General features: G+C 38.5%; 1 protein-coding gene and 2 non-coding genes across 3 annotated transcripts; 2 read left to right on the top strand and 1 right to left on the bottom strand.

The window, feature by feature from the left end:
* The first annotated feature begins 41,298 nt into the window (after positions 1-41,298).
* LOC141694662 (small nucleolar RNA R71) lies at positions 41,299-41,405 on the top strand. The gene has a single exon (XR_012563949.1). It is a non-coding gene; the product is annotated as a small nucleolar RNA R71 (small nucleolar RNA).
* A 1,788-nt stretch (positions 41,406-43,193) lies between these two features.
* Positions 43,194-43,883, bottom strand: LOC141690733 (uncharacterized). Its single transcript, XM_074495508.1, has one exon. The coding sequence runs from the start codon at positions 43,881-43,883 to the stop codon at positions 43,194-43,196; it is 690 nt and encodes a 229-aa protein (XP_074351609.1).
* A 20,274-nt stretch (positions 43,884-64,157) lies between these two features.
* Positions 64,158-64,264, top strand: LOC141694299 (small nucleolar RNA R71). The gene has a single exon (XR_012563618.1). It is a non-coding gene; the product is annotated as a small nucleolar RNA R71 (small nucleolar RNA).
* Positions 64,265-72,089: the final 7,825 nt, after the last annotated feature.

Below are 72,089 nucleotides of genomic sequence, written 5' to 3'. Positions count from 1 at the left end.
TAGAATCTTCATTTATCTTTCTTCTTTTCAGAATTTGAACATTTTCATTTTCAACAAGATTATCATCAGTTACTTGAACCATTTTACATACTGGTTTCATCAGATCTTGAGAAGTTTTCAAGTCCAGTGACTTGGTTGGTTCATAAATTTTTTCTTTCCCTTTGTCTTTGGGATCACTCTCAGTCTGTGATCTAGTCTTGAACTTTGAAGTTTCAGAATTTGACTTTTTCTTGATCACAATGCCTTTTTCCTTAGGCCTTGGAGGTTTCTTTGCATCGGAAGCTTTAGACTTAGGATTTGTCTTTTTAGCAGCAAATCTAGTTTCTTCCTCCTTGAGAGTTTCTAAATCCATTCCTAGATTGTGTTTCAGAAATAATCTTCTTGCTATCTCCTCATCTAGTGTCTAGATTTTAGGATCTTTGTAATAAACAGTAGTTTGCTTCCCCTTTAACTTCAGAGTTTGCAAAAACCTTTGAGAGTCTTCAGATCCTGACTGAATCAGAATATCAGAACTTGACATCAGACTTTGCTTATCACCACTTGACTTCAGTCTTTGAGCATTCACAACATCAGAAATTGACTTATTTTGAATAGAAGATTTTCCTTGAACTTTTCTTTGACCTCTACTCTTTTCAGAGTTTCCATGGTCATCACCTTTATCATCCTTTTTCTTCAGTTCTTGAGTAGGTGAGCATTTGGACTTAACTACCTTCTCCTCCTTTTTGGCATCATCAGGAAGTAAGAGAGAAAGAAGAAGTTCAACTGAAGATTGGATTTCATCTAATTGAGCTTTCTGAGAAGCTTGATTAGACATGACCTCAGCAATTTGGGCCTATTGCTCCTCTTGAGTTTTCTTAATGGCTGCATTTTTTTTAGAAATAGGTCTGATATACCTGTTCTTGTCAAGCTTGATCTGTAGATCTAGCTTATCAACATGTTCCCTGAGTGTATCAACCTTTTCATGAGTAGAAGTATGTAGACCTTGAAGATGTTTTGTAGACAGAGCCGTGATCTTGAGTTGTGTCTTGAAATCAGCATTTGTGAGCAACTCATCAGCTTTTACAATATGCTCTGCCAGAACTTTAGAATATGGAATAAAATCTGATTTATTCCACTTCTTGGTCCACTCAACACCTCTATGAGTATCCTCCCAAGGAATAGGTGCTTCCTTGTCAACAAATTTCTTCACCAATTCTTCCTTGCCCATAATAGGTACTGGAGTCTCAACAGAAAAACTGTCATCAGAACTTGAGGAAGACTCATTCTGTTCTGATAGCTCAACAGTGTGTGAAACAACTGGAGATTCAGGAATAACATCATCTAAATTCTGATCAGCAGAATTTATCTTTAGAGCTGGTGTCTTTGATGTAGATGGAGCTTCCAGATAAATAACTTCAGGTATATTCAAATTATGAATATCTATTTCAGAATTATCAGTTTGTTCTTTAGCATCATCTGTAGCTTTAATAGGAGAGACAGGAGGGGTAACAACTATGTCATTAGCAGTGTCTTTGGCTTGAGCTGGAAGGGCTTCAATGATAATTGGTTATTGTGAGATCAGAGATTCCTGATCTCCTTCCTCAGCTTCTTCAGTATCTTCTGATATAGCCTTAGCCAAATACCTCCTAGCCTTCATTTTCTTCAATCTCCTTGCCAATGAAGGATTTGCTTCAGCAGCATCAGAATTTACAGATTTCCTTTTCAAAGTATCAGAACTTTGAGCTACTTTCTCTTTCTGAGAAGTAACATTCTCAGCTTCAACTGTCACAGGTTCAGATGCATAAACCCGTGCTTCAATTGTTTCCTCAAATCATCAAAAATTAAATCAAAACATTCATCACAGGATAAAGTTAAAAATCGATGAAGTAAAGATTAACAAATTGCAATTAGAACATGCACAGTCATATAATTTGAGAAACAAAGACCAAATCTTGTAATTAAAGGAAATTTCATTAATATATCAGATGAGTACATTTCATGAAATTTATCAATTACATGCAAAAATTACAAGATAGTCCTATTCTAAGATTCTTAACATCAACAGCCTTAGTCCTAGTCTAAGAAAACCTATCGACTAGCTCCTTCTGCTGCTGACGAAGAGCACTGCAAGACGGATGATCCGTTTTTGCTGACGGAGAGCTTCACTCCTTTCCTCTTCCAAATGATCAAGATGGAGGTGGTAGTCCATCGAAAAGAACAAGAGGTCTGTTTGAACCTCTTGTGGAACTGAGTTCCAGAGCTCTTCAGGAATGGCGGTGACATGCCACTCCTGTTGCCAATCAACACAACTCAACTCGATATTGAAAGTTTCATAGTTCAGGAACAAGTTGAAACGAACCATTTTTGTTGATGAGAATAAAAAGAGAGTGAGTTTGTGAGAAAATGAAAGATGTTTTGGCTGGGATGAATAGTCGGTTTAAATAGCCAATAGAATACCAAGGGACGCGAGGACTGTTTAACAATTACAAGTAAAAATAATGATCCCTCGACTCCCTAGACTGATGTGTAATAATAACAGTCAGTAAAAGATCTAAAGCAAGAGTTAATGGGCACGGGAAATAATTAACAATTACTGTGCACATGCACTTTTTTAGGACATACAAGTTAACCACTAACCCATAATAATTATGACTATTTTTATCTCACCCAAATTTATTCTGATAAAAATATGATTATTTCAGATTTTACCACAAATAAGTCAAGTAAAGAAAAATGCCACGTAAGCATCAAAGATTCCATTAGGATTTAATATCAGAACTTAACTTATATCAGATTTTTAACAGTCATCAGAACATGGCTTCTGTACTCAAAAAGTGAATATCTTTTTCTGTAATTCTTCATACAAATACTGACTTGTTTTCTTCAGAATTTAATCATCAGAACTTCCATCAGAACTTGTCCTCAGAATTTATGCAAATAACACTTAACTGTTTGTCAACAACAACTTAATCACCACAGTAATTTTCATCATTCATATGGAGTGAAAGTGTGTGCATTCAGCAAAATATCAGATAAAGATTAAAGTATGATAAACTTCAGTACATCTTAGAAATAAGGCATAACTAAAAAAATGCTTAAAATCTGTCATCAGTCATGATGTCTCCTATAGAACAAATTTATGCAAGAGTCCACCTCAACTGTTTGTACTCATTTTATGCATCTTTTGAAATTCCTTTTTACAGTGGCTTCTCAGTGTAAGTGAGTCACGACTGCTTATCAGAATTTATGCTGTTATCAGAGTATTTCTCCAGTAATCATAGAGTGTGAAAAGTCACCAAGAATTTTTTTTTGCTTTTCTAATGCATATTACTTAATACCGGCAATGCACTTGGGTCTTCCCTTCCACATTTTTACTCTAGATCTCAAAGGAGTACCTGACTTTTATTCTTTTCTTTTCTTTTGATAAGTGAGGCTTATCAGCACTTAGTTCATTCTTAAGATTTACTGACATCAAAATTTGACAGATAAGAAACAAGAATCTAGTTTGTGACTTAGTAATAAGATACACAAAGTAAACTTGACTAAGCTCAATATCAGAATCTGCTTGTGTTAAAGATTTTCCACATAAACAACTAATTCAAATATGGGATTTCTAGTATGTTAAAGACTACTAGGTCAGCATCTAGCACAGTTATCCTCATTGGATTGAATAGTCACAGAACATTCAAAACACTTATCAGAGTATATAAATCCACATCAGATAACAATCAGCATTTAATGAATTTTCAAATTAAGCACATATGACATATAGATAATACAATTGTTAGGAATATGTGTATTAGTTTGATGATAAGTTAAACAAAATACTTAAGTAGAAATCTAGTGTTTGTAGCCTAAACGGATAAGACCATTTTGGCTATCCGTTGAAGGAGTAGCTTTACTTAGAAATAAGTTTAGTATTGTAGCACATTTCATTCTCTGTATTTAAGTTGTAATTCTTAGATGTTGTGGGAAATTATCAGTCATGTTGACTACTAGTGGATATGCAAATAGGAGGGCTAATTGTAAATATTTCATGCCTTGTAATTTTGTATAAGTCAAATAGTATCAAATGATATTAAAGGCCTTCAACGGATGAGAAACAAAGCTTCAACGGATGTCTCTAAAGCTTCAACGGAAAACATTCATCAACGGATGAGTGCTTCAACGGATAATGCTTCAACTGCTAATGCATCAACGAATAAAGCTTCAACGGATAACATCCATCAACGGATGAGTGCTTCAACGGATAAAGTCATCAACGGATAAAAGCTTCAACGGATGCTTAGTTCAATAGCAGTTGATAGTGACAATTCATAAGCTGACAGAGGCACATGGGTTGACAGAGACAAACTGGAATGTGGCAGCCTCTAGGAGGAATCAAGGAAATGCAGAATTTCCATTCTGGTGCAAACAAGGAAGTATTTAAAGATTCACAGCTAAACCTAAATTGCATTGGATAGAGAAATGAAGAAGAAACATGTGAAGAGTCTTTTAATTGTATTTTATAGTTTTGTCTTCACTTGTAAACTTGGTAATATATAAACCAAGTAGTAGCTAGTAATTAGATGAGAATTTTCCAGAGCTGTTTAGAAAAATCCAGAGAGAAAATCATCTAGTTTGTACTAGGAAGCAGCTGTGATTTAATTCTTTAAATCACAGATTTTCTGAAATAACACATCTCTGGTGGAACAACAAATCCATCAGAAAAGTTTTTAAGTCTGTTGTGTTCTTTACATTTGTGTTTGAATATATATCTGTCTGCATTAGCTCAAAGCAATTCACACACACTTGCTCATCAAAACACATAGACTAGAAACTGCTCAAAACTTGAAAAAGTTTTGAGATTTACATTCAACCCCCTTCTGTAAATCTCATTGTTAGTTCACTGGGAATAACAATTGGTATCAGAGCAAGCTCTTAACATACAAAGAGTTTAAAGATCTATTATGCTAACATCATGAGTAAGAAGGATATTGGTGTAAAGATTCCAATCCTGGAAAGAGATAACTATCATCACTGGAAAGTGAAGATGCATTTACATCTTCTCTCTCAAGATGAAAGCTACATCAACTGCATTGAAAATGGTCCTCATATCCCTCACAAGGTGGCCACAGCTGCTACTGCAACAGTTGCTGTTGGACAGTCTATTCCCAAGCCAAAAGCATAATGGACTGTTGAAGATATTGAAGAGGTTCACAAGGACAAGAAAGCCATGAACATTCTGTTTAATGGCCTAGATCAAGATATGTTTGACAATGTCATTAACAGCCAAACTGCTAAGGAAATTTGGGATACTGTGCAACTTATCTGTGAAGGCACTGAGCAAGTTAGAGAAAACAAAATACAGCTTCTCATTCAATAGTATGAATATTTTCATTTTGAAGAAGGAGAATCATTGAATGATACCTTCAACAGATTTCAGAAACTGTTGAATGGATTGAAGCTGTATGGCAGAGTGTACCAAGTCAAGGACTCCAATTTAAAATTTCTAAGGTCTCTACCAAAGGAATGGAAGCCTATGACTGTTTCTCTAAGAAATTCTCAAGATTATAAGGACTTCACACTTGAAAGATTATATGGAATTTTGAAGACATATGAACTTGAGATGGAGCAAGATGAGCTGTTGGAAATGGGGAAGAGAAAAGGAGGATAAGTTGCACTTGTAGCTGACAATGAGAAGACTGAAGCCAGGAATGAGGAGAAGACAATGCCAAGTCTCAAAATTGGCACAAGCAAATCAGAATCAAGCAAGGGAAAGGAGCAAGTAGCTGAGGATGAAGACAATTCCAGTCAAGATGACTCTGATGATATTGATGAACATCTGGCTTTTCTGTCCAGGAGGTTTGCAAAGATGAAATTCAGGAAAAATATAAAATTCACTAAGTTAAACAAAAACATGGTGGACAAATCCAAGTTCAAATGTTATAACTGTGGCATTAGTGGACACTTTGCAAGTGAGTGTAGGAAACCAACCTCTGATAAGAAGAAATTTGAGCAAGTTGATTACAAAAAGAAGTATTTTGATTTACTCAAACAAAAGGAAAGAGCTTTTCTCACTCAAGATGATTGGGCAGCAGATGGAGCCAATGAAGATGATGATATGGAATATGTCAACCTAGCCCTGATGGCTAATTTTGATGAAAATGAAACTAGTTCATCAAGCAACCAGGTAATTACTACTGATCTCTCTCAGCTTTCTAAGATTGAATGCAATGAAGCCATAAATGATATATCCAATGAATTATATCATTTGCGTGTTTCCCTTAAATCACTAGCTAAAGAAAACACAAGAATCAAAGAGAATAATGTGTTTTTAAGTAATAGGAATGCTGTGTTAGAGAATCAGGTAATTGAGCTTGAAAAGATTAAAATTAAATGCTTGACTGTTGAGAGTGAACTAGAAGAAGATGTTAAGAAAGTACAAATTCTTTCTAAACAGTTAGAAAGTGAGCAAGAGGTAATCAAGGCCTGGAAAACATCTAGGGATGTTAGCGCTCAGATTGTCAAGGTTCAGGGAATTGAATCATTCTGTGAGAATGTCTGGAAGAAAAACAAAAAAGAGTTAGAATTAATTGATGGATTGTCAACGGATGTGGAATCAACGGATGATGAAAGTTATCCGTTGAAGAAAGAAAAAGAGCATCCGTTGAAGGCTCATCAATTAAAGCAGGCAAGTGATTCTAAAAAGAAAAATCTCAATAAGAAGGATGGTTCAACTTTCAAGAACTTTGTCAAAGAAGGAGCTAGCACATCCAAAGATGCGAGTAAGGTGAATATAGGACACATGACTTTAGATCAGCTAAAAAATAGGCTTAAACTGGTTGAGGATAAAAAGGAAACTAAAAGAAAATCTAATAGAAATGGGAAGGTAGGGATTAACAAATACAACAATTACATACCTGATAAGTATGCTCCTAGAAAAAGCTGTGTGCATTATAAAAGTGTTAATCATCTATCTGATAACTGCAAATATGTTAAGAATGCTCCCATGCCTTTAATTCCCTCCATGCCTAACATGTCTATGTCACCTCTGCATGCTATGCCTGTTATGTCTCATCAGAATCCTCATGCACATTTTGCAAACATGCCATATGTTAATAATCCTTATTTTACTGCATTCAGTATGCCTCAGATGCCATACAACATGCCTATGTGGAATAATATGTTTGCACAATCCATGCCTTATCAAATTCAATCAAATGTGCTATGTGACGGCCTCAACCCCGGGGTCAGGAGTTGACGTCACTAAACACAATTACCAAAATATAAACAACAGAATTATTATTAAAATATACTAACTCGACCCCGAACCAAGATCCGATCCAGGTTCAAGTATAATTCAGGTTTCTCATTATTACAAATTCTTTATTCGCTATCTACGACGCACTAACTTTATTCAGCAACTCTTCAGACCTCATGGTCTGATACAAACTACCTCAGAGGAGCCAGGTCCAGAAGGGGCGGAAACACGGGTCGGTCTGTCAGATCTTCTAGGCATCTGTGAAATATACGTAACAGTTTGCAAGGGTGAGCATAATCACTCAACAGTACCAAATATGAATAACAATTTAACACAGTAAAGTAACAATAATTGGAACAGAGCTGTAATCACGATATCAACATTTCATAATAATAATCAAAGTAACTGGATAACACTAATTAGCATGCTTTGTGAAAACAACAATATAGTGTGTTGCGTAATACCAGAGTCCAATTTTTTTTTAACATGCTAATCATTTTATAAAACCGCTGTATCAATAAATAATGCTTTCACATAATTCACAAATCCCAATCAGATACATAACGGATATGTGAAAACAGCTGATCAGGCTATCATCACCAGACGGCTCTAACTGCCATCCCATTTACCTGTTCCGGAACTCAGAGACTAGCTAGGTCTCTGACCTGTTGGACTAATCGGTTTTATAATGCGCGCAACCGAATTAGCCTCTTACGCCACCTCAATAGGCCTACTCTGGCCCCAATGTATCCCATATCTGACCGTTTTATCCAGTTTTCAAAACACTTGTACCCATCTCATTTTCAAAATCATTTATTTAGCCAGCACACATATAAAATCCGTTTTTACAATTCATTTCATTTGAGATAGGTACCTTTTTAAAGTTACTTCTCCCCAAAACAATTCGAAAACGGTGATTTTATAACTACGGGGAATACGTAACTTAAAACGTTTCTGTTCCATTACGAGAATAAAACATTTAGCTATCCATATACCCGATTAATTTTCCGGGTTTCCAACGCGAAACTTCGCCGATTAATTCAACTAAATTCCCGCATAACATCGATAACATCACGAATATTAACTCAAATAATTCCTGCAATTTAAAAGGAAATTGAATCAAAATATATAACATCTAATCCAATCTGCACAAGAGGCCCAAGCCCAAAATAACAGGGCCGAACTCAGCCAAGCAAAACAACAGAAGAAGACAGAACAGAACCACGGCGCAACGCGGCCAAACACGGCCAACGCCGCACAGTCTCAACACACACTAACACAACTGAAACGCACACAGACACAACCCAACAGGAAACACGCGCCTACGCGCTGCAACACACAACACAAACAGGGTCACCTCGCCCGAATTAATCAGGCGGCAACCAGGATAAACAGGAACAAACATGCAACAGAAGGCAACCAAGCAACAAGACAAGGCATGATACACACGTGCAGCACGCGCACGCACATCACACTTCAACCGAACACAGGTGGCCGGAACCACCGGCGGCCGTAATCACCACAGCAAGAAATACACACATATAATTCAATACACACACAACCACACACAGATATGTACATATATATACATGCCCGGATAAGAACCGAACATAACAGAGGTAACGGAGATGCAGCCGGAGACTCACCGGAAAAATACAACGGGGAACAGGAAAAAAAAGAAACCGAGGAAAGAAAATGAACAGATAGAGATAGAGGAATGTGAGAGAGATTGTGAGAGATTAAAGAGATTGAGAGATGAACAGAGGGGAAGGGGGTAAGCACGAGGGTGCTTATTATTATTTTTTTTCTTTCTGCTGATGAACACAAGAAATGGAAGCACGTGGCACACTCCCCTTCTGAAAATTCAACACGTAGCCATAGGATAATTATAAGGGTTTCGAGTCTCCGTTTGCCCCATAATTTCTCAATTAACGAACTCAAGTGCACCCGAAAACGAACTCAAAAAATTATGAAAACAGTCCTAAAATATTATAAATATCCTGAAATAAATAAAAATATAAATTTCCAAAAATTTTAAACAACTTTTAAGGTACACCTTATACCCGCTTCTTAACAAATAACGAAACAATGCGCGGGTAAAACGATTCCCGAAAATTTCCAAAATAATTTTAAAATTCTCAGAATAATACGAACTTAATAAATTATAAGTTTCATAATTTTTAAAGATTCCCATAATTAAATATGGATTTTAGCATTTAACACACTCAGGAAATTATTTATAAATGAATAATTAATAAAATATTGATTTCTTAATTTTATAAAGTACTAAGAATAATTATTAAAATTATAAAATTAGAAAACCAATTTTAAATACAACTCAAAGATTTATGGAATTAAAATTACCATAAATTCACTTTTGCAAGCGAAATAAAATCATATAATTCGCCAATAAACCACATAATTCCAAGTCCACATATTAACAAATCATAAATATAATAATCAGTAACTACTGCCAAAATTAATATACACCTTTATTTATTTACTTAAACTTTTATTATACTTCCAAATATTAAAAATGAAATAAAAATACACGAGTCGTTATATGCTAAATGATTCTGTGACCAACCCTACTCTTCAACCAACTACATCTGAGATCAAGGTTGACCCAAAGTTACCTAAGTCAAAAGATGCAGGAGGAATGAAGTCTAGGAAAAAGACTAACAAGGCTGGACCCAAGGAAACTTGGGTACCAAAATCAACTTGATTGATTTTGTTGTGTGCAGGGAAAAAGAAGGAATCTATGGTACTTGGACAGTGGTTGTTCAAGACACATGACAGGAGATTTCACCCTGCTCACAGAGTTTAAGGAGAGAGCTGGCCCTAGCATAACCTTTGGAGATGACAGCAAAGGGTTCACTATGGGATATGGCTTGATTTCAAAAGAAAATGTCATCATTGATGAAGTTGCATTAGTTGATGGTCTCAAACACAATTTATTGAGCATCAGTCAACTATGTGACAGAGGGAATACTGTTTCCTTCAATTCTGAAGCCTGTGTTGTCACAAGTAAGAAGGACAACAAAGTGGTTCTAACTAGAGTTAGAAAAGGGAATGTGTATTTAGCTGACTTCAACTCTACAGATGCAGAATCAATTACTTGTCTTTTCAGCAAAGCAAGTCCAGTTGAAAGTTGGCTATGGCACAAGAAGCTGTCCCATTTGAATTTCAAGACAATGAATGATCTAGTCAAAAAGGACTTAGTGAGAGGATTGCCTCTAGTAGAATTCACAAGGGATGGGCTGTGTGATGCTTGTCAGAAAAGAAAGCAAAAGAAAGTATCATTCAGTAAGAAGCTTGAATCTGCAATTGATGAACCATTATAACTGCTACACATGGATCTTTTTGGACCAGTCAATGTATTGTCAATTTCAAGGAAAAGATATTGCCTAGTGATTGTAGATGATTTCTCAAAGTTTTCATGGGTTTATTTTCTTGGATCAAAGGATGAAGCTAGTGAAATCATTATCAATCATGTCAAGCAAGTCAACAATCATCCTGATTTCAAAGTAAGGAATATTATGAGTGACAATAGAATTGAGTTCAAGAATTCAACCATGAAGTTGTTCTGTGAAGAAAATGGGATCGTGCATGAGTTCTTAGCTCCAAGGACTCCACAACAAAATGGTGTGGTGGAAAGGAAGAACATATCACTAATTGAAGCTGCAAGAACAATGCTTGAAGAGTCAAAACTCCCAACATACTTTTGGGCTGAGGCTGTTAATTATGCATGTTACACTCAGAATATTTCTCTAATTAATCAGGCAAAAGGCATGACTCCCTATCAATTATTCAAGAGAAGAAAACCAACTTTAAACTTTCTGCATGTCTTTGGTTACAAATGCTACATTCTAAGGAATCAACCTGATCACAAAGGAAAGTTTGATGCAAAGGCTGATGAAGGAATATTTGTTGGTTATTCTGCTGGAAAATCATATAGGGTCTACAATCTAAGAACCAACATTGTCATGGAATCTGTGCATGTTGTGTTTGATGATAAAAAGATTGATGGACTAACAGATGAGGGACATCATGAAGGACTCAAGTTTGACAACATTGAGATATATTGTGATGATAGTGAAGATGAGAACGATGAAGAAGGCATCTCGAGAAGAATTCAAAATCTGCCTTTGGATAATGCACAAAATGCTGCATCCGTTGAAAGTCATAATTCAACTTCTGTTGATAGAAGCAATACAGCATCCGTTGAAAGACAAAGTGCATCATCCGTTGAAGTTCATAATGAAGCATCCGTTGATCACAGTCTGTCAACGGATAATCAATTCACTTCATCAGTTGATGGAACTCCCAACTCCTTTCAAAGAATCAGCAACTCGGGGGGAGTCTCAATCAATCAACATTCTATCTCACATCATGACAATACTGAGGCAACCTCATCTAGAGCCAATCTACCACCTCAAAGGAAATGGACCAAGAATCACCCTTTTGAACTGATCATTGGTGATGCTACATCTAAAGTGCAAACTAGAAGGGCTACTCAAGATGAATGTCTGTATAGTAGCTTTCTATCACAGGAGGAACCTAAGAGAGTGGAAGAAGCTCTATTGGATCCAGATTGGATTTTAGCAATGCAAGAGGAGCTAAACCAATTTGAGAGGAACAAAGTATGGAAGCTGGTACCCAAACCAAAGAACAAGAGTTCTATTGACACAAAATGGGTATTCAGAAACAAGATGGATGAAAATGGCATTGTCATAAGAAATAAAGCCAGATTGGTTGCTAAAGGCTATTCTCAACAAGAGGGAATAGATTTTGATGAGACATTTGCTCCAGTTGCCAGACTTGAAGCCATCAGAATCTTTCTAGCCTATGCAGCCCATGCCAATTTTAAGGTCTATCAAATGGATGTCAAGAGTGCATTTCTGAATGGGGAATTGGAGGAAAAAGTTTATGTAAGCCAACCTCCAGGATTTGAAGATCCAAATTTTCCAGAATATATGTATTATCTATTGAAAGCACTCTATGGACTAAAGCAAGCACCTAGAGCCTGGTATGAGACTTTGTCAAAATTTCTTCTAGATAATCACTTCACAAGAGGTACTGTTGACAAAACTCTTTTCTTTAGAAATGTTAATGGCTCTACAATACTTGTTCAAATTTATGTAGATGATATTATATTTGGATCTACAGATGATAAGCTTTGTAAAAAGTTTGCTAAGTTAATGCAAAGTAAATATGAAATGAGCATGATGGGAGAGCTAACTTATTTTCTTGGTTTACAAGTTAAACAAGTTAGTGGTGAAATTTTCATTAGTCAAACTAAATATATTTATGATCTTTTAAAGAAGTTTGACTTAATGGACTGTTCATCTGGAAAAACTCCCATGGCCACTGCCACCAAGCTTGAATTAAACAAGGCTGAAAAGTTCGTGGACATTTCAAGTTATAGAGGCATGGTTGGCTCACTTTTATATTTAACTACTAGTAGACCTGATATAATGTTTTCTACATGTCTCTATGCTAGATTTCAAGCTGACCCTAAAGAATCTCACTTAGTGGCTATTAAAAGAATTTTCAGATATCTCAAAGGGACTCCAAATCTAGGAATTTGGTACCCTAGAGAGTACGGTTTTGATCTAATTGGCTACTCAGATGCAGATTATGCAGGTTGCAAAATAGACAGGAAAAGCACAACTGGCACCTATCAATTTCTAGGGAATAAGCTTGTGTCATGGTTCAGCAAGAAGCAAAATTATGTTTCTACATCAACAGCTGAAGCTGAGTACATTGCTGCTGGTAGTTGCTGTGCACATATATTGTGGATAAAGAATTAACTATTTGACTATGGACTAACTGTTGACAAAATTCCTATATTCTGTGACAACACAAGTGCCATTGCCATTACTAAAAACCCAGTGCAACACTCAAGAACCAAGCACATTGACATCAAGTACCACTTCATAAGGGAACATGTGATGAAAGGTACAGTGGAACTTCATTTTGTTCCAAGTGAGAAGCAGATTGCAGACATATTTACCAAGCCACTTGATGAATCAACATTCACAAGATTAGTAAGTGAGTTAGGTATGCTTAATTATTCATAAATTTATGTCCTCATTATAATCTGCATTGAAGCCTGAAATGAATTTGCTGCAAGAACAAAGTTGGCTTTAAGTAAAGATTATTATATCAATGGATATTCCCTATCCGTTGAAAGCCAAAATTGTTCTATCAACGGATGTTCATTATCCGTTGAAAGACAAATACATTTCTGGTAATGTTATCCTTCAACGGATAAAAACCGTGTTAATCTTCAACGGATAACTATTTACCTCATCCGTTGAAGTGTCACATCAGTTACTTTAAGTGAGTCACAGCCGTTGATTCTTTTACTTAACCGTTGATGCATATATACACGGCTGTATGTATTTGTATTAAAGGCAGTTTTCAGAATTTCTACAGTTTTCTTTATTCCCAAACGGTTGTAATTTATTTAAAAGTATCATTTAATCATTTTATTTACGTTTTAATTCGAGAAAGTATAAAATCCCATTGAATTCCTATTTTCATTTTACGCTTTCTTGCAATTTTTACTCTCTTTCTCTCCCAAAACTCTCAATCGTTTCTCTGCAACCTCTACTCAGAACAATGGCACCAGTAGTCAAAATTATGTCTCAGTCTGGATTTGTTTACGAAAAGAACAATTTCGTAGCCATGGTTGAAAAGAATGAAGCCCACTCTGATTATCACAAGATGATGGACTTCATCAAAAACTGCAAACTAAGCTATGCAATGCTGGAAGCCCCAACCATCTACTGTGAGGTAATTGAGGAGATTTGGACAACTGCAGAGTTCAACCCCACAGATATGACCATTGCTTTCTCTCTCAAAGGTAAGGATTATTGCATTAACTGTGATGATATACAGTCTTGCTTTAAGTTGCCTGAGAATAATGCCATGACACCACACACTGATAATGATGTATCTGCTATGTTAGATTCCATAAGCTATTCTTTTGATTCTGCTAGTTTAGGTAGCATTAGAAGAAAGGGTCTTAGGAAAGAATGGAGTTTTCTTGGAGATGCCTTTATCAAGGTTTTCTCTGGGAAGATTAGCAATTTTGATGCCATAACTTCATCTCTTGTTAATATGCTCTATATGCTAGTTTCTGATAGGTACTTTAATTTTAGCAACTATGTCATGCTAGAATTAGGTTCCAGGTTAGGTAAAAAAGCTAATAGACCTCATAACATCTACTATGCTAGATTCTTTATGTTATTGGCTAACCATGTTGCTGAAGGTTTAGTTATAACTAATGAGAACAATAAACTAAAATGCTGGGCAGAAGAGAAAAGGGTCCTTGCAGACCTTTTGAGAATCAACCTCAACAGCCAGGTGCCATTGGTATATTTACCAATAATGAATGCACCTCAGGTAAGTGAGGTAAATACTTCTGCAACTCCTACATCTTCCTCCCCCATTATTTCTTTGCCTTCTAGTGTGGCAATGGAATCTGTGTCTTTGTCCCAACAGATTCCTACCAAAGCCACCAAAACTAAAATTCTAAAACACAAGTCAAAGAAAACCACCTCTGTTGTTTCTCAAAAGACAATAGTTGTAACAACTACCAAAAACCCTGAAGGGAGTGAACAGGGTGTGAGTGGTGAGGGGATGGGTGAACATCAAGAAACCCCCAGGATAAGGTGGGAGAGGTGAGTGGTACCCTAACCAGCCAAGCCACAGTTTCTCAAAAGACTGTGGTGGTTCAAAAGGAGTCAAACACATCCCTAGTTGCATCCTCCCAAAATGATGTAGCTATTGAAAATAGTCCCCAACCAGGGACACAGAACAAAAGAGGGAGGGACACTGAAGCCACACATTCACCAATCAAAGCCTTTTCAAGAAGAAAGAAGGCTAAAACCCAAGTTTCCACATAGGGGGCACACACTGCACAGATACATCCACCTGTATCTGTGCCTTCTCAAATTCAGCTTGATGTGATTCCAGAAAATGTGGAGTCACAACCCCATTCTCTCATAATAGAAACACACCAATCATCAAACTCTCCATCACCCTCTCTGGATGTGGATATGATATTCACATCAATTCTTGATTCTCCCTCATTAAAACTCAGGGAGGAGCCCCACTCAAAACCTGGTGATCATCATCTTTTAGATGATTTGTTGGATCATCAGCCAATTCTTTCAGATATAGTTGAAGAATCTGTGTTACCTCACTTCAAATCAATTCACACAGATTCAACAATTGTGTCACTTTCAATATCTACATCTTTTCCTTCTTCAACGAATATCTCTCATCCGTTGACAAGTGGTTGTTCTTCCACGGATAAGCTTAACAGCAGTTATCCATTGATACCATCAGTTTCCACTTCAACGGATACTCCCTATCCGTTGATGGTCTCTACACACATAACAGAAACAATTCCAACTGTAGAGGACATGGTTACTGTACAATCACTTTTAGGTTTGAGGGAAGGGATTGATCTTTTGAGTGAGAGGCTGGGTTGCTCCCAGGCAAAATGAGAGGTTGAGAGTCAAAATATGTATGCTATTTCTTCCAGCATGGCAAAAGTAAGTGAGGGCAGTGCCACCTTAGTAGGTGAGGGTGAGGGTGTGAGGGTGTGTGTGAGTCAGGGGGAGCCCCTGATGCAAGAATATAGAGAAAATGAGAGAAAAGCAGGTACAGAAGCTATAAGAGTGGATCCAGCCACTGCTAGTGAGTCAATGATTGTGGATGATGCTGAAAAGGGAAGACAATTTCAGCAACATTACAAAGCTGAAATTGATAACATTTCCTTGGATGCTGATACTTTTACTCATCCTATTTCAGCCTATCAACTGTTGGCAGCTCAGGGCAATGTGGAGGTAGAGCAGACTTTGAACATAGTGCACACTTCAGAATCTCTTCAAAGAGATAAAGCTGATGTTAATAGGATACCTTCTCAAGCTGGTGAGCCATCTGAAGAATTTGAAGTAAATTCTAATGATGATGACTCTATTTCTCTGGATGGGAGCATGAACTTAGGGGGAGATGCAGGCCCAAGTTCTGTTCTAGATTTACCTGAATGGGCATGGTCAAAGGAATCTACACCAGGACAATTTGGTGTATCTTTGGTCAAGCAAGTAATGGCTATTCAAAAGGCCCTTCAGGAGACTACAGATGCTGATACAAAGGCTATTCTTCAAGCTCATCTAGACTCTCTGCATCTCTTGCAGTTGCAGCATATCAGACAGAATTTAAGTGTGGATGAACTCAAAAGGGATATTGCTAATCAGAAATCCTACAATTCTGAGAAGTTGGATTCAATTATGCCTTATGGTACTATGCATGATTTGTTGCTGAGATTGAGGAGAGAATCTGATGCTGACAAGAGGCTGGCCAAGTTGGAAAACAGAGTTCAAATCATTGAAGACTCTGTGGTCACCATTCTTCAAAATCAACAATCTCAGACAAATCTACTTTTGCAGCTGGCAAAAGCACAAGGCTTGACCCCTGTCCTTGATGATAACAAAAAGGGGGAGAATAAAAGGGAAGGGGAAGGAGAGCCATCAACAACAGTTCAAATATCTAAAGTGCTAGTTCCTGCCATCACCACTTCTCCAACTCTTCAAATCAGAGGAAAGCTTGATGGAATTGATCTAATCCAGATAGCAACAGCTAAGATGAAAGTCAAAGAGCAAAGGAAGAAGATTGATGAAAGGATGCAACAAATCTTTGGTTCTACAACTTCTAAATCACAATCTGTGAAGCATAGCACAAAGGTGGAGCCAATCATTATGGAGCTCAAGCCAGTAAGGAGGAATAAGGTTGGAGAGACTTCTTCCAAGAATCTGAAACCTATGGTTCTCAAGCCCAACAACAGATCCAATAAGGACTCTACAAAGAACCTTCTAAGCCTTGCTCAGTTGAAAGAAGTGGACTTTCCTCTTCCAAAGCCTGATGAAGACAAGGTTTTGGGTGGTAATATCATGAAGCACAAGGAGACCAAGGATGTGGTTGAAAGGATGAACATGGCCATTATCTTTAGAGAGGGAAAGAGTATCTGTGTGATACAAGGACATCCCAAATTCTCAATAGCCAAGAGGGAAGAAACCAGAAGGTTGAAGGAAGAAGCTAAAAAGCTAAAGGCTGACAAAAGAGCACAAGCAAAGCTTGAAAAATAGCTAAAGTCAAGTCAAGCTGAAGAAAAGAAAGAAATTGAAGACAAGAGTAAAGATGTAGGTATGGGGGACATGATTAGTGATGATTTGGAAGAAAGAAGGAAGAAAGAAGTAAGGAAAAAAAAGAATGGCAGAAAGGGAACAGAAAGAAGGCCAATGCAAAAAGAAAGATGGTAGATGAGACTGAAGAAACCCAATCAAAATCCAAACCACTACCTTCTATTCCTGAACCCATTGTGCATGACCCCTTCATAAACATCTATGGTGAAACAATCACTCCTAAGGAGGAACCAATTGATTGGGACACCATCAAATTGCCTACCTTCTTAACCACTTCTCCACCATCAAAGAAACAGAAAAGAAAAATCAAATCAACCCCTCCTCTAACCTCAATCAAATTCACTCAGAAGCCTAAGCCTAAGCCACAAGCCTCAAAGGATGATTATGTTCACATTTGTGACATAAAGGAATTTTCAGACATTGAACTCTATCTGGATGAGCTGGAGGAAGTAAGGGGAATAGATGCCAACAGACAGCTTCCAGAAAGACTAGTGTTCAAATATAAAGGAAGTGGGGAAATGACTTGGCCTCTCTACAGGATTCTGAATGAAGGCTATTCTACCTTGGTTAGAGTCTACTCAGCCATAAAGAGGGATTCTGGTTTTACCAGGACTGCCAAAACTGAGATTCTCAACAAGATTACCAGCATAAGGAAGACTTGGTGGGAGTCCAATGCCTTGCCTAGAACATTACTCATCCAAGAAAGAGGAATTACAGTTCATAAATCACCTCATTGGTTGATGGAGTTCAGAGACAATAAAGGAGTCAGAAGATTTTTCAGACTTGAAGATCATCTCAAGATTGCCAGTAATGAAACTCTCAAGGATATGCAATCTAAGTTGGACATCAATGAAGAAGATGAAGTTGAGTTCTACAGACAACTTCAACTCCAAATAGAGGAGAATGGCAGAAGGCTAGTAAAGAAAAGAAGGGATCAAAGGAAAAGAAATTAATCTGCTCAGGCTAAAGGAGCACCCTTGGAAACAATGTAATTCTTCAATTCTATCTCAGTATACACACTTTTGCCGCACTTTTGAATTTCTACTTTATTTCATTTCATATGTTTGTTAAGTGTTTTGTTATTATCAAGTTAAACCCAAATTTATGCCTACAGTTCTAGTAGACATAAATAGGGGGAGATTGTTAGGAATATGTGTATTAGTTTGATGATAAGTTAAACAAAACACTTAAGTAGAAATCTAGTGTTTGTAGCCTCAACGGATAAGACCATTTTGGCTATCCGTTGAAGGAGTAGCTTTACTTAGAAATAAGTTTAGTATTGTAGTACATTTCATTCTTTGTATTTAAGTTGTAATTCTTAGATGTTGTGAGAAATTATCAGTCATGTTGACTACTAGTGGATATACAAATAGGAGGGCTAATTGTAAATATTTCATGCCTTGTAATTTTGTATAAGTGAAATAGTATCAACTGATATTAAAGGCCTTCAACGGATGAGAAACAAAGCTTCAACGGATGTCTCTAAAGCTTCAACGAAAAACATTCATCAACGGATGAGTGCTTCAACGGATAATGCTTCAATTGCTAATTCATCAACGAATAAAGCTTCAATGGATAATATCCATCAACGGATGAGTGCTTCAACGGATAAAGTCATCAACGGATAAAAGCTTCAACGGATGCTTAGTTTAATAGCAGTTGATAGTGACAATTCATAAGCTGACAGAGGCGCATGGGTTGACAGGGATAAACTAGAATGTGGCAGCCTCTAGGAGGAATCAAGGAAATGCAGCATTTCCATTCTGGTGTAAACAAGGAAGTATTCAAAGATTCACAGCTAAACCTAAATTGCATTGGATAGAGAAATGAAGAAGAAACATGTGAAGAGTCTTTTAATTGTATTTTACAGTTTTGTCTTCACTTGTAAACTTGGTAATATATAAACCAAGTAGTAGCTAGTAATTAGATGAGAATTTTCCAGAGCTATTTAGAAAAATCCAGAGAGAAAATCATCTAGTTTGTACTAGGAAGCAGCTGTGATTTAATTCTTTGAATCACAGATTTTCTGAAATAACACATCTCTGGTGGAACAACAAATCCACCAGAAAAGTTTTTGAGTCTGTTGTGTTCTTTACATATGTGTTTGAATATATATCTGTCTGTATTAGCTCAAAGCAATTCACACACACTTGCTCATCAAAACACATAGACTAGAAACTGCTCAAAACTTGAAAAAGTTTTGAGATTTATATTCAACCCCCCTTCTGTAAATCTCATTGTTAGTTCACTGGGAATAACAACAATCTGTAAACATTGATCATAAAGTCTGATGCATGAGAACAAAAACTAAGCAGATTTAGAGAAAGAACCTAAAACCATTCCAAGTTCATTTACTAATCTTATAAAAGTAGCTTCACATAGTGGTTTTGTGAAGATATCTGCTAGCTGTTGATCTGTTAGAACAAAATGCAATTCCACTGTACCTTCATCCAAATGTTCCCTTATGAAATGGTACCTAATGTTAATGTGCTTTGTCATTAAGTGTTGAACTGGATTACCTGTCATAGCAATAGCACTTTGATTATCACAGTAAATAGGGATTTTAGAAAATTCTAACCCATAATCCAGTAACTGATTCTTCATCCAAAGAATCTGTGCACAACAACTTCCTGCAGGAATATATTCTGCTTTTGCAATTGATGTGGAAATTGACTTTTGTTTCTTGCTAAACCAAGAAACCAATCTGCCTCCAAGAAATTGGCAGCTTCCACTAGTGCTTTTCCTGTCTACTTTGCATCCTACAAAATCTGCATCTGAGTAACCAATTAGCTTAAAATCTGATTCCCTAGGATACCGTAATCCTAGATCAGCTGTACCCTTAAGGTACTTGAAAATTCTTTTGACAGCTAATAAGTGAGGTTCTCTTGGATCAACCTGAAATCTTGTACAAAGACAGGTAGCATACATGATATCAGGTCTACTTGCAGTTAGATAGAGTAAGGAGCCAATCATACCTCTGTAGTTAGTAATATCTACTGATTTACCAGTATCCTTATCTAACTTGGTTGCAGTGGCCATGGGAGTGGATGTAGTTGAATAATCTTGCATTCCAAATTTCTTCAGTAAATTTCTGGTGTACTTGGATTGACAGATAAAAGTACCTTCTTCAGTTTGCTTGACTTGAAGGCCCAGAAAATAGCTGAGTTCTCCCATCATACTCATTTGATATCTTGACTGCATTAGCTTTGCAAACTTCTCACACAGTTTGGAATTAGTAGAACCAAATATGATATCATCAACATATATCTGTACCAAAAGTAAGTCATTTCCATGGTTGAGGTAGAATAAAGTCTTGTCAATTGTGCCACTGTGAAATCCACTTTCCAGAAGGAATTGAGCTGAAGTCTCATACCATGCTCTTGGAGCTTACTTAAGGCCATAAAGTGCTTTGTCAAGCCTATAGACATGATTGGGAAATTTAGGATCTACAAAGCCTGAAGGTTGTTCAACATATACCTCTTCTTCCAATTCTCCATTGAGAAAAGCACTTTTCACATCCATTTGAAAGACTTTAAACTTCTTGTGAGCAACAGAAGCCAAAAAGATCCTTATGGCTTCTAATCTAGCAACTGGTGCAAATGTTTCATCATAATCAATACCCTCTTGTTGAGAGTAGCCTTTAGCAACCAGTCTTGCTTTATTTCTTGTAATTATGCCATCACTGTCAGTTTTGTTTCTGAAGACCCATTTTGTACCAACAACTGATCTGTTCTTTGGTCTTGGCAATAGGGTCCAGACTTTATTTCTTTCAAATTCATTTAACTCTTCCTGCATTGCTTGCACCCAATCAGCATCTTGAAGAGCTTCTTCCACTTTCTTTGGTTCAGTCTGAGATAGAAAGGAATGATAGAGACATTCATTTGAAGTTGCAGTTCTAGTTCTGACACCTGCTTCAGGATCTCCAATGATTTGATCAGGTGTGTGTGCTTTAGTCCACTTCCTTGCAGATGGAAGTTGATCTCTAGAACTGGATCCTCCCCCATGATCCATGCTATCTCCATCATCATTTTCTGATTCCCCCCCTGTAGTTATGCTCTCTGAGACTTCAGAATTTGAGTTTGATTTTTTAGGATTTGAAGAATTAGAGCTTCCAAAATTATCAGAATTTGGCTCATCAGAACTAGATGAATCAGAACTAGATGAATCAGAACTTGAAGAGCCAGTGACCGGTTCTGATGTTTCTCGAGAGTCTTGGGATGCGGTAGGATCTTCAGCTTGCTCCCCCTGGACAGGTGTATTTTCCTTTGGAGTTGTTACCACAGTTTCAATGACATCAGAACTTAATCCATCAGAACTTACAGGATCAGGATATAAGTCATCAGAATTTCCAGAATCAGAATTTAAATCTTCATTCTCAAATCTCAGCTGATCATGATCATTAAAATCTTTAAGTCCAGTAATCTTCTTATCATCAAAAGAGACATTAATAGATTCCATGACAACCCTTGTTTTTAAATTGTAGACTCTAAAGGTTTTTGTGGAAAGTGGATATCCAACAAAAATTCCTTCATCAGCTTTTAGATCAAATTTTGACAGCTGCTCAGGATGAGTCTTAAGAACAAAACACTTGCAACCAAATACATGAAAGTATTTCAGATTTGGCTTCTTTTTCTTCACCATTACATATGGTGTTTTTCCATGCTTGTTTATGAGTATAGCATTTTGTATAAAACAAGCAGTCTGCACAGCTTCAGTCCAAAAATAGGTTGGTAGCTTTGCTTCATCAAGCATTGTTCGTGCAGTTTCAATGAGAGTCCTGTTCTTTCTTTCTACAACTCCATTTTGCTGTGGAGTTCCAGGTGCAGAAAATTCCTGTTTGATTCCATAATCTTTGCAGAACTCTTCCATGATTGAATTTTTGAACTCAATGCCATTATCACTCCTTATGATTTTAACAGAATCTTTGATCAATTTATCCAACTGTTTGACATGATCAGTTAGAGTAGATGATGTTTCAGTCTTCTTGTGCAAGAAATACACCCAAATGTATCTTGTGAACTCATCCACTATAACCATAGCATATTTCTTCTTGGAAATAGACATGACATTGACTGGACCAAATAGATCAACATGCAGTAGGTGATAAGGCTCAAAAATTGATGACTCAGTTTCGCTCTTGAAAGAAGATTTTCTTTATTTTGCCTTCTGACATGAATTATAAAGGCCATCAGGAGCAAATATTGTTTTTGGAAGTCCTCTCACAAGATCTTTCTTTATAAGCTCATTTATATTGTTGAAATTTAAATGAGAGAGTTTCTTGTGCCAATTCCAGCTTTCTTCAATTGATGCTCTACTCAACAGACAAATTACAGAACCATCAGTACTTGTTGAAAGTTTGGCTTCATAAATGTTACCATGCCTGTATCCTTTCAGAACCACTTTGCCTGTAGAATTACTTATAACTTCACAGTGTTCTTCAAAGAAATCCACATGATAACCTCTGTCACAGATTTGACTTATACTCAACAGATTGTCTTTAAGTCCTGAGACTAGAGCTACTGATTCAATAATGACATTCCCAAGATTGATCTTGCCATATCCCAGAGTTTTTCCAATGTTGTCATCTCCATAAGAAACTCCTGGGCCAGCTTTCTCCACAAAATCTGATAGCAGGGCTTTATTTCCAGTCATATGTCCTGAACATCCACTATCCATAACTAGGATGTTCTTCCTGTTTTAAGGACCCAGACTTGCTTGGATCCTTTGGCCTTTTTAAGTTTGTTAACATTTGCAGCGGATTTAACATCAGAGTTTATGCTAACATTTTTCTTATCAGTATTAACAGTATTAGACTTTGCATCATACTTTACACTAGAAGGAATTAAAACAACTTTCTTCAAATAAGGTTTTATCTGATAATAATTATAGTAAAAACTATGATATTCCATACAAGTATAAATGAAATGCCATATACTACCACAATGAAAACAAGGATTTTGTGGCTTAAACCTAACAGACTGACTCTTAACTCCTGACTTAGAAGGTAAGGAGTTTATATTCTTATTCTTCCTGCAAAAAGAAGCCAGATAGTTAGAGTTTCCACAGTTATAGCATTTCTTTTTAGGAGCATTAGGAACAGGCATATAATTGTTGCTTTTATTCACACCTTCCTTTCCATTCCTATTTTTCCTAGCTACCTTTACCTTGTTTACACTGTAATCTCTTTCAGCTTATATTTAAGCTGCTTCTTTGTCATTAAGCCTATGTTAACTTCAGTTGGTTTATCCTGTTCTAATTTGTCAGAAGTTGACTCTGCTATCACTTTTGTCTCAATATCTTTCATCTTTTCAGAATCAGACTTTACAGTTTTGGCTATAAACTTAACAAGATTTACCTTTGGCTTAGTAGTCTGTTTAACAATAATTGGCTTAACTTGTTCAGTTCCTTTTTCACTTTTCTCATCTCCATAACCTAAGCCCTCTTTCCAGTTTTCACTACTTAGGATATCCTGAGTTGCTCTTCCAGAGTTAGTCCAAGTCCTGATAATCTCTCTCTCCTTTTTCTAACTCAGTTTTTAGAGATTTATTCATTTTTAGCATTTCATCTCTAACAGAAAAGGCATCATCTCTTTCTTTCTGAGTTTGATGGAACATGACTAACTCTTTTTCTAAATAATCATTCCTCTTTTTAAAAGCAAGATTTTCAGAAGTTAATCTCTCACATGTTAAAGTTTGATCTCTATAACTAATAAACATGGTTTTAAGATATAATCTCAACTCAGTAATATCATCAGTATGAAAGGCATAAGTTGTTTGAGGTACCTTTAACTCAGAAGCATCAGAACTGCTATCAGCATTTTCCATCAAGGCATAGTTCTCCTCATCTTCAGAATCTGAAGTGTCTATCCAGTTTTTCTTCTTTGTGACAAGAGCCTTGCCTTTGTCACTCTTTCCTTTCTTGTAGTCAGGAGATATGTGGCCTTTCTCACCACAGTTGTAGCATTTGACATTTGAGTAATCTCCTATGTCAGACTTTCCTCCTTTGCCTTCAGATTTTCTGAAGCCCTTCTTATCAGAACTTCTTCCTTTCCTGGAAAACTTTTTTCCCTTTCTGAATTTCCTGTAGGCTATCTTTGTGATACCTTTCACCATAAGAGCACACAATTTCATCATCTCTTCATCAGCATCTACTTCAGGTAAACTTTCAGTTTCTGAGTCATCATCATCATCAGAACTTGATGAATCTGAATCAAACTTTATGATGAGAGCCTTTCCTTTGCCTTTCTTTGAGGCAACCACTTTAGGGGATTCCTCCTCAGCTTTAAGAGCAACTATCCTTGACTTTCTTCCATGCCTCTTGCTTCTTTGATCCATCTCAAGTTCATGAGTCTTGAGCATACAATAAATTTCATCAAGAGTAGTTTCATCAAGAGCATATTTGTCTCTTATAGTAGTTGACTTCAACTTTCAGGAAGAGCTAAAAGGAATTTAAGATTTGAATCTTCAAGATCAGATTCCTTGTCCACCAGTGACAGATCATTCAAGAGTTTGACAAATCTGTTATATAAACTAGTTAATGACTCATCTGCTTTTGAGTCAAAGTGCTCATATTTTTGAGTGATTATAGTCCTCCTATTCTTCTTGATTGCATCAGTTCCCTGACACCTTATTTCCAAAGCATCCCATATCTCATTTGCAGTCTTGCATTGAATTACCCTATTTGACATGACATTATCAATGGCACTATGCAGCAAATGCCTTACCTTTGCATCCTTGGCAATAGATGAGATATCTTCAGCTGTGTATTCATTTTTCTCCTTTGGTATGGTATTTGCTGGTTGATCTGCAACCACAACAGAGAGCTTTGGTATGATAAATTCTGTCAAGGTATTCTAGATCTGTAGCTTCCTGAAATATAGCCATCTTTACTTTCCATATGGGATACTCAGAAGGTCATAGTCTTATATCGACCGTGGGTTTGAGTCTTTGGAGTTTCTTTAGATTTGGCGGGCTTAGTTGGATTTTCTGTTTCTTCATACATGATTGTTTTGGATCTTTACTGTATGTGTGTTAACAGATAGGCTCTGATACCACTTGTTAGGTCATACAACACTGTAGAAGGGGGTTGAATACAGTGTAGAATATAATCAAAATGATTTAAAACATAAGTAACAGAAAACATATGTATTCGATATAATAAACTCTGTTACAATGGAACTGTTCTCTCTCAGTGATGAACAAATATCACGAGAGCTGCTAGGTTACAATATATGATCTTCTCGATGATCGTAACACATATAGTGTAAACCTATGTATGTGTTTATATAGACACACAGTTACAAGATAACTTCTAATTAATATGGAATATAATTCTGTCTCCTAAAATATATTAATCAGATATCTTATATAATTCTTCTAGTCCTCTAACTCTTTCCATGCATATCTTCTTCTTGTATTAGTCTCGATCTTCTTTCCTGTAAATCAGCTTCTTTCCTTAACTATTAGTCCTTCAGTACTTAAGTTCTGATATCCATCTTCTGATATTATCTTCTGATAACCTAAGTCCTGATATCCTTAAGTCCTGACTTCCAGTAAGTCCTGATTCCAGTAAGAACTGATATTTCCTGTTAGTTAAGATCTGAAAACTAAACATGAAACATATTAGACATGACATCTCAAGTATATCCAACATAGTCCCCCTGCAGAATACCCCACAACAAGCGTGCACGCTCCACAATAATCTCATGCAAATGAGAAGATGGCATGATGTTAGCACAAATAAACGAATTCCATGCACGTGCAAACATGTTCATGCACGAAGCAGGGAACGTGGAATTATCAGTCGTGCCCCTCTTGAACTTCCAGTGAGTCTCAGGCACACACAGAGTAGCAACTTTCAAATCCAAGTCAAATTCCTCCGGAGCCTTTTTGTTCCAAATATCTTGGACGGGCTTCCTCGTGGGCTGATCAATCACCCTTCTTATCGCCTCAGCACTGTAATCCACCATCATCCCCTAACCACAGTAAAGCTATTCTTCTCCGCCTTCGCTGTTATGGATAAAAAACTAAGGTTATTATTTGTTGTATTTATTACTAAGATTCGGGAGCTCAAGGCCTTTAATGGCTGCTCTCATGTTTCGTAGCTTAATTCTGCCTTTACGAGATGCCTACGTATCGATGTGAATTAGAGAATCAAGCCAAAAAACATAGTTCTGATTTGTGGGACGAGACCCCTTATATAGATGTTGAGAGTCCTTGAATTGAACTTGGTATAGGAGACTTGGTGGGCAAGTCTCATAATTAGAATGGACTTTGGAGTCCTAGATAGTAGGAAACTGATTCCTTATCCTTTTAGGTCCCCTTGAGGCCAATCTATAAGGATTTATATCCCCACTAGGACTTATCTTAATAGCTATTTTCCTCCTTTATTTATTAATTACGAAATTAATAAATAATCAGGGCTTTTGGGCCTTCTTTGTTCCATCAGGCCTGATCTGGTCCATCAGGCCTGATCAATGTGTTGACCTTCTTGGTCTGAATGTCATACATCTTCTTATTGGGCCTTCCAGCCCTACACCTTACAATATTTAATTATACAATCAGGATTTATTTATCCCTATCATTTGCCCCCCAACTTTTGGGAAACATCGATTAGGTTTCGCAGAAGTTAAGTCTATTCATTCCCTTACAGGGTTTCGTTTTTGCGTAAAGTGTGGAGCGACCTACACATTTACAATGACTTTTCCTTTAATTCAGAAATTATCTTAATTTCAGGAATTTTTCCCTAATTTTCTGGATTTTTCCCTTAATTTCTGAGTTTTCCCTGATTTTCTGGGATTTATCCTTAATTTCTGGATTTTTCCCTAATTTTCTGGGATTTATCCTTAATTTATGGGATTTATCCTTAATTTCTGGATTTTTCCCTAACTTTCTGGGATTTATCCTTAATTTCTAGGATTTATCCTTAATTTCTGGATTTTTCCCTAATTTTCTGGGATTTATCCTTAATTTCTGGATTTTTCCCTAATTTTCTGCCTTAAAATCGATCAGGACGTATAAAAAATCGATCAGGATTCCTGACCGATTTCGATCAGGATCCTGATCGAACTAGCTCAAGAACTAACATTCTGGTCGACGTGATCTTCGATCAGGATCTATGCGGAATCGACCAGGATTCCTGATCGATTTCGATCAGGACTCTGATCAAACTGGCCTTCAAAGTGACACTTTAGTCGACTGAAACATGGGCTTAATCGACCAGAATTCCTGATCGATTTCGATCAGGATTCTGATCGAACTAGGTGGCTTTCTACCGTTCTGATCGAATGAAATACCGATCTGGATTCTCTTCTGTGTCGATCAGGACTCTGATCGATCTTAGTGTTTTTCTTCCTTCTTGCTCCAATGAGATATCGATCAGGATCCTTTTTGGGGTCGATCAGGACTCTGATCGAACTTAGGGGATTTCTTTCCTTCTGTTCGAATAAAGTATCGATCAGGATTCTGTTTGGCGTCGATCAGGACTCTGATCGAACTTAATAGGTTTCTTCCTTCTTGATCGATTGAAGTATCGATTAGGATTTTTTTCTTTGTCGATTAGGACTCTGATCGAACCATTTTAAAATTCTGGTCAATTTTCGACCCTTCATTTTTCACAGTAGCTTCTAGATTATTCCTGATATTTCTGGTAGATGGACTTTTAGGTTGGGCCTGGCTAAATGGGCCTAGAAACGCCTCGTATTTCGAGATTTTCTCCTATATAAGTGTAGTGTGAAGTGAGAATCCTCACTTCACTTCACATTTCTCATTTTCTCTCATAAATCTCTCTAGAGTTCTTCCTTTGAGAAGGTGATTTCCGGCGTCCTCAGCCACCGCAGCTCCACCTTTCTCAGGTTTTTCTGGGTTTCAAGCCTTCAATCGAAGCATATCAATGGCGGATCGTGACTTGGCTCGTTTACAGAAGATGAATGTCTCTAAGAGAGGTACAAACATTCAAATTCAATCTCCATATACTTCCCTACTTGATATGATTAACTCGAGAGGTGATGAATATCCCTCTCTATCTGAGTTAGATTCGTATAACCATGGTAACACCTTTCATGAGTTAGATGGTAGGATAGAGTCCATGAACACCCTGTACAGACTTCCACCCCACCTTAGGATCACTCCAGCCGCCCCCGGGGATAGGACTTGTAATTGGGAGGGGGATACTTTGTTTATCTATCGAGGAGCCCTGACCGCGGGTCTTAGGTTCCCATTCCATGAATTTATTCCTCGCTTGCTTGCCGATGTACAAATTAACCCTTGTCAACTCCCTCCTAATGCTTGGAGGAACATTATCTGTTTTATGGTCCTTTATCTTAGAAACAATTTTCCTCTTTCCGTAGCTGTCTTTAGGAAAGTTTTCCAATTCTATAATAGCGCCATGAGTCAACCAGGATGGGTTTTAATTCGTCAACGACCCAAAATCCCTCATATATTTGATAGTAATTCCATAGTTGAGAACAACCCCAAATGGAGGGACGAGTTTGTGAGGCTGACCTGGGCTGGGGGTGATTGGGCCACACTCTTTCGTAGGCCCTTTTACAAAGTGTCAGATGGGAGTCCAGGTAGCATCAGATTATCTGATGAGGAGGAGGTGGCCTACCAAGCCTTAATTTCAGATGATGGGAAAACAGACACCTGGACCCTCTTAGAGGAGTTTTCCTTGAAGAAAGTCGGTCTCTCTCAGGCCAGTGATAAGGGTAAATTTATAACTGGATAACCATTTTTCCTTCCCTTTAATTGTAACATTTTACCTCTCCAGCAATTTAATATTCTTTCTATCTTTCTTTTTCAGCTTGCGAGGCCATCAATAATGTCAACAGGCCCAAGGAAGGGGAGTCAGGCCGCCAGAAGAGGGCCAAGCTAAACAAGGACCCCAGGAGCAAACCTGACGGTCCTTCTTTTCTTAAGCCCCACGTCCCGGTGGTCGAGTTGGGGGACGATGTGGATCCTCCACTTAAGGCACATTCCTTCAGGCCTAACTGGGGCTTCAGGAGGAGCGATACGGTGGTTGGATCCACCAAACATGCTAAGGATTGGTCGTACCATTCCATCACTCCCCATGACTTTACTGACATTATTACGGGGAGTGATATCGAGACTATTGAGCTTCTGGGTTCTCAAGCCCAAGCTGCGGTAACTTTCTTTTTTCTCTTTTTCTTTGAATCCCAACTTTCTCGTATTTCAACGAACTTGTGCTAACTCATATATATTTCTTTGCAGAGTAATACCTACTTCCAGGTGGCCCTCCACCAGGCTAGGTCCTGGAAGGGTAACTCAGATGGGTTTGAGAAGGAGATGAAGAAATGGGAAGAGAGAGCCAAGGTCCTGGAGAAGAAGCTGGACACGAAGAAAGAGGAGCTGGCTAAGGCTCATTCCGAGTTGGTGAAACTTAGGAGCGATAATGATAAGCTCATTGATGACTACATGGATTCTGACAAGTTTAAGAATCTCATGGAGATTCATGATGAGGGTCTTTATTCCCTACAGTTTACTCAGGGATGGGATGCGGCCGTAAAGGCGGTTTCTGATAAGCACCCGGGCTTAGTCGACCCTAAGGACTTTATAAGTCCCGAGCAGGCTGAGTCGGAGGACAGCATAGATGCCCTCTTCAAGTCCCCTCAGCCAGATGATCACATCTTGGATCCTAACACTGCTTCTCCTCCCGCTTCTCCTGCGAAGGATGCTGAAGGCGCTGATAAGGAGCAAGAGAATGAAGGCTCCCGCATGGAGGAGTAGTTTTTCTATTCTATAATTTTATCCTTAACTTATGTCTGGACTTTTGTTTGTATTAAAACTTATTACCCTCCGGGGCTATTTTATATGCTACTTTCCTTATTCGAATTCTCTCCTTTATTTTTCCGATACTTTAATATTCAAACTTGCCCTAATGGGCCACACAAGTATTATCACAACTCAAACATCCATAGGTTGAAATAATTTCGAACTCTTCAATTTCAAGTCTGGCTTTCCAAAACCTTACATAATATGGGTTCGACCCTGATCAATAATAGCTAGAAAATAAAAATCCTATGCAAACAAAGCTTCAAGGTGCTTTTAAACCTACTTGTCACAATGACAAGTGAGGATCGCACTTCGACTATCTTACACGTAGTAAACCTTCAGGTTTTGTGCGTGCCAGGTTCTCGGGACTTCAAAACCATCCATAGTCTCCAGCTTGTAGGTTCCTCTACCCTGAACGCTCTTGACTTTGTACGGCCCTTCCCAATTTGGGGCAAGTTTCCCTTTCTGTCCTACCCCAGAAGCTTCTATCTTCCTCAAGACTAGGTCACCTTGTTTAAAGAACCTTTCTTTAACCCTTAAGTTGTAGTAGAATGAAGCCTTCTTCTGATACTCTACTATCTTTGCATGTGCTTCATCTCGCACTTCATCGATTAAGTCTAGAGCCAACCTTTGTCCTTCCTCATTTTCCTCGGCATTGAAAGCCTGAATCCTTGGAGAGGAATGTGATATCTCCACTGGAACTACTGCTTCTGCCCCATACGCCAACATGAAGGGAGTTGCTCCTGTCGTGACTCTACAAATAGTCCTATAGGCCCACAATATGGGAAGTATCTCATCCACCCAATTATTTCTTGACTTCTCGATCCTCTTCTTTAGTCCATCCAGGATTATTCGATTTGCTACTTCTGCTTGCCCATTGGCTTGTGGGTGAGCCACGGAGGTGAACCGTAACTCAATTTCATTTTCTTCATAATACTTCTTGAATTCCTCGTTGTTAAACTGTGTTCCATTGTCGGTGACTAGGACACGGGGAATTCCATATCGGCACATAATGTTTTCCCACAGGAATTGTGCAACTTATTTAGTTGTGATTTTGGCCAAGGGTTTGGCTTCAATCCACTTAGTGAAATAATCAATGGCTACAATCAGGAACTTCCTTTGTGCCGTGGCCATAGGGAAAGGCCCTAGAATATCCATTCCCCACATAGCAAAGGGAATAGGCGAGTTGATAGATGTCAGCATCTCGGGAGGTTGTCTAACAACAGGTGCATGCTTCTGACAGCGGTCGCACTTCTTCACATATTCTTTGGCATCAGCCATCATTTCCGGCCAATAAAAGCCTAGACGAGTTATCTTATGAGCCAGGGCCCTGCCCCCCAAGTGTTGTCCACAAACACCTTCATGCACTTCTTCAAGAGCCAAGCGTGCCTCATCGGGCCTGAGACACCTCAAGTAGGGAACCACGAAAGATCTTTTGTAAAGAATCCCATCTATTAAAGAGTACCTTAGTGCTCGAACAGTTAACTTCCGTGCTTCAGTTGCATCACTTGGCAACCAACCGGTTTGAATATGAGCCTTGATAGGATCAATCCATGACGTCCCCAGGCCTATGGGAGCCACAAGCTTAACATCTATGCTTCTTGTCTTCAAAATACGGAAGTACACACTTCCTGAACTTTCTTCTATCTCAGATGAAGCAAACTTTGATAGCGCATCTGCCTTAGCATTTTCTTCCCTTGGAATGTGTTCAACATGGCATTCATTAAATTGGGTCATCACAGCCCTTACTAGGCGGACATACTTAGCCATCGTATCATCCCTTGCCTCAAATTCTCCCTTTACCTGGGATATGATCAGCTTCGAGTCTCCACGGACCTTTAAGTTTTTGACTCTAAGTGTCCCAGCTAGACCAAGGCCAGCAATCAGGGCTTCATACTCTGCCTCATTGTTTGTGGTTGGGAAGTCTAGCTTCATAGCATACTCAATTAAGAATCTATCAGGGCTTTACAAAACCAACCCTGCTCCACTGGAATTTGTTTTTGATGCTCCATCAAAATAGAGAACCCAATATTCTTTCTCCTTATCATCCTTCTCCCTATCCCCATTGTCGACTCCCTTGTCTTGAGGTATGGTATCTTCCTGCCCCCGACTTCTTGGTTGGGTATGGTACATTCCACCATGAAGTCAGCTAGTGTCTGGGCTTTTATGGCCGTATGTGGCTTATACTTGAGATCGAACTCTCGCAACTCTATTGCCCACTTAATCAGTCTCCCACTTGCCTTGGGACTGTGAATGATATTTCTCAGTGGCTGATTCGTTAGCACCTCAATCTGATGAGCCTGAAAGTAAGGACGCAGTTTTCTCGAAGTCATTATCAAGGCTAGAGCAAATTTCTCAATAGTTGAATAATTCAATTCAGCACCATGCAGAATTTTGCTGACATAATATACGGGTTTCTGGACTTTTAGCTCCTCCTTAACCAACACCGCGCTCAAGGCGCTCTCTGAAACGGCCAAGTATAAGAATAAAACTTCATTCTAAGATGGTTTGGCCAACAACGAGGCCTGAGCCATATACTTCTTTAACTCTTCGAATGCCTTCTGGCTTTCCTCATTCCATACAAAGTCTCTGATATTCTTTAGTGACTTGAAAAATGACAAGCACTTGTCTCCTGACTTGGAGATGAATCGTCCTAGCGCATCGACCCTTCCTGTGAGCTTCTAAACATCCTTGACAGTTTTTGGTGGTTCCATGTCCAGGATTGCCTTTATTTTATCGGGGTTAGCCTCAATTCCTCTCTTTGAGACCATTAATCCCAAGAATTTTCCAGATCCTACTCCGAAAGCGCACTTCGTAGGATTCAACATCATCTTGTGGTACCTCAGGATCTCAAAAGCTTCCCTCAAATGGGTTATATGATCAGTCTTTACTAGAATCTTGACTAACATGTCATCAACATAGACTTCCATAGTCTTACCAATAAGATCCTTAAAAATTTTATTTACCAACCTTTGATAGGTGGCTCCCGCATTCTTAAGACCAAACGTCATAACAAGATAACAATAAACACCAAAGTCAGTGATAAATGATACCTTTGGAATGTCATCCTTGTGCATCTTAATCTGATTATATCTGCTAAATCCATCCATGAAACTCAGCATCTCATGCCCAACAGTGGCATCAATCAAAGTATCAATCCTTGGCAATGGAAAACAGTCTTTAGGGCATGCATCATTCAGATCAGTGAAGTCTATACACATCCTTCACTTTCCATTAGCCTTCTTCACCATTACAGGGTTTGCTAACCACTCCGGAAATTGAATCTCCTCAATGAAACCAGCCTCTAGGAGCTTCTCTACTTCTTATTTTATAGCCTCTTGTCTTTCCGGGGCAAAATTTCTTTTCTTTTGTTTCACTGTCTTCCGGCTTGGATCCACGTTTAACTTGTGAGTAATCAACTTCGGGTCTATGCCTGGCATATCAGCTGCTGACCATGCAAATACATCACTATTTTCTTGCAAAAATTTCACCAACTTCCCTCTAAGGGGCTCCTCTAGTGTGGCTCCAATGAAAGTCATCCTCTCAGGATTATTGGGGTCTAAAGGAACCGAAACCAAGTCTTCTGCTGGTTTTCCTCTCTTTTCGTCATTTTCTCGGACATCCATATCTTCAATAGGAAGAACCTGCCCCCCGACTCCATCTGCCCTCAAAGAGGCCGCATAACAGCTTCTAGCCATTTTTTGATCTCCTTTCTCTTCTCCAAACCCGTTTCGGGTGGGAAACTTCATAACTGAATGGTAGGAAGAGGGGACTGCCTTAAAGGCATATATCCCTGTTCTCCCCATGATAGCATTATAAGTTGAACTAGCCTTTACTACCACGAAATCCAACATCTGCGTTGCTTGTCTTGGTTCCGTACCTATGGTGGTTGGCAGTTTGATTATTCCTTCCACAGGACATTCTACTCCAGCAAATCCATATATCGGCATGTCGGTTGGTGTCAACTGTGAATCGTTATACCCCATCCTTAGAAAGGCGTCGTGGAGCAATATATCCACAGAAGCACCATTATCCACAAGAACCCTCTTAACCGGGCTATTTTCTATTATTGGTGTTATGACCAACGGGTCATCATGAGGAAACTTTACGCCCTCTAGGTCAGAATCATCAAAATCCAATGTTACTTCTGTCCTGGCCCTCTTCGGGGCTTCTCCAACAATATGCATAACCTCTCTAGTATATGTCTTTCTTGAATTTTTGGACAATCCAGCAGCAGTCGGACCTCCAAAGATCGTGTTTATCACAGGTCCTCGGGGGCGTCGTGGTCCTCCAAAAATTGCATTTATAACCGGCCCTCTAGGTTGGGGATTTCGCCCCTGATCGTCTTGGTCCCTCCTACGATCTTCAAAATTCTTCCTTCCACTATTATTTCTGTCCCCTCCATCTCCAGTATACTTGTTCCATCTTCCTTTTCGAATCAAAAACTCAATTTCATCTTTCAATTGCCTACACTCATCGGTGTCATGGCTAACATCCTTGTGAAACCTGCAATACTTGCTCTTATCTAGCTTGGCGGGATCAGCCTTCAAGGGCTTAGGCCAGCGAATATCTCTATCTTTCTCAATCTCCATCAAAATTTGACTTCTAGGAGCATTCAGCTTAGCGTATTCAGTGAACTTTTGCCCAGCATATCCACTTCCTCCAACCTCGGGGTAAAGGGGCATCCCATAAGGGGGGTTAGTGGTAACAACAGTTGAATATTCATACCCGACGGGTCGAGAATTCACAGGTATATGTACTTGTTGAACTTGAGGATTCGTACCTTGAATAGTCGGGGGAGTCGTCCCTTGTGGCTGAGATTGAGTTGCCCCTATATGGGTTTCCGCTTGAGTAGATGCATAAGTTGAGTGGGGAGGTATCTCCACGGTTGACGAAATCACCTGAGTTGTCCCCGATGGTGTTCCCTCCTCCAGAGCGCTAGTTATTCTCCGTGTTCTCGCCATGGTTGTTGTTCACTTCCCACTGACGGCGCCAAATGTTATGGATAAAAAACTAAGGTTATTATTTGCTGTATTTATTACTAAGATTCGGGAGCTCAAGGCCTTTAATGGCTGCTCTCATATTTCGTAGCTTAATTCTGCCTTTACGAGATGCCTACGTATCTCTGTGAATTAGAGAATTAAGCCAAAAAACATAGTTCTGATTTGTGGGGCGAGACCCCTTATATAGATGTTGAGAGTCCTTGAATTGGACTTGGTATAGGAGACTTGGTGGGCAAGTCTCATAATTAGAATGGACTTTGGAGTCCTAGATAGTAGGAAACTGATTCCTTATCCTTTTAGGTCCCCTTGATTCCAATCTACAAGGATTTATATCCCCACTAGGACTTATCTTAATAGCTTTTTTCCTCCTTTATTTATTAATTACGAAATTAATAAATAATCAGGGCTTTTGGGCCTTCTTTGTTCCATCAGGCCTGATCTGGTCCATCAGGCCTGATCAATGTGTTGACCTTCTTGGTCTGAATGTCATACATCTTCTTATTGGGCCTTGCATCCCTACACCTTGCAATATTTAATTATACAATCAGGATTTATTTATCCCTATCATTCGCATTAGCATAAAACTCATAAACCACACTCATGGGCACAACAACGGGTGCCTTGCAAAAAGCAACCCGGCCCATCTCCAAGATCATCCCAACAACTTACTATCTTTCCCTGATGGCAGAAAACCAAGCTCCTTGGTTATAGGTTTCGAGAGAAGCCTCGTATACTCCGCTTCAGCCTCAGGAGTCGAAAACCTTGTCCTCACACCATCTACACTCGAAGAATCAGTGGTGCTGCTGCTTACTTGAGTTTGTTATCTTTTGGTTGCCATTGGGATTGAATAAGAGAGAATAAAAGATAAGTGTTTGAGAGAGAATTGTGTTTGAGAATTTGAGAAGTGATGGAGAAGTTTGTGTATAAGTGTGTGTATATATAGGAGGTTGAAAGAGAATTAACTATGGAATAGAATTGGGAATTGATTATGGGAATAGTGGGAATAATGGGTTTGATTCTGAATCCGGACCCCGGCGCGATTGCACGCTAGGTCAGCGCGGGCGCGCCCAGTTTCTGGAGTTTCAGCTCGGCTGCACACTAGGACTGTGCGGGCCCAGTTACTGGAAAAACAGCGCGACCGCCCCGCTTTTTAGCGTGGGTGCGCCGTGCTACTGATGTTGGCCCCGAAATTTTTAATTTTTTTAATTTTTTTGTGCTTTTCTCCTTTCTTTCTTCTTCCTCTAACTACTAATGTACAAGAAACTTGGGTTGCCTCCCATGAAGCACTTGCTTTACATCGTTAGCTTGACGTAGAATTGCGAGATCAAACAGACAATAAAACAGTACTAACCACCTCGCGGTTTACCGTGTCACCATAGTAATGTTTCAACCTCTGACCATTTACCTTGAATGCTTGGCCCAGATCGTTCTAAAAAATCTCCACCGGTCCATGTGGAAACACAATTTTGACAACAAATGGCCTTGACCACCTCGACTTCAACTTTCCAGAAAAGAGACGAAGACGAGAGTTAAACAAAAGAACTTGTTACCCCGGCATAAATGATTTAAGCACTAGACCCCTATCGTGCCACCTCTTGACTTTCTCCTTATACATTTTATTGTTTTCATAAGCTTGAAGTCGAAACCCATCGAGTTCATTCAATTGAAACATCCTTTTCTTTTCAGCTGCATCCAAATCAAGATTTAAGTTCTACAAAGCCCAATACGCTTTATGCTCGAGCTCCACTGGAAAATGACATCCCTTACCATAAACCAACTGAAATGACAACATTCCCAATTAAGTCTTGTATGCTGTTCTATACACCCAAACAGTTTCATCAAGCTTCAAAGACCAATCTTTCCTTGATGGACACATAAATTTCTCTAAAATGCGCTTGATCTCTCTGTTAGATACCTCAGCTTGACCATTTATCTGAGGATGATAAGTCGTAGCAATGCGATGATTCATATTATACCTTTGCATCATAGCAGCGAACTTGCGATTGCAAAAATGCGACCCCTCATCACTGATTATGACTCTCGGAGTTCCAAATCTTGTGAATATCTGCTTTTGAAGAAAATTAAGCACAACCTTCGCATCGTTCATTGGCAACGCCTTGACTTCAACCCATTTCGAGACATAATCGACCGCCAACAAGATATATTGATTATTACAAGATGAGACAAATGGCTCCATGAAGTCAATTCCCCAAACATCGAAGACTTCAAGCTCGAGAAGCACATTAAGAGGCATCTCATCCCTTTTCGACATGTTACCCACACATTGACATCGATCACATTTCAAAATGAACTGATGAGCATCTTTATACAAAGTTGGCCAAAAGAAACCTGCTTGAAGAATACGAGCTGCTGTCTTTTCTCCACCATAATATCCTCCGTAAGCTGTTGAGTGGAAATCTCGCAAGATCCCCCCATTTAGCTGTAAGTAATACATCTCCTGATAATTTGGTCATCTCCTTGTCGAAAAAGAAATGGCTCATCCCATATATACCACTTCACTTCATGTAGAAACTTCTTCCTTTGAGCATACGACAAGTCAGAAGGCATGATATTACTCACAAGGTAGTTCACAATGTCTGCAAACCATGGTTCTTCCTCTTGCACTCCAAACAGCTGCTCATCAGGAAAAGACTCATTTATTAATGTCTTATCCAGTGAAGTTGCACTTGGATCCTCCAAACGAGAGAGATGATCAACGACTTGATTCTCAGTACCTTTTATGTCCTTGATCTCTAACTCAAATTCCTGAAGCAAAAGAACCCATATGATCAATCTAGGCTTCAATCTCGGCTTCGAGTCCTTCTTCGAGACGAGATATCGAATTACAGCATGATCAGTGAAAACTGTCACCTCCATCCCAAGCAGATATGATCGAAACTTCTCAAAACTATAGACAGTAGCCAAAAGTTCTTTCTCAGTAGTGGTGTAGTTCATTTGAGCACCATTAAGAGTCTTACTAGCATAGTAGACTACATGAAATATGTTGTTCTTTCTTTGCCCAAGAACTGCTCCTACTACATAATCACTTGCATCACACATCATTTCAAACGGTTCACTCCAATCAGGTGCAGTTATGACAGGTGCCGTAATCAAACTCTTCTTTAGCGTCTCAAATACAGCAAGGCACTCGTCATCAAACTTGAAAGGAATATCTTTCTCTAGCAAATTGCACAACGGCTTCAAAATCTTAGAGAAGTCCTTGATGAAACGTCTATAGAAACCCGCATGACCAAGAAAACTGTAAATTCCCTTAACATAAATTGGTGGAGGAAGTTTCTCGATAACCTCCACCTTGGCTTTGTCCACCTCAAGACCCCTACTAGAAACCTTGTGACCAAGAATGATGCCTTGGCGCACCATAAAATGACATTTATCCCAATTGAGAACCAAATTGATTTCAACGCACCTTTTCAGCACTAACCTAGATTGTGGAAGCATTCATCATAAGAAGTTCCAAAGACCGAGAAATCGTCCATGAACACTTTTACATTATTCCCAATCATATCAGAGAAGATAGCCATCATGCATCTCTGAAAAGTGGTCGGTGCTCCACATAAACCAAAAGAAACTCTCCAAATACAAAAGTACCAAAAAGGCATGTAAATGTAGTCTTCTCCTGATCTTCTCAAGCGATATAAATCTGATTATATCCCGAATACCCATCCAGAAGACAGTAGTACTCATGCCCAGCCAATCTATCAAGCATCTGATCAATGAAAGGAATAGGGAAGTGATCTTTCCTGGTAGCTTTGTTCAGCTTTCTATAATCCATACAAACTCTCCACCTCGTGACTGTTCATGTAGGAATGAGCTCATTCTTCTCATTTGCTACCACAGTGATACCACCTTTTTTGGCACACACTGAACTGAGCTTACCTAAGAACTGTCAGAAATAGGATAAATTATCCCTTCATCTAGCCACTTAAGGATTTCCTTCCTCACAACCACTTTCATGATCGGATTTAGCCTTCTCTATTGCTCAACAGTAGGCTTGCTACCCTCCTCTAGCAGAATTTTATGCATGCAATAAGAAGGGCTGATTCTCTTGATATCTACTATAGTCCAACCACTTGCCGATTTAAATTCTCTAAGAATTCTCAAAAGCTTCTCCTCGTTGCTACCTGAAAGGTCGGATGCAATAATAATAGGCAAAGTAGATGCATCACCTAAAAACACATACCTCAAATGTTCAGGTAAAGGCTTAAGCTCAAGAGTAGGAACTTCCTCAATAGATGGCTTGAGGCGCTTTGGAGAACTTTTCATCTCCTCCAACCCAAGAAATTCAAAAGGCATTTCCACCTTTCGCTTTCAGGGAGAAGCATTCAAATATTGCAAGTGCTCATCACCTTCGTCATCTTCACTATCGGAATTCCCCAACAAGATTTTTTTAAGGCATCAGACCTTAGCAATCGATCAAGTTCTGAAGTAACCACAGAATCACCCAACTCCACTTTTAAGCACTCCTCATTTTCTGTAGGGAACTTCATCGCGTTGAACATATTAAAAGTGATATCCTGATCCAACACTCGCATGGTGAGCTCACCTTTTTGTACATCAATCAAGGTTCGGCCGGTGCCAAGAAAGGTCTTCCCAAAATTATGGGAATCTTCTTATCCTCTTCGAAATCAAGAATTACAAAATCAGCAGGAAAGATGAGTTTATCCACCTTGACCAAAACATCCTCAACAATGCCTCGTGGATAAGTAGTAGAACGATCTGCCAAGTGCAAAGTCATATAAGTAGGCTTTGGATCCGGTAAGTCCAACTTCTTGAAGATTGACAAAGGCATCAGATTGATGCTAGCTCCCAAGTTACATAAGCATTTGTCAAATGACACCTTTCCAATGGTGCATGGAATAGTGAAGCTTCCGGGATCTTTAAGCTTTGGAGGTAACTTCTATTATAGCACATCACTGCATTCCTCCGTGAGAGAAACGGTCTCTAAGTTATCAAGCTTCACCTTCCGGGAGAGAATACCTTTCATAAACTTTGCATAACTCGGCATTTGTTCAAGAGCTTCAGCGAAAGGTATGTTAATATGAAGTTTCTTGAACACCTCCAGAAACTTCTCAAACTGCTTATCCATCTTTTTCTTCTACAGCCTCTTAGGAAAATGAGGTGGAGGATAGATCTGTTTCTCCCCTTTATTACCCTTAGGAGGAGTGTGCTCAACAGTAGTCTTCCTTGGTTCCACTTCTGCTTCCTTCTGCACTTCCTCTTCTTCAGCCTCAACTTCAGATTCTGGAGCCTTAAATTTTTCAAGATTTGCAACCTTACCAGACCTCAATGTAATTGCCTTAACATACTCATTAGCTTCCTTCTTGCCTGGCACTTCAGTATCACTTGGAAGCGTGCCAGGTTGACGATTCAGTAATGCATTAGCAATCTGCCCAATCTAATTCTCTAAGGTCTTGATAGAAACAACTTGGCTTTTGCATATAAGCCTCAACTCCTCCAATTCAGATTTTTCATTAGCTTGCGGTAACTGCTGAAGTTGAAGTTGTTGCCTAGGGGCATATTGCGGTTGTTGAAAACCAGGAGGGTTATACTGCTTTGCTGTCTATGGCTGATAAGGTTGTTTTACCGCATTCTGATTGTTGCTCCAGCTAAAGTTAGGATGATTGCGGTTATTAGGATGATAAGTGGATGGAGCTTGCTGCTGTGATCTCTGAAAGTTGCTCATAAATTGAGCTGATTCGCTAGAAATAGCATATTACTCAGTTGCATGTGCCCCCGCACAAAGCACACAAACACTAGTGATTTGGTTAACTCCATAATTAACCAAAGAGTCAACTTTTATCGTCAAAGCTTGAAGTTGAGCAGCTATAGCAGTAGCTGTATCCACTTCCAGAATTCCTACTACCTTGCCTTGCAACATTCTTTGCGTAGTATTATGGTATTCATTAGCTGTCATTAGCTCAATCAACTCATAAGCTTCATTATAGCTTTTGGCCCATAAGGCTCCACCAGATGCTGCATCGAGCATAAGTCTAGACTGTGCTCCTAAACCATTATAGAAACAGTTTATGATCATCCAATCAGGCATGCCTTGGTGTGGGCACTTCCTTAGCATCTCCTTATATCGATCCCAAGCCTCACACAGAGATTCTCCAGTTTGTTGTATAAACTGAGTAAGAGCATTCCTGATTGCAGCCGTCCTTTTCATGGAAAAGAATTTAGTGAGAAACTTTTGAGCAAGATCCTCCCATGTGGTGATAGACCCTGGTGGTTGAGAATGTAACCATCACTTTTCTTTATCCCTCAGAGAGAATGGGAAGAATCGCAACTTGATCGCATCTTCAGTTACCCCATTGAACTTGAAAGTGCATGTTGGGGTCTTCTGTAGGATAACCCCCAAACGGAACTGAGTTCTGTATCATCTGAATCTTGCTCGACTTGATCTCAAAAGTGTAAGCCGATATGGCTGATCTGATGATGCTCGACTGAATATCATTGATCTTCGGCTAAGAATAGTCCATCAAAGCCTTAGGAATTTCTGCTTGATCCCCCATCACTACTAAAGCTGGTTCCTCGACTTTCTCTTCTTCTTCCACTTTTTTTGTCCTAAAAAACTTCCCTTCAAATCACTACAGCTTCCTCCTCGGCTTAATCTAGAGTTCTCTTACGAGCCCGCGAATGCGTATGTATACACACTAGCTAGAGTACCTAAAACACGACAAGGAAAAGAGTATGTAAGTAACAATGTCCGAGTCAATGAACTTTAACGATCACTGATAACAAATACATAAACTAAAGTTATCACCGAGTTCCCCGGCCGCGGCGCCAAAAACTTGTTAGTCGATAAGCACACGCTAATAATTCACGCAAGTATACGCGATCGCAAGTAATATAGAATTATTTCTAGTTGGTTCCCACAGAGATTGGTTTAGGTTAACTATGTGATTTATGCACTTATGCAACAATGATATGGCTATTATTCAATGCTAAGATGAAAAACAATTTGGGTTTTGATTATACTACGATTAACTATTGAGAATTATACTAGAGAATATTAACTAAGAGATTAAAGAGAGTTGAATAATATATGACACAAACATGGGATTCTAACTTCATTAAGTACTTTATTCAACAGTCTTTTCGTTCTTAACTTAGCATGTAATGGCGATGACACTAATTAGATAACACGAAACTGATAAACGCCAACTTTTGTTGTACGAATACCATACTACCAGACATCCACAAAAGAGATAGAAGGTGAATAGACACCAATTATATTGAGCAAAAGTTACAACAAATTCTATAGACATATAGGGTCTCAATATAATTGGTGTCTATACAGCTTCTATCTCTTTTTTGGATGTCTGGTAGTAGGGTATTCGTACAACGAAAGTTGGCATTTACTAGTTTTGTGTTATCTGATTAGTTTTCATCACCATTACATGGTAAGGTTAAGAATAATGACTTTAAATGAAGTAGTAATGTAGTTAGAATCCCATGTATTTCTCGTATAAGTAATTCAACCCTCTTATTCTCTTAGTTAATTGTAGTTAGTATAATCTCTTAGTTTAATCAAAACCCAAATTGTTATTTGTCTTAGCATTGAACAATAACTATATCATTGTTGCATAAATGTATAAATTGAACTTAACCTAAACCAGTCTATGTGGGAACGAACTAGAAAGAATTCTATATTACTTGCGAACGTGTATACTTGCGTGTAAAATTAGCACGTGTTTTCGTCCTAACACCCCCTCTGTGTGTGATTCATTATTTAACAATTTGCCAGCAACAAGGTTGGTTTCTCATCTTCTATCTGTGCCATATTGGCCTCCTGTCTCACATCTTTCATTCATTTTGGTCTCATGCATTCGGCTGCATAGTGACCATAGCTTTGAGAGTTGAAGCATCTCACTTTGGTTTTGTCACGACCACCACGTCCCTTCCAGTTAGATGATGCATCACCTCCATTTCTTTCTGTTCATTTCAGCCATTCTTCCCTTGTTGGCAAGAGCCTGCCTTCATTTTTCTCCCGTTTAGCCCATTCTTCCTCTGTTATCAGTAATTGACCACCAATGCTCTCAGATGGCCCCTTCATTCGCTCCCCATGGGCCTTGAGTGAGCCTACCACTTCCTCCACAGTTAGCATCTCCATATCGCTAAGATGTTCCATCGTGGATACGATCTGTAAGAACTTGTTGGGTACTGCACACAAAATTTTTTTTACACCATAAGACTTATCCAAACTGTCTCCCAATACTCTTATATTAGTAACCAGCCCAGTAAGCTTCATGCAGAACTTATCAATCTGCTCATTGTCCTTCATCACGAGTGATTCAAACTCCATCTTAGGATTTTGCACTTTTGCCTTTCGTACTTTATCAGCTCCTTGACAAAGTGATCTTGTAGCTTTCCATGCATCATTTGCCTTCTTCTTGTCAGCAAGTGAAAGAAGAATCTCCTCTAAGATTCCCTGATAAATCATGGCTAACACTATCTTGTCCAATCTTTCTTCGCATACAGTCTTTGGGTCGCTTGGCTCTATTGCATCCCAAACAGAATGAGCTTCCATGATCATCTTCATTTTGAGAGTCCGTGTAGTATAATTACATTTGGTTGACATGGGATAGCTTAGACTCATTGATCCACCCTTCAACTTGTTTGCATCCATGGTCGTTGCTTCGCCAGTTTTGCAGTATTCTCCTGATGTGCTAATACCAATTCTTAAAGCTACAAACTAATAACCTAATATATATATATGTGTGTGTGTGTGTGTGTTAGATGTATAGATATAGGTGTTTGTGATATAACTGAGTTACAAAACAACTAATGCACCAACGACTTGCTTTATTAATTCTGCAGAAACAAATATATAGTAGCTTGCCATAACAGAGATGGCTACAAACTAGAAAATCGGAAGCAAATAAAACTCCTACAAATACTCTACTACTTATTCAACTGGGTCCTAAAAAATCTCCACTAAAACATGACTAATTCACAGATCATCTTTAATAAAAGAACTTAATCAAATAAATAAAAACTAGTTTAAGATTAATAACCAACATATGGGTCTGGGATCATTTTGCATCTGTCAGTGTGTATGTAACCATTCTGCTAAATTAGCTGGTAATAGTTTCTTTATACTAATTGTTTTTTACTTTTTGTGCATGTTCTAGTTATGTGTAAAAAACAATGTAAAGGGGAAGTTGGAAGGATTGATGTGTTGGTATTTCCCGTACATCCGTTGTTTTCGTGCATTTTATCATGTAAGAAACTTAATGATCTGTTGTTACAGTTGCATGCATTCATTGATTATGGTTCTGAAGAGTTTCGAGTAATTAGACATATGCATGGCCAAATTTGATGGTAAGAAATGTGCGATTTTCTTGTAGTATAGGTCTATGAATATGTTTATGGTGGAAGAAATAGGAAACTTAACCCTTCTCCGCCTGCATATGGTCTTCCAAAATTTAGAGTTTTAAAAAGCATCATATAAACCCTCTCCATCTTTCCTATTAAAAATGTATAAAGTGTGAATGACATACTACAAGAAATACAGACACGGCCATCAAAACACTATATAATGCAGTTAGAAATTGGATGACTCTGCATGCAAGTAGCGAATGTCAGAACGCTACTTTCATTCTTAGAAGTGTTCCACTATACAAGTTGGAAAACTTCGAAGAGAACTGTCGGGCCAAAGGCCCATTAACAGGACAAGGCCCATATGCCAAGCCCAGAAGAGAATAAAGGCCCATTCAAGACACTATAAATAGGAGCCAATACTCTCTTATTAAGGGGTGGGAAACAGTGTGTGGGGAGTGAGAATTAGGGTCAACAGTGGCGCTAGAAGCAGGGGAAGATCCTCTCATACAGGTCTAATGGAGAAAGGCAGTCCAAATCGTCAACAACAAAAGGAAATAGCAAAGCTAGGGCATGAAGCTCAAGCTCCAGCTACCAAAGAGCTGAAAAGCGTCCACCAAAAAGTAGATCTGAGAACAAAGTCAGGTATACAACCTCAGACTCTGTTATTCAACCAAGATAAGGTTGTCTCAACAGAAAGACCAACACAATCAGATCCCGTCGATCGGAAAAAATGACCGAAAGGCCGTGACCGAACTCTGGTAGAAGCCTCTACCGATCAAAAGGTACTGTCCAGTGATATGCGTTTACACCTCGATAAAAACAGTGAGATAAGAGAAAAGATGAGGCGGATAATAACGCACTTCTTTCGGAAGAAGACGACGACGAGATGCAGCTTTTGAAGAAGGAACGACGATTAATAGTCAAAAAGATCAAACACTAAAAGGAGTTAATGCGTATGCATCGTGAACTTTTCGAGGTCTCCGAAGACTACAAAACATTAGACAATCAAAATGAGGAGTACGACTCCACATGGATTCCAGGAAAATAGTCAGTCGTCTCCGAGTATGAGGAGTCCACAGGATCCCTCTACTCAAAAAGGAAACATCGAAAGATGGTTGAGGATGAAGACTCGGAAGAGCTAGAAAGCCATCTCGCGAGCTCGAAGCGTCGTCAAACATCAGATTTATCAAAACTTGCAGATGACTTGTCCCTGATTAAGAACTACATTCGATCTCAAAGTGGAGGTAGTGATGTGGCCTCTAAAAGCCCTCTCTCAGTCAAAATTGAAAATGATAAAATCAATAGGGATCTGAAAGTACCTCGCATTGACTCCTTTGACGGATCTATAGACTCGTCAGACTTCATTAATCTCTTTGATGGTAGAATGGTTTTCTTCGGCCATTCAGAGACGGCTAGACGTCGCTTCTTCTCTACCTGTCTTAAAGGTACAATACTGAATTGGTTCAATAACTTGCCACCTCGATCAATTGATTCCTGGACAATTTAGAAAAGTAAGTTTAGGACTCGCTTCTCCAGTAATAAGAGAAGGGAAAAAATTATAGCCTCGTTGATTACAGTTTATCAAAGCACAAACGAGAGCTTGCGAATATACCTGACTCTTTTCAGGGCCCACATAGTTGAGATAACGGACTTAGCCGACCCTCTGGTGGTTAATTATCTCATACCGGGAATTGACAGGACACGACACAGTCAGCTACTCGAAGAACTCTTCGAGAAGGAACCCAAGATATTGCAATCAGTGATCAATATTATTGAACATAGGTTGACTCTTCAAGAAGCTATAGGCAGTATCCAGCATTCTTGCTCCCCGAGGCCAAGATATGAGCGAAGCCCTCGAAGAAACCGCGAGTATGACAAAAGAAGCTATAAAAGCCAACAAGAAACTGAAAAGCCTCGAGGTCTAAGAAGTTCACGAACCTCTCCAGTAGCACGAAATTACCAAAGGCCCCGTGAGCGAACATCAGAGAATTCCGGGGTAGGGAAGACAAACAATTGACTACAAGAGCTAGTGACTATCCAGAACCAATCAAACTAAATACAGATAAGGCCACGATACTAGCGGTCCTTAAAACAAATCCTTCCTACAGACCCCTGAGGCCCATGAACCCTAATAGGACCCCAAGCAGCAAATATTGTGACTTTCATGAAGACACAAGCCACGAGACTGAGCAGTGCTTTCAATTAACAAACCTTATCGAAGACAAGGTATGTAGTGGATAATTGGCCTACTATGCAGAAACCACCCAGTCTTGAAGGCATCAGCATCATGACCCAGATAGAGTAATCAACATCATCTCAGGAGGCCACTCGGCAAGAGGATCCTCGAACAATTCAAAAAAATTATATGCTCGAGACGTTTGTAGAATCGAGACAAAGAGGCCTCGAAGAAACCCAACCCCTGTCATCTTTTTCTCAGATGAAGACTACACAGACGACATCATTGAGGATCATCAAGACGCCCTTGTCATAAAAACTAAGGTGGGCACTAACACAGTTAAGAAAATCCTTGTGGATATCCTATACTACAGTGCCTATTCCAGAATGAATTTGGGTGATAGAAAACTCAATACAGCCAAAGGAACACCTCTCTATGATTTCACAGGAAATGAGGTTAAGCTCGTAGGTGTCATTGACTTGTTAGTTCTTTTTGGCTCACCACCTTGCCAGATCTGGCGTGTAGTTAAATATTATGTGGTTAACGCTATCTCAAGTTTTGATGCCATCATTGGACGAACCACAATTGGTCCACTTAAAGCAATTACGTCAATCGCCCATTTAAAAATGAAATTCCCCACGAAGTTCGGAGTCGGGGAATTGTGTGGAGACCAACGTGTATCTCGACAGTGCTATTTAGGCAACTTCATTCCAAAAAAACTAAACGCATCCACTGCTGAAGTCCATCAAATCATAGAGGTCGACCCAAGGGAACTATTAGAGGCTCCTAATCCAGCAAGATGCGAACCAAATGAAGACCTGCAGGAGATCGAACTCTACGAAGATTTCGTTGGAAAGATTGTGAAAATAGGGGCAAATCTTCCCACACCTATCAAAGATCAGCTTATTTTTATGTTTCGACAATTCGCTGTCATCTTCGCATGGGATCCTAAAGACATGCCAGGAATACCCGAAGATATCGCAGTTCATAGGCTCAACATAGCCCCGGGGTCTCGACCCGTTAAGCAGAAAAATGGGTATTCTCGCCAGAAAAATAGGAGGCAATAGACACATAAATCGATAGACTCTTAGCAGCAGGTTTTATTAAGGAGGTTCAATTCCCCAAGTGGATAGCCAACACCGTCCTGGTCAAGAAAAGCAACGGCAAGTGGCGAATGTGCATCGACTATTCTGACGTCAATAGGGCTTGTCCGAAGGATTTTTACCCTTTGCCAAAAACTGATCAGCTTATTGACTCAATAGCAGGCCACGAAATGCTATCGTTCATGGACGCCTTCGCAGGGTATAACCAGATCAAGCTAGCTGAGGAAGATTAGGACCACACAGCTTTCATAACTCATAGAGGCGTTTTTGGCTACACAATTTTCCCCTTTGGCCTACTCAATGCGGGGGAAACATTTTAGAAAACAATGGACACCATTTTCATACCCCAGATTGGGCGTAATGTTCAGATATACGTTGACGATATGATCGTTAAGTCTGTAAAGACTTCAGACCATATCAATGACCTCGTGGAAACTTTCACAAGGATTAGAGATTATAAGATGCCCCTCAATCCAGCTAAGTGCTCCTTCAGACTCATAGGAGGCAAATTTCTAGGATACCTATTGACTAAACGAGGAATCAAGGCAGACCCAGCACAGGTTAAGGCCATTCAGGAGCTTCCGACGCCTAGAAGTTTGAAAGATCTCCAAAGCCTCACGGGATCCATAGCGGCATTACGTCGTTTCATTCCGCAATCTTCCAAGAGGTGCTTGCCCATGTTTGAAATCATAAAAAACCCTTCGAAGTCAAACAAGTTTGTCTGGAATAGTGAATGTGAAAAATGCTTCCAATTCATCAAGACTTTCCTGGCATCACCTCCAATCTTAAAAAAACCCACTCCATGTGAGCCATTAAAAATCTACCTCTCAGCGTCGGACTCTACGATAGCCTCTGTCCTCATCAAAGACGTCGCTTCAGAGCAATGTCCCGTCTATTATATAAGTCACATGCTCAAGGATGCTGAGATTAGATACTCCAAAGTTGAGAAATTAATTTTCGCCCTGGTAGTCTCAAGAAGAAAACTTCGACATTACTTTCAAGGACGACTAATTAGTGTAATGACTAACCAGCCCCTTCGCAAAATTCTGCATCGACCAGACATGTCAGGAATACTAACCGCTTGGACCATTGAGCTCGGTCAGTTCATCCTCGAATTCAGCCCGCGAACATCAACTAGATAACAGGCTCTCTCGGATCTCGTAGTGGAATGCAACTTCATGGGTCCCGAAGATTGCGAGATAAATATTAGCGGAAGCAAAAAACTTTGGTCCCTATTCATGGATGGATCCTCTATGGTCAACTCGGGAGGAACGGGAATCATCTTGACAAGCTCTGAAGGTTTCAAAGTTTAGCAAGCCATCAAATTTTCATTTAACGTCACCAATAACGAGACAGAATACGAGGCTCTCATAGCAGGCCTCCAATTACCTCAACACCTCGAGGTGCAGGTCATTGACATCTTTGGAGACTCTCAGCTCATCATCAAGCAAATCCTCGAAGAGTACAAAACTATCAATGACAGAATGGCATCATACGCGACTGTTGTGAAGGGCCTGTTAAGCTCATTCTTCTCATGGACCCTAAGTCACATTGACAGATCTATAAATCATTGGGCAGACGCTTTGTCAAGGCTCGCAACTTCAAATTCTTCACCTTATTAAGTTCCAGTATACGTCAAAGTCCTAACAAACTCTTCAATCTCACTAACTTCGACAGATATAAACTGCGTCTCACCTCCGCAGGACTGGAGAACTCCAATAATCCAATATATTGAGGGCTGCTTACTAGAAATGACGGAAAGCGACAAGAGAAAAATAGCATACAAAGCGAGAAATTACTGCCTCGAGAACAATCAAATTTTCAGAAGATCCCAAACGGCCCCACTACTCAAGTGCGTAGGAGAAGAGTAAGCAACACTAGCCATGATTGAAGTCCACATAGGAATATGCGGAGACCACCTAGGGGAAAAAATCTAGCCTTTAAAATTCTACTATACGGCTTCTATTAGCCATCTATGAGGCAAGATTGTGAAAACTTTGTTAGGAAGTGCAAGCCCTGTCAACTCTTCAGCTTCGTGGCACAGAGGCCTCCTACCAAGCTCTCATCAATCACATCACCCTGTCCCTTCTTCATATGGGGTATTGACCTCGTAGGCCCATTACCAAAGATCATTGGTCAGAAGAAATTCATAATAGTGGCCTTTGACTACCACACCAAGTGGGTGGAGGCCAAGCCACTCGCTCGTATCAGAGAGATCAATGTCATTAATTTCTTCATGGAAGACATTGTCTTTAGGTTTGGGGTTCCTCGTATTGTCATCACCGATAATGGCACGCAATTAGTAGGAAGCGAAATTGAAAAAACGTTTGAAAAACTCAAAATCCCGTACTGCAAAGCCTCCGTGGCCTACCCTCAATGTAATGGCCAAGTAGAAATAACAAACAAAACAATACTTCAAGGTATTAAGAAAAGATTGGCAGAAGCTGATAGGTTGTGGGTCGATGAGCTCCCAAACGTTTTATGGAGTTATCGAATGACTCCACGAACCTCGACAGGACAAACTCCCTTTAAAATGGGGTATGGCACAGAGGCCGTCCTACCTATCGAGATAATCCTGGACTCTCTCAGGCTTTAAAGCTTCGATCCACAAGAATCCTTAGTTGGGCTTCGGGAAAACTGTGACCTCGTAGAAGAACTCAGAGACTCAACTCATCTCAAAATTGCTAAGTACCATGAGCGTACAATAAAGTATTTCAACTCAAAAGTCAAGCCAGGAACCTTGGACGTCAACGACCTCGTCTTAAAAGAAGCAGCTGTATCAATGCCCAATAAAATGAGAAAACTATCTTCTCCTTGGGAAGGACCCTACAAAATTGTAAGGGTTGTCAAGCCAGGAACTTTCTTTCTCAGTCACCTCGATGGGCCTCCCATATCAAACACTTGGAACGCATCTCACCTCAAAAAGTACTACCCATGAAGCCACGAAGTTACACCAGGGTCTCCATGTTAGGCACAAAGCATGCGCTAATAAATCACGCAAGTATACACGTTCGCAAGTAATATAGAATGATTTCTAGTTCGTTCCCATAGAGACTCTGATTAATTATATTTAATCAACACTCACTCATCAATGTATTTTTACTCTTCAATGTCAAGACAATAACAATTAAAGTTGATTAAATAATATTAACTATGAGAATTAAACACTTAAATTAACAATGTTAAACACACATGAGATCATAACTTCATTACTACTTCATTCAATAGTTATTATTATTACCCTTAGCATGTATTGGTGACGATATTAATCGAAAAACACGAAACTGATAAACGCCAACTTTCGTTGTACGAATACCATTCTACCAAGCATCCACAATTAAGATATAATTTGAATAGGCATCAATCATGTTGAGACCCTATATGTCTACAGAATTTGACAACATAACGATTTAAGCGCAAGTCATTCATTATGATTACACAGGGCAAGTAAAACGGTTAGAGTTACCCACTAATCATGCATACAATACATGAACCTAAGCTAGCATGGCAAGTTCTAAATCTCAAAATTCACTATCGCTTCACAAGAGATTAACAGGCTATCTTACATGTTCCCGACGCACATAAGACGAATAGGCACAACCTATGCTAGATATCATACAATCACCACATACCAAGGCATTAAACAAATAACTAAAGAAATTCATAGTAAATCCGTTATGACCCCATGATCACGATTAGCCCATGATAGAACTCATCGTCACCATGGGTTCATATGAAAACATGATAATAATACAACAATATAAACTAATAAAAACAGAGTACGTCACAAGAGTATTTAGGTTCAAAGAGTAAAGAAAACTAACATCCACTGTTACAACAAATTATAAGAATCACAAGATAAATGTATGCTTCCTCTTCTTCATTGTTGCGTGCTAAAACGGTCTTCTTGATCTTCTCTCTTTGTTACATGTTATTGAAAACGTCTTCCCAATAGGTTTATATAAGAGTCCACAAGAAACTACGCCAATAGAAGCCCATTAGAACTTGAATTCTAAAAATCAGATTCTGAAATTACGAACCCAGGCGGCCGCCTCCTCCTTCCAGGCGGGCGCCTGCTACTAGGCGGTCGCCTGTTCCTTCCAGGAGGGCGCCTGCAAGCCTTCTGGAATTTTCCTAAGTTTGCTTCTGATTTTGCTGATTTCTTCGCATAACTCCCCGCAATTGATCCCAAGTACATCCTTAGGCTTATTTTGATGAAATCCTCCTATCTAAGCAAGTTATACCCTGAAATGCAAAAAACACTCGAAAACGCGTTAAATACATAAAATACTCGAGTTCAAGACATCAATTCAAGCCGTTATAAGACGCTCTAAGTGGTATAAAATGCCACTTATCACACCCCCAAACTTAAATCGATGTTTGTCCTCAAGCAGCACAGACTCAAAAAACTGAATAAAAACATGCATTAATGCAAACTATATGAAATGCAGCGATCTCCATCCTGATGACTAAACCAACCAACACATGGCATATCAACAATGCAATTAGGCGACTAAAGATCAATCAAATCACGCAAGAGAATATACAACTAGAAACATGGTGTGTGCGAATGCTTAACAGATATGCTTCGAAACTAGATCAATCACCATAACTTAATTATCCTCAAGGAAATCATAAAATTATATGAAGAATATATTCTAGACACAAAATGACGTATAACACTTCAAGCTCATTGGAGTTTATTAAGGAATCATGCTTTTATTCAACATATAAATAAGTGCTTATTTGATCGTGCAATGAGTGAGGTCCACAAAAGACTTATGCAATTGTATCCATTTAGAGATCGTTAGGTTAGCGGATCCCATACTATAAAAGCCTTAGATCACTAGGCACAAAGTCCCCTAAGAACTTAATAACTCGAATACCAAAGAGCTCACTCGTGATCAATTATGCATTAAACCATATTTTTTTCTTTTCTTTTTTTTTCTATTTTTTCAATTTCTGAGCAAGTGCTTTTCGCTCCATCTTGCTCAACCGTAGACTACTCGTATACAATACGAGCCGACTACTAGCCATTCGACGCCTAGCCACAATTAGCAACGAATTCCAATTTTTACTCCAATTTTATCTTTTCATGCCTTTTATCATTAAGAGTCTATCATACATTCTAAGCATAAGCAATAGATTAACCTCAAAAACCATCAAACCATGACAATAATCTAGTCCTTAAGCATACTCTAAGACTTAGTGAAATTACAAGTGTTTCTAGCATGCATGCAAATCTAACAAGATTTAACATCACTCTAACGCTATCACTACACTCGCATCAATATCACATATCAATCGATAAAGCAACACAAAAGGGATCATGGTATATGCATGAGCTATATGACATGATAACTAAAGCTATAAAATAAAAAATATAAAAAAAACTATATGGTAAAATATTCAACTATATGAACTAAAATAACATGAAAATGCAACTACATGACATACACACAAATATGTTCCTTAACTACCACCCCCAAACTTAAAAACTTCACTGTCCCCAGTGAAGGTAATAGAAAGGAACATAGGTTATACCTACTTCATCATCATCATCACCCTCAGAGGGTGGAGTGTCAGGAGGTGGATAAGCAGAATCCTCACCAAAAACGGGCCACTGGATGTCAGCTCCAAGGCCTCTAAATGCAGTCCCAAGTGCTAGGGTGAGCTCCTACGCAAACCTACTCTGCGACTTATACATCGCATCCATCCTCCTGGAAAACCTTCTGTACTGGACATCAGCCAATCCCGAACCATCTCCTCCCTGGGCTCTCGAAGAACCTGCCTCTCCCTGAGCCTGGCTAGACCTAGCCATGGTAGCCCCAGTAGCTGAACGTCCTTCTGGGAGGTGATATCCCAAACCATGTGACTCGGGCTCTCCACCCGTCCACTCCTGCATCACATTCAACGTCGATGAATTAATAGGAGCGGCCGGCATCTGCAGCTGCTCATAAGAAGGCCAATGGACTCCAACTGCCTTGACAACTTAGTGACAATAGAGGCATATGGGATATTGTATTGTGACTTCCCCCTTAAAAACTTTAAAATCCCTTGGTAGATGAACTCACCAAGGTCCACATAATACTCCTCATTCAGAATCCCCCACAACAACCTGGCTCTCTCAACTGTAACCTCGTGTGCATGCGAAAAAGGGAGAATATTAGCACAAATAAATGCATTCCAAGCACGAGCATACCTGTTCATCGCGACAGCCGGGAAAGAACGATAATCGTTAGATCCCCTCTTAAACTTCCATACTGTGCCCGGCTGACAGAGAGTAGCAATAATCAAGTCTGAATCAAAATCCTCAGGTGCCAGTTCATTCCAATTCTCCTCCCGTGGTTTCCTTTGTCGTTGCCCAATAACCCGCAAATCGCCTCGGGATGATAATCAACAGTAAGCCCACGAACAACAGAAAAGCCATTCTTGTCGGCCTTGGCATTCGCATAGAACTTGCGAACAACACTCATCGGGACAGCCTCAGGTGACTCGCAGAAGGTCATCCATCCCTTCTCTGCAATCATCGGTAACAACTCACCATCCCTCCCTGATGGCAAAAACCCCTTCTCCTTCATAATCGGCTTCGTCAGTAGCTTGGCATACTCCTCTTCAGCAGCCCTATCCAACAATCGGGGCCTCGTAGCAGTGCTCTTCGACGAATCAGTAGCAGTCGGATTGGTTCTGCTACTACCCATAGTTCTCGATCTCGTTGGTGCCATGAAAACTGAAAATAAGGGCTTGAGAGTTTGTGTTTGTGTGTAGGAGAGAGTTTGAGAGTTGAAAGTATATGAGATGTGTAATATGAGGTTGTATATATATATAGGGTAGGCTTAGGTTTAGAAATTGATTTGGAGTGGGATTGTGGCTAATTTGTAGGAAGAAAATTGTGGGTAATGGGGATTGTGGGCTGTGGTTTTTTTTGTTTTTCTATTTTTTGTGTTTTTTTTATAGGCTGAAAACTGTTTTTTCAAAATTCAGGTTCGCAGGCGGGCGCCAGCTGGCACGCGGCCGCCTGGTCCTAGCAGGTGGGCGCCTGCAAGGTCTTTGGAAAAAAAAATTCTGCCACCAATTTTCTGATTTTTTTGGGTTTTTGGATAAAGTACTAAATTCCTAGGGTTCCTATGACCTCATATCTTGGGTTGGCTCCCAAGAAGCGCTTATTTTATGTCATTAGCTTGACGTAGAGTAAGGCGATCAAGTTGACAAAAAAACGGCACTAACCACTTCATGGTTTATCGTATCCCCGTAATAGTGCTTCAATCTCTAACCATTTACTTTGAATGCATGGACCGGATCTTCCTCAAAAATCTCCACCGCTCCATGTGGAAACACAGTTTTGACGATAAATGGTCCAGACCACCTTGATTTCAACTTCCCAGGAAAAAGTTGGAGACGAGAGTTGAATAGAAGAACTTGTTGCCCCGGCACGAATGACTTAGTAGATAGCTTCCTGTCATGTCACCTTTTTACCTTTTCCTTGTACATTTTGTTATTTTCGTACGCTTGAAATTGAAATTCATCAAGTTCATTTAACTGAAGTATTCGCTTCTTCCCAGCTGCATCTAGATCAAGGTTTAACTTTTTCAATGCCCAATAAGCCTTATGCTCAAGCTCCGCAGGTAAATGATATCCCTTACCATAGACAAGTTGAAACGGGGACATCCCAAGTGGAGTCTTGTATGCTTTTCTATAAGCCCAAACAACTTCATCGAGCTTCAAAGACCAATCTTTCCTTGACGGACAAACGACTTTCTCTAGAATGCGCTTGATCTCTCCATTAGACACTTCAGCTTGACCATTAGTTTATGGATGATAGGCAGTAGCGATGCGATGATTCACATTGTAGCGTTGTATCATAGAAGTGAACTTACGATTGCAAAAATGCGACCCTTCATCACTTATGATAACTCTTGGCTTTCCAAACTTTGTGAATATCTGCTTATGAAGAAAACTCAACACTACCTTTACATCATTAGTTGGTAGAGCCTTGACTTCTACCCATTTCGAGACATAATCGACTGCCAGCAAGATGTACTGATTATTGCAGGACGAGATAAATGGTCCCATGAAATCGATTCCCCAAACATCGAAGACCTCAACTTCAATCATCACATTTAAAGGCATCTCATCCTTTCTGGTAAGATTCCCAACTCTTTGGCAACGATCACACCTTAAAACGAACTGATGTGCATCCTTAAATAACGTGTAACACCCCAAGATTCGGGGTCGGGGATCCGGGTCATCACGGTCTTTCTTTCCATAAATATCACTTAACTTAATTGAAAATAAATAACCTCATGTTGTGACCCCACAATATCACACACCATAACCCGTTATAGTCTCAGAGATGAAATTGAAATAAGTACAAGTCCTTGAATCCACAATTTAAAAGTTATTACAACCCAAAATGATTACTTAATAAGTTTATAGTTAATTGCCATTATCTGCCACAAGTTATAATTATACATAATTGATTCCCAAAAGTAGAATGCCTGATCTACAGATAGATCTACCTCTGCAGCTATAGCAGCTACGATATCAACGGGAAGACGCGGGATGCTTCCCACGCTCTTGCGCTGGGTCTGCTGGAGTCTGACCATCTTTCCTAACTATTGTTGTGTGATGAAGAAATGAAGCAAGAGTGAGCATTACAGCTCGTAAGATAATATATAGCTTAATCAATAATGCAAGTATCTAAATGAATAACTTACTGGAAATGCTTATCAAGAGTAAGATAATTACTTACTGGATATAAGCTAAAAGGGAGATGAAGTTTACCAAATACTTCACTATACTTATATCATTTTAGAAAACTACTTGAACTACCACTGTTCAAAGTATAATAAGTTTTCAAAGTTCGTCACATAGATGAAACTGCAAGATAAGACTTGAGTGCATTCAATCTTTGAAATATCATTTGAAAGAATGAAGTTACAAGATACTTCATTAAGTCCTGATATATATATACCTATATATATCTCTTATACATTCCCTGAAATCCTCTGTTATAAAAAGTATAAACAGAGTTGTAATGTCCAATGAATTTGGAACGAAGAGAATTTTTGGCATAAACTTGATATCTTGCTGACCAGGCAAAGATACCAATAAGTAACCTTTTCTACTAGTAGATGGATGAATCCCCCACCGGTCATCACCCTGGCCGCATTAGAACCTTGTGCTGGACCGCCACCCAGCCTCTTACGCGTTGATGGACTGCCACTCAGCCACTTACACTGTGATAGACCGTACCCCGGCTTGTCGCTTATGCCGACTCAATTAGATGGACTAACTTCCCGAACGTTGGGTAAGTAATTAATTCATTTATCAAAACAACAACCTGGTTGCGAATATAAAATACACCACAGAGCCGGATCCCTTAGATTTTTGAGCGAGTATTCAAGTCCCCTTCAAAAAGGAAGATCTTAAATTTGAAAACGAGTTTTGGGATCCGCTCTAACTTTTAAAATTATTTTGAAGACTCGAAAACATTTTTGAGAATGTTTGGAGTAATGTTGATTAATTAAAATAAATTAGTCCCGATATGTTGGAGAATATCTGAATATTATTAATTAAATAATATTCCCATAAAGGATAATCTTTATAAAAATAATTGAAGTAAAAGTTTAAAAAACTCATACTTGAAATGAATAATAAATAATTAAAGATATACTTATACGAAAGTACGATCTTTATTTGAATAATCGAAAATAAGCTTGAAATATCAAAACATTATTCTTTAATAAAATAAAGAATATTATTTAATAAAATAGGCGGAGTCATAAGTCCTCAAATGAATATTCAGAATAATATTCATTAAATAAAATGAGCGGAGTCATAAGTCCTCGAATGAATATTCAAAAAAAAATTCATTAAATAAAATAAAGTTAGCGAATAACCTTATTCGATTAATAGTTTTGAAAACTATATCTATATCTATATATATATATATAATACTCGGGAACATCGACTCCCGGTTTAGAAAAATGTTCACCTTCGGGTCCCCTATACTAAGGGTATACGCGACTACTGCTTATCTCTAGCATAGGTATTTTGCAACTTATAAGCATTTGAATCAACAATTAGATATCAAGATTACAAAACAGGCATGCATATATACCATATCAGCATGCTCCAATATATCGCAAGGTTTGCTAATAACAATCATGCACTTATCACAAGATAATGCATATACATATTTACATCACAACAACAGTATAACGGGTAGAAAACTTTCCTGAGCGAATGGGGGTGGTAAAAGGCCTGGGACGAGTCTGATAACCTATAAACAACATATAAGTTGGAATTAAACCACGGTTGCTTAAGAAACTAGACTTTAACCAATTAGACTTTAACGTTCGCTTTTGCGCTTAACGATTAACAGAAGTCGCTCGAGTACCCTCGGCTCCACCATTTTTTTAATAAATTAACCGTTACGAATTTTAAGGCGACGCTTTCGCGAATACCCTACCAACTGACCCTTTAACCTTACATAATTATTTCATACTCCAAATAGTCATTTAAGGACCTTAACCAAGGTTTCAAAGTAAGGCGGGAGGAAATGGTTCGTTCGCGAAACACCGTTGCTTAAAACGGTCATTTCTCCTAAACCGTACATCGGATTCAAGCGAACCACATATCAAAACGAAGATTACGACATAATCTAGCTAAACATGGCAAAGTCACAGATTCAACAGTTAGCTCTCTGTCCCGAATACTAAGAATAAGCAGTTGTATAAAACGGGCATTACGACGGCTATGTTTACGCGATTACCAGGTTTTAAACCACTCCAAATAACCACAAATCAACCCACAACCAACAATACAACCAACCTTCATCCAAAACTTACTACATCAGTCCTAAACCTCAAGATTTCCCAATTTATTCAACCACAAGCATGAACTACTAACTATACTTAAGTTCCATTAACTATAAACAAGATTTCAACATCCAAATAACTACAAATCCAATCCAAACTCTAAACACACAAGCATCATGCTTCTCATTTACTATAACAATCAAAACCATCCTAATACTCAAAGTAAAGTTAGGGTTGGGAGGTGTTATACCTTCCTTGGAGTGAGTAGAGTAACTAGGAAGCCTTAAGAAGCCTTGAGATAGCTTAGGAATGCTTGGATCTTAAAGGAAAAACAAAGAAAACAAAGTTAGTAATCTTGAAAACACTATTCATCATCTTCTTCATTGATTTATTGGAAGAGATTCATGAAGAATTGGAGGCTTAAACTTCTAGGATAGCCATAAGTAATCATAAGGAACCTTGGATAATTACCTTGTAATTTAACAAAGCTTGAATCTTGATTTTTGGAATTTTTCTCTTCTTTGGGATAAAGAAGCCGAGAGCACTTGTTCATAGGAGGGTTTTTACTTTGCTAAATGAGTTTGTGGTGGAAAATGGAAGTGAATGGGATATTTGGGTGATTAATTGGTTGAATAAAGTGAGTGGAGTGTGACTAAGCATGACATCACCTTGGTGACTTCATCATTTGCCACTTGTCATCACTTGGTGGTGGAAGCATCTTTCATGATAATCCTTGCTTAGTTGCTTGATTATCATCCTTAATCCTTGCACTAATCTCTCTTGCATTACTTGTCGTTTAATTGTTTTACGACTCGTTTATTGTTCGTTCTTGCTAATCGTTTGAGGGATCATATCCGGGATCTTATTACTTGGGTTTTCTTAACCTTTCTCAATATATTATATTCCTTTTATGATCCTCTCTTATAATCCTTGAATTTAAATCATTTTAATCATGTTACCTTATACTCAATTCTTTCGGTATCTAGTGGATTTTCGGGAAAAATCAAAGTGTTCGAATTTGGATTCTGGCGATCTTTACATACACTTATATACCATATAGAATACTAATAAGATCTCAGAATATCAATAAAAGAACTCCTACATAGTGTGGCATGAAAAGTTTTCTTAATCAGCAAAATCACTATTCATAAGGGTTACAAAAAGTCCAAAATTTTTGGGGTTATTACATAACGTAGGCCTATAAAACTCTGCCTGAAGAATACGAGCTGCTATCTTTTCACCACCATAATGTCCACCATAAACTGTGGAATGTCAGTCTCGTAATATCCCCTCCGTCTCACAGAATGGGATACATCTCCTGATGATCTGGTCAGCTCCTTGTCTGAACAAATATGGTTCATCCCACATGTACCACTTCACCTCATGCAGAAACTTCTTCTTTTGAGCCATAATCATATTAGGAGGCATTATATTGCTAACAAGAGAGTTCACAATGTCTGCAAACCATGGCTCTTCCTCTTGAATTACGAACAATTGCTCATCCGGAAAAGATTCGTTGATCAATGTCTTATCATGTGAAGTAGAATCGGGATTCTCCAATCTAGAGAGATGGTCAGCTACTTGATTTTCAGTACCTTTTCAATCCTTGATCTCTAACTCAAATTCTTGTAGCAAGAGCACCCAACGAATAAGTCTAGGCTTCGAATCCTTCTTTGAGACCAAATAGCGGATGGTAGCGTGATCACTGAATACTATCACCTTTGTCCCAAGTAGATAAGATCGAAATTTTTCGAAACCAAAAACTATAGCCAATAGCTCCTTCTTAGTAGTGATGTATTTCAGTTGAGCTCCATATAGCATCTTACTAGCATAGTAGACCACATTAAAGATATTAGATTTTCGCTGCCCAAGAACTGCTCCCACTGCATAATCACTTGCATCACACATCATCTCAAAAGGTTCTCTCCAATCAGGTGTCGTAATAACTGGTACAGTGATCAAACTCTTCTTGAGAGTCTCGAATGCTACCAAGCATTCATCATCAAATTTGAAAGGCACATCTTTCTCGAGCAAGTTGTACAACGGCTTAGATATCTTAGAGAAGTCCTTGATGAAACGCCGATAAAAACCCGCATGACCAAGAAAACTACGGATTCCTTTCACAGAAATAGGTGGCGGAAGATTTTCAATGAATCCCACCTTGGCTTTATCCACCTCAAGACCCTTATTAGAGACCTTATGCCCAAGAATGATGCCTTGCTGCACCATGAAGTGACATTTTTCCCAATTGAGCACCAGATTGGTTTCCCCACACCTTTTGAGCACCAAACGGAGATTATTCAAGCATTCATCATACGAATGTCCAAAGACGGAGAAGTCGTCCATGAACACTTCGACATTATTTCCAATCATATCAGAGAATATAACCATCATGCATCTCTGAAAAGTGGAAGGTGCACCACATAAGCCAAATGAAACTCTACGGAAAGCAAACATGTCGAATGGACAAGTGAAAGTAGTCTTCTCTTGATCTTCTAGTGCAATGCAAATCTGATTGTAGCCCGAATAGCCATCCAGAAGACAATAATACTCATGACTAGCTGTAAGTCATATGTCATAGGCCTATTTGTATATTCGAGGATTTAACTTAACTCAAATAAGAATGTAATAAGTAAATAATGGATCTACCGTCAGAGAGGTCTCGCCAAGTAACATCTGTCAGAGGATTCAGAAACAACGTTCATCTACATACTTGAAGAGTTAATTCACTGGAAGAAGTTCAAGAAATTGTTCAAGCCTCAGTGATGCAAATCAAGATTGTGGGTTTAATCAAGTGACAGAGATCTCGTCAGAGTATCATTAATTACAAGGATTTAATCTGAAGAAAATCAGAGTATCAAAGTCAAGACATGAAGAAACGTCATGGAAGTTAGTCACTCATAAACCAGACAGTACATCGAGTGTCAACGTTGAAGTGGTGGAATTGATTCATAATTTTCAGTGATTTTCAGAAGATTTGCAGAAGAATGGATGCTGCTCAAGATTAGTATTAATTCTCTATTAATTAATTAAGTCATATAATTTAATTAAGAAAATAAATTATATCTGCAAAGATTAATTTATTTGATTAATTAAATTAATTGATTAATTAATTCTGAATTAATATTAAGAATTTTCAGAATTTTAATTGATTTAAAATATGTTATAAATTCAACAAAGACAACTAATTGTATTAGTATGACAATCGGTATGACAATCAATAGTCATACCGAAAGTCATGCTAATTCAAAAGGATTGTCTTATCAGAATTATTATTAGGATTTAAATCTATTTAATTTCAGCAAGACAAACTGTTTGAACTAATATGACAATCGGTATGACAATTGATAGTCATACCGAAAGTCTTGCTAGTTCATTCTGATTGTCTTGCTAGTTCTAAAAGATAGTCCTACCGAAAGTTCTACTGGAATTTGATAGTCCTACCGAAAGACTTGCTGAGCCAAAGAGATTGTCATGCCAGTTCATTTTCATTCGGTTGATTGATAAAAGAAGCGGAAGCTAAACATTCATTTTAATCATCAAAACAGAAGTCAAGAACACAGAAAAGAAAAAGCAGCCGCCTTAGAAATATTCCATTTTTCATCTGCTTTATTCAAGATCTAATTTCTAGCTTGTAACGTTAAATCCAAACCACTAGAAATATTTGTCTTGTTCTTGTGTAACAATCTAGCGGATCAAAATCCCTAGAACTTAATCTCAAATCGCGTTTAGCATTTGATTCTAATTATTACAAAAATAGAAAAAGTTCATGTCGAATTTATTCTAAATTTGTGATAATTAATTTGAGATCAATTTCTTGTAATCGATATAGTTGTTGTAACACCTTTAAAGTTTAATAATATTCTTATTTAACTTGAATTTTGTTTCACATTTTTTATTCCGCATATATTCGATTATTCGGTGCTGTTTGTATTCAACCCCCCTTCTACAAATACATTAGGACCTAACACCAGCCAACCTATCAAACATCTGATCAATAAATGGAAGAGGGAAGTGATCCTTTCTTATGGCTTTATTCAACTTTCTGTAATCCATGCATACCCTCCAGCCTGTGACTGTTCGAGTGGGGATGAGGTCGTTCTTCTCATTTGCTACCACGGTAATACCTCCTTTCTTAGGTACAAATTGCACGGGGCTCACCCAAGAACTGTCAGAATTAGGATATATGATTCCTGCATCCAGCCACTTTAGAATTTCTTTCTTCACCACTTCTTTCATAAAAGGATTAACCCTTCACTGTTGCTCAACCGTTCGTTTGCTACCTTCCTCTAGCAGAATTTTATGCATGCAGTACGAAGGGTTGATCCCTTTTATATCTGATATAGTCCATCCGATGGCCGATTTGAATTCTCTTAAGATCCTCAAGAGCTTGTCCTCATCACTACCTGAAAGGTCAGATGCAATAATAACAGGCAAAGTAGATGCATCACCTAAAAAAGCATACCTCAAGTGTTCAGGCAATGGTTTAAGCTCCAAAGTAGGTGCTTCCTCAATAGATGGTTTGATCTTTCCTTCAGCATTCATGAGATCAGTGTTACCAAGAGGTTCAAATGGAATGTCTAGCTTTCATTTCCAAGGAGAAGTATTTAGATATAGTAACTGCTCATTGTTTTCCTTATCATCACTGTCAAAATCCCCCAATAAGGCTTTTTCTAAGGCATCAAAACTTAGCACATGATCAAATTCTGAAATAACTGCAGAATCGACCAAATCCATCTTGAAGCACTCCTGATCTTCCGTAGGGAATTTCATTGCATTGAACACATTGAATGTCACATCCTGATCTTGCACCCTCATAGTAAGTTCACCTTTTTGCACATCTATCAAGGTACGGCCTGTAGCCCAGAAAGATCTTCCCAAGATTATGAGAATCTTCTTATCTTCCTCAAAATTCAGAATGACAAAATCTGCAGGAAAGATGAGCTTGTCCACCTTTACTAGCACGTCCTCCACGATGCCTCGTGGGTATGTAATCGAACAATCAGCCAATTGTAGAGACATGTAGGTGGGCTTTGGATCAGGAAAATTCAGCTTTTTGAAGATAGACAAAGGCATCAAATTGATGCTTGCTCCCAAATCGTAAAGGGACTTGTCCAATGACAACTTACCAATGGTGCAAGGAATGGTGAAGCTACCTGGATCCTTAAGCTTTGGAGGTAACTTTTGCTGCAGCACGACACTGCATTCTTTCGTTAGAGCAACGGTATCAAGATCATCCAGTTTCACCTTCCTTGAAAGAATACCTTTTATGAATTTGCTCCAGAATACCTACTACCTTCCCAGGCATCATCTTTTGAGTTGGGTTTTGATACTCGTTTGCAGCCATAGTTTCAATGAGGTTATAAGCCTCAGTATAGCTTTTGGCCCACAAAGCGCCTCCAGAAGCTGCATCGAGCATGGGCCGAGATTGGGCCCCCAAACTATTGTATAAACCAGTGATCACCATCCAGTCAGGCATACCATGATATGGACACTTTCTCAACATCTCCTTGTAGCGCTCCCAAGCTTCGCACATAGATTCTCCTTGTTGCTGCGCAAACTGAGTAAGAGCACTCCTCATACCTGCAGTCTTGGCCATTGGATAGAACTTCACTAGAAACTTTTGCGCGAGATCTTCCCAAGTAGTGATGGACCCAGCTGGTAAAAAATGTAACCAGTCCTTAACTTTGTCCCTCAGAGAGAATGGGAAAAGCCTCAGCTTGATAGCCTCATCAGTAACACCATTATATTTGAAAGTACTATAGATCTCGACAAAATTCCTGATATGCATGTTGGGATCTTTAGTCGCAGCACCTCCGAAAGAAACAGAATTCTGCACCATCTGAATAGTGCCCGGCTTGATTTCAAAAGTATTGGCCTGAATAGCCGGATGAATGATGCTTGACTAAATGTCATCAATTTTAGGCCGAGAAAAGTCCATAAGAACTGGATCAGCTTGAACTATACGATCACCCATTGTTACAGGTTCTTTCTTTTCACTCTCTTTATCCGAATCTTCAAAAACTATCTTCTCCGGAAAGTCAAGAGCTGTATTTGTCTCCTCAGCCGTATCTAGATTTCTCTTGCAGGTGCGAGAACGTGTTTGCATAAACGCTCGCTAGAGTGCCTGAAACACAACCGGAAGCAGTAAGTAACAAGTCTTAATCAATGAATCCTAATGACCACTGATGGCAAGTACATAAACTAAACAAATTAACACCGAGTCCCCAGCAGCGGTGTCAAAAACTTGTTAGGCACAAAGCATGCGCTAATAAATCACGCAAGTATACGCATTCGCAAGTAATATAGAATGATTTCTAGTTCGTTCCCACAGAGACTCTGATTAATTATATTTAATTAACACTTACTCACCAATGTATTATTACTCTTCAATGTCAAGACAATAACAATTAAAGTTGATTAACTAATATTAACTACAAGAATTAAACACTTAAATTAATAACATTAAACACACATGAGATCATAACTTCATTACTACTTCATTCAATAGTTATTGTTATTACCCTTAGCATGTAATGGTGACGATATTAATCGAACAACACGAAACTGATAGACGCCAACTTTCGTTGTACGAATACCATTCTACCAAGCATCCACAATTAAGATAGAAGTTGAATAGGCATCAATTATGTTGAGACCCTATATGTCTACAGAATTTGACAATATGACGATTTAAGCGCAAGTCATTCATTATGATTACACAGAGCAAGTAAAACGGTTAGAGTTACCCATTAATCATGCATACAATACATGAACCTATGCTAGCATGGAATGTTCTAAATCTCAAGATTCACTGTCGCTTCACAAGATATTAACAGGTAATCTTACATGTTCGCGACGCACATAAGACGAATAGGCACAACCTATGCTAGATATCATACAATCACCACATACCAATGTATTAAATAATTAACTAGAGAAATTCATAGTAAATCCGCTATAACCCCATGATCATGATTAGCCCATGATAGAACTCATCGTCACCATGGGTTCATATGAAAACATGATAATAACACAACAATATAAACTAATAAAAATACTTAATAAAAACAGAGTACGTCACAAGAGTAGTTAGGTTCAAAGAGTAAAGAAAACTAGCATCCACTGTTACAACGAACTAAAAGAATCATAAGATAAACATATGCTTCCTCTTCTTCATTGTTGCGTGCTAAAACGATCTTCTTGATCTTCTCTCCTTGTTACTTGTTATTGAAAACGTCTCCCCAATAGGTTTATATAAGAGTCCGCAAGAAATAGTGCCAACAGAAGCCCATTAGAACTTGAATTCTAAAAATTAGATTCTGAAATTACGAACCCAGGCGGCCGCCTCCTCCTTCCAGGCGGGCGTTTGCTACCAGGCTGTCGCCTGTTCCTTCCAGGCGGGCTCCTGCAAGCCTTCTGGAATTTTTCTAAGTTTGCTTCTGATTTTGCTAATTTCTTCGCACAACTCCCCGCAACTGATCCCAAGTAGATCCTTATGATTATTTTGATGAAATCCACTTATCTAAGCAAGTTATATCCTCAAATGCAAAAAATACTCAAAAATGCGTTAAATACACACAATACTCGAGTTCAAGACATCAATTCAAGCCGTTATAAGACGCTCTAAGTGGTATAAAATGCCACTTATCACTCCACCTCAACTCTTTTTAATTTATTTTAAGTTATGATCTCTGCTCAAACCTCAAGACTACAGCTCCACGAGAACTCAACGGTTGTGAGTCTCCGTGAACCTCCAAAATTATCGAAAAGTTATTTTGCAATTAGTCAGTATCATTCAAGTGTCTACGATATATTTCAATTCAATCTTCTACAAATCACATATATGATAATAGAGGCGACACTATAAAACAGAAATTCGGAGTAAAAACCCCGAGATATCTTCTCCTCAACGCAAAAAAACAACACAAAAAGAGAAAAAACAACAACAAAGTAAAATATGACTACAATTTAGACAAAACCAAAGACAAAAACGACATGATAAAAGTAAGAAAAATTTCAGACAACTGCAAAGAGGTATATAAAATAAACACTTATAAACGAAAATCAATCAAGCACTTCGATCCATAAATAAAAAGGAGGGTGCAGCAAATCATCCATACAAATACCAAAAGTCTAGGAAAACCTTAAAGTTACAAGCTTAACTTAGAAATCATCCAAAACAAAAACACAAAACACATAAATTCAATCTTTGGGCGTCGACGTCGCATGAACAGGGGGAGTAGCCTCCACGGCTTCCCGAATTCTACCCTGCTCATCCTTCAAATAATCCTCCCAACGATCCTTTACGACATCAATGCCTCGTGCTTCCACACGCTTCCAACATTCGCGATACCCTTCCTCAAAAAGTTGTAGAGACTCCTCCTCCAGTGTAGCTAGCGCGTCTTTCGAGCTGACAAGTTCCTTCTTCAAATTATCCCTGGACTCAACTACAGATTGCAACGCTTTACAATGCTCCACCTTCAAACCAGCTATCTTCCCATCAACTTCTGCAAGCTTTAGGACCTGTTCCTTCACCGTGAGTGACAATGAGTTACACTCATTAGAAAGATTGGCATTTTCATTCATCAAACTAGAAATTTTTGCAAAACTGGTCTCCTGATCGCGAGATAGCCCCGACAGTTGTGTTTCCAGCGACCCTTTCACCTTCCTCAATTTCTCAACTTCACTTCGAAGCTTCGTTGCCTCGTTAGCACCACCAAGCAGATTATCCACATCAACTTTATCAAGCTCAGCTATAATCTAAGTAATAAAAGAACATCAAGAAACACGATATTTACAACAAGAAGGGAAATAAAGAAATAAAGTAAAAGACAATATATAAAGGTGACGACAAAAAAGAAAAAAAAAGGGCACAAACTTGTTAAGGAGAACAAACCTTCATGGCATAGTCTTTACAAACATCCAAGGGTCGGAACCTCGAAACTCCAGCGCTCACAAACCCAAGAGTGATAATTACCCCTTTACCTTTGTCTACTTGATCAGCTACAGTAATCGCATTCCCATCCAACACGTTCTTGTTTGACACCACCAATTCCCTCGAGGTTTGATCATTATCTTCCAAGGTGACGACCTTGACGCCGTCCTTGTGCTTTTTGTGATGATGAGAACGAGAATAGCCGTGTTCCCGGTCTCTCTTCTTCTCTCTCGTAGCAGCCTCCACTTTTGAATCTTTCTCTACAGCACCCGATGCCACCGAAGGCTCAGTAGCATCAATCTCGCTTGGAGATTTCCCCACTTTCTTCTCCTCTCCAGCTTAGCTCTCAGCTCCGAAAGCACTAAGCTTCTTCTTAGCAAGGAGCTTCAAAAAGTTCTCTGAAGGTATCTTCAAACGAGAATTCACCAGAAGACGAAGCTTGGGTCCAGCAACTATAAAATAAAAAAACAACAACAAAAATATGATATTAGATCAACGAAGCGAAAAGAAGAAAAAAAGAGAGACACAAATTGCCCTATAAAATATGCAAAAATATAATAAAAAATCAAAGCTTCGAGGCTACTATACGACTATGGTTACATAAAAACCGAACATCAGAAAAAGAAGAAGCTTTGAATTGAGAGGATGAACCGCAAAACTTCATTAAGTCCACAGCGGACATAAACCCCGACTCACTGAAAGCCTTTAACATCTCAGAGGATAAACGGCGCCATGGAGCCACCTCAGCAAGCTCACAACCTTCGTACCAAGACCACCTCGAATGCCAACCAGAATTCGAAGACGGGGTACTCACAAGCTTGGTACAACCAGGCTTCGCGTCAAAATAGACCTGGGCTCCAGTAGACTTCAAACGATACAAAGAAAACAATAAGTCAAGACTAGGGTTCATCTCAAGTTCGCTGTAACGTGATATAATCCCACTCAACTGCAACACCAAATTCGGAGAAATTTGCCCCACTCCACAGTTCAGATTTTTCAGCACATGAAGAAATAAGGGGTGCATAGGTAATCGAAACCCGTAAGAAAACCATAAATCAGGAATGACCTGCAATCCATCCCGAGGAGGATTCCGCATACGGTCCTCGGGGCCAGGAGGAAACACCGAATAACCATCTGAAAAAGAACAGTATCCAGACAGAACTACGAGATCTAAAGAAACTCTGTGATAAACACTAACAGCATTGTATGGCTTCCAAGACCTAAAAAACTTAACATGGTTGTCCAAAACCATCCCCCTACATCCGAATCAAAAATCGAGGCAGATTAACAAACCCCTCAACCTTCACATTATTAGCAACATTACTACTCTCTTCAATTCCTTCAACGTCAAATCCGGCCCCAAAGGGAGAAAAATTACCCGAACCAGACAGAGGAACATGCACTGAATCCAAGGGGTCTAACCCACTAAAAGTGTGCTCCGACCCACCAGTTTCACTACTTCCCCCACTATCAACGCGATACACAGACTGACTCATAACGAAGAATGAAAGGGAAAGATTCAACTACAAGGGTAGAGGGGATATAATTACAAAAAAAGGAGTTCGGAATACCTACGGTAGAGAAGAACCAACAACTGCAACCTACTCCTCTCAGAAGCTCCTTCAAGAAGATGATTCTCTGCAAAAAAAGAAATCCAACAACTTTCAAATCTTTAAAAATATGTGTAAGAAAAGAGTAAAAAGAAGAATTAAGAAGGAAGAAATCTCTTGGTTTTCCAATAAAAACGCCACTCCCAAAAACAAACTGCCCAATGGAAGTTGAAAAGGTTTCCCCTTTTCTTTCAAAAAAAAGACAAGAAGCGGCAAAAAGAAAGAAAAAAAGAAGAAAGAAAGATTAGACAAAAAACAAAAAAAAGAGAGAAAGAAAAAAGCCCAAACAACAAAAGGGAAGAAAAAAACAAATCTAAAGATTTGTTACTACAAAGTGGGGACTGTTGTTGGGCCAAAGGCCCATTAACAGGACAAGGCCCATATGTCAAGCCCAGAAGAGAATAAAGGCCCATTCAAGACACTATAAATAGGAGCCAATACTCTCTCATTAAGGGGTGAGAAACGGTGCGTGGGGAGTGAGAATTAGGGTCAACAAGAACATTTTAAGAACGATGAAATCCAGAAGCTCTCTACTGATAAGTATACATACTGTGCTAGCTTTCTATATTACACTTTTATTGTTCTTATATGTACATGAGTCTTTGCTATCAAATTATGAGATACAAAATTTCAAGATGGAGACGATCTTAATTAGAAAGCTTTTGAATTTTGGACATAGAAATGCAACGTATGCCATTGAAATTGTTTTAGTAGTACCAAGAAGGCGAAGTTGCACAAAATGATTGCGGATCCTAACTCATCAGAAAAAAAAAGAAGAGGATAAGAAAAAAGTGAAGAAATTTAGGAGAATTTATCAGGAAAACTTTTGTGGAATGGTCATACGACTTTCATTCTGGGACAAGAAGAGACAAAATGCTGCACAAAACAACCATTTACAGGTTCAGAAGCGAAATTTCGAAGATGTGATTTAGCTAGATTGTCAAGAATGCTCCTACAGTCCTGCTATCAAGAAAAAAGTTCATCTGTTGAAGCATTAACCAAACTCTTATCAGGATCAGAGCATGAGAAAAAAAAAATTGGAGTGGCGAAAGTTTCTCAAAAAACTTATAAGAGGCGGAACAAACAACCTCTAAATTAGGTTTTGCGAATTAAATAATAAAGATTATATATCCCGACCAAAAACATAATAATAGATATAATGGATTGACATATTTTAATTTAAAAAAAAAGGTAAATACGACTTTGGGGAAGAAATTAGGAGGACCGATTATATACATCTAAGATTGTGAGGGATTCCAATTTTTTATACACAAATTTATATTACCTTCTCTTGCTCCGAATGTGATCAGACCAATTCTTTTGGCTTATCCACAATGATTAGGGGAATGAAATTAAAACGAAAGTTCATTGCTTTATATTTGGATTTGAAATTTTCGAAGAATGTATAAAGTTATTAAATTATATTTAGGAAAGTGAGCAAGGCAATGTCACAATAAACAGTATATTGTACTCTCCGGAAGTGACCGATTGATTTTATTTTAAAAATGATATCTTAATATTAATTGAAATTGTTATAAAAAAATACTTAATTATAATACGGTAATAAATGATGTGAATTTAATGTGAAGTTTTTTTTTTGAAACTAATGTGAAGTTATTTTACATGTCTTCGGTGATTCAATAAATTTGGTCAATATGATAAACTTAGCTAAAATTTTAACTAAGGAAAAAATCCTATTAAAGAGCAATTTATTTTAACACAATCTGTGTAAAAAGACTAAACTATCCCTATTTTTAATATTTATATAAAAGATATGGTTTGCGGGAATTAAACTCGAGATATTTCATTCACTTATACAACCTCATGCCACTTCACCATATTATCACATGTGGTTTTTATCATACACATATATGTAAGGGTGCTAAATAAATATTTTATTTAACTTTAAAGAGATTTAATTGAATTCCGCAAAAAAAGATAGTTACTTGAATATTTGTACAGTTAATTTTAAAGAATTGAATTCCGGATATAAAGTTAGGTATAGTACATAAATGTGATAATGTAGAATTTGAAATCAGAACTTGGCCTACTGTTCAAAAAATACTCGAAATTTGACTACATTATCCGGCTGAAAAACATCGTCACATTCTACATTTAGTAAATTTAAATTCCAAGCTCGGCGAGAATATCTTACCAATAATGTAAATTTTTTTAATATCTTATGTTAATATAAACTAGTTTTTTAACCTGTGCAAGGCACGGGTAAATTCTATAATAATAATTATTTTTCTAAAATATAAGATATATCTACATGTTTACGATAAATGATTAGTGTTAAATTAGTTATATGATCGATATCTTCACATGATAATGTTTTGTAATATTAATGATCACTTTTATTTAATTATTCTTTTAAATATGAAATTTCGATATTTATTACATTGATATGAGTTTATTTTTATTTATAGTCTAAATATAATAATTCAATAGGAAAGATTATAGACAAACTATATGTATATATATAATATTACATGCATGCGTATTATCTATTTTATAATTTACTTTTTATGATACATAATTATGATTAATTTATAAATGACTCTTTATATTGATTTACATTTGTATTCTGAAAATATCATTCTAAACTAATTAACAAATTCCTTCACAAACTATTATTTAACAATTGATATCATAGTAAACTAGCTCTTTAACCCGTGCAAGGCACGAGTTTGTTCAAAAATCAAATAAATTGTGTGACAAATAAGTTACATGATTATTGATCTTGGCGGAAATATGTGTTTTGAGGTCAATGATCTTTGAGGAGTTTGTGTCGTACGATTAATGACCCTACAAATATGCTCAATTTTTTTCCTTATATACATGAAAGTTCGATATTTGTT

The sequence above is a fragment of the Apium graveolens genome, chromosome 10 (assembly GCF_009905375.1).
Source record: "Apium graveolens cultivar Ventura chromosome 10, ASM990537v1, whole genome shotgun sequence".
Classification (NCBI taxonomy): Eukaryota; Viridiplantae; Streptophyta; class Magnoliopsida; order Apiales; family Apiaceae; genus Apium; species Apium graveolens.
Note: the sequence above shows the minus strand (reverse complement) of the source record. Positions and strands in the feature narration are given on the sequence as shown.

Coding starts and splice junctions, on each gene's coding strand:
- LOC141690733 (XM_074495508.1), bottom strand. CDS start 43,883: ATGGATGCAAACAAGTTGAAGGGTGGATCAATGAGTCTAAGCTATCCC.